This window comes from Eucalyptus grandis, chromosome 6 (genome assembly GCF_016545825.1).
Source record: "Eucalyptus grandis isolate ANBG69807.140 chromosome 6, ASM1654582v1, whole genome shotgun sequence".
NCBI lineage: Eukaryota > Viridiplantae > Streptophyta > Magnoliopsida > Myrtales > Myrtaceae > Eucalyptus > Eucalyptus grandis.
Genome location: NC_052617.1, coordinates 47,507,700 through 47,578,796, shown reverse-complemented (window position 1 = coordinate 47,578,796; position 71,097 = coordinate 47,507,700). Strand labels below are relative to the sequence as shown.

The following is a 71,097-nucleotide window of genomic DNA, read 5'->3' as shown; positions in this document are numbered from 1 at the left end:
TCCTTCATTGATCTTCTTGGGAGATAACTATGATGATTAGCTATTACAACATTAAGATCGCATAATATGTTAACTTCAAGAGTACATGCAACTATGCTAGTAGCTTAATTAACTTGCAATGAATAATATTTTAGAGGTCAGTAGCGAGGCAGTTTCTTGAATCAAACATTATACTATACATAAAATTAATCACAATGAAAGAGATATCTATTTGTCGGCATAACCTTTATTATTTCAGATATATTTGGCTGATTTGGCTTGGAATACAGAACTGGGGCGATGTCATCTGCAAACTTTTCCATGACATTTCTCCCAACTTTCCCCATTTTTCAAACCCTAATTCTTTCAGCGGGGACGATCAAGTTAGAAAAATTCAGCTCTTCTCTCCACTTCCCCGCATAACTACATGCTCCTCTAATCTCTCCGATTCATGTGGGCATGCGAGCGTGCCTGTGAATGCATGAACCGATCGATCGCTGCTGGTTCACTACCGAGATGCGTCCAAGTGGAACCCAATATCCCGAAAGCTGCTGCCATCATTAACGATTCGATTGATGAAATTTATGTACCGACAGTTGGGGAGCTCAACAGGATGATAGCAACAGGAGGCCACATCAGTTGAAATTCAAGATTCATGGAGAATAATTAATTAAGTAATGATTGAAGGTCGGTGAGCAGCCATGTCACTCGAAAAATCGGCCCCTTGATTGACCGATATCCAGTCACTAGTCACGCATGTCATACTCATGTCAATGTCGCCCAAAGTACCTCTTTCTTCCCAAAGGGTGAGTTCAGATGATGGAGTTTGTGTACGATTTATAGAAAAATAATGCAAGCAGTAATGATGTATAAGATCTGCTTTGGACTAACGAGGATATCTTAGAAGCCCTTCATTCAAAAGTCTTAATAATGATCCGGGGTCGGCACTCCCAGCTGCGAGTTGATGAATTTTTGATTTGTGAATTGAAAAGTCATCCGTCCTATAGCTACAACTTTATATAAAGTACTTTGGGTTTAAGGCTGCTTGCGCAAACTAAAATTCTTAGACTTAACTGATCCATTGGGCGGATGTTGCTGGATTTCCACGCTCGTGCCTCCAGATAATATAAGAAAAGCTTTGATTTGAACGTACATTTGTAAATCTCCAGATTTCTCTCTCTCTCTCTCTCTCTCTCTCTCTCTCTCGATTAAGGGATCAAGCGGTATCCAATTCGAACCACATCTTTCCGAGAGTAAGGTTTTTGGATGATTTATATGTTTGTATGCTTTTCGGTTGAATTGAGCAATTAGTCTTCAATAATGCTTTTCTTATGGGAACTATATTTTAATGAACAAAGTGATTTATAAATACCAAATCTATTTGCAGGCGAATGAGACATCATCAAGCATTTATTTATAAGTAATCGTATCACTTATTTGTCAACAAATTTCAGAAAACAATCTTATTTGCCCGGCATTTTTTTCAATGCATCATATGGTAGCTGAACAAAAAAGTGTTTTATGAGTAGCTCACATAGCTATCATAATGTGACTAGCTAATCACAGTACCGGCTAGCAACACATCACATCATACTTGGTGTTTAAAATTCTTGGAAAATAATTTATTTTTTTTTTGTAAATGGTAAGAATATATTAAGCTTTGGACAAATATACAAGAATTTGGAGCCAAAAACTTACACTCTAGCTGTGGGAAAATAGGGAGAGTGAGAGGGAGCCAAATCAAAAGATACAAAGGCAAATAAGAACAAGCTAAACAACCCACGGCACTACAAACTACCACAAACCAAACCGCCGACCCTCAATCAAAAAGGCAAAGAACATAGAGGGTGTTAGGCAGATGTAGCCGAGTCAAACATGGAGGGATCGAAGCCCCAGCTTCTTTGGAGTCTTTTGTTTCTTGAAGTAGGTGGAGCATTTTTAAACGTAAGAGCCTTGTCCTTCACAACCTTGATCAGGTGATTTTTTATAGCTAAGATCACCAATGAATCACCTCGAAAAATGATGGAATTCCTCTTCTTCCAGATAAGGTGGCACATGGCCCCGAAAGAGAAATGTGCAATACTATGAAAGAAATCCTTTCCAGTTAGGAATTTTAACGCCCAAGACAGGTTATCCACCCACGTCCTATTCCTCCAAGGAAGATTACACCTGGAAGCCCAAAAATATGCAAGAGTTGCGGAGGTCTCACATTCAAAAAACAAGTGGTCAACGGAATCAGGAACGGAACTGCATAAGGCACACATTGTAAACTCAATTCTTCCATGAGAAAGGAATAAGGTTTGAGTTGGCAACCGATTTTTAGTGATTGCCACATATTAAATTGAAACCTAAGGGCAATCGCATTATCCCAAATAAAAGAAGCCCAAGGCACACGTTCCTTTTTAATCCTAATAGTATTCCAGGCGGAAGCAACCGAAAACAAACCTGAAGGGTCATTGTGCCAAGTGAGGCGGTCATGGGTCGTTGAGCGATCGGGAATAGGGATGCCCCACATTGCTTGGAAAATAATTATTTTTTATTAGCAAATCACACTAATATGTCGCTATCACATGATATAATTGTCACGTGAAAACATTTATTTAGCTTAACACATCAAATACATTTGCAAAGCCATTATCCCATTCCTTAAAAAAACTATCATTTTTCCTAATTATAGTTTTGCCCGTCATATTTATTAGCAAAACTAGACAAATCAATCTAATAATGTGAAGAAAATGAAGGGACTTACTGCATAATAGCAAGTCAATTATAATTCCTATTAATATACACGGTCGACATTTCAAGTATAATGTTTCACTAAAAATTTTGAGCTAAAGTATATGAGATTCTATCCCATCCCTTAATCAAATTGAAATATTTAAACGAGTAAACCCAAAGAATGTTTGACGATTATGGATTTATGATATGAACAGATTCCTTAATGAGTTCATTTCTTCGGCCTCCTTTGTCGTATCTGAAAACCCTTTTAACGTGGTTTTCATTTGAATTCTCAAATTAATAGAATGAAAATCGTCATCGATCGGCATAAATTCTACAACGAGAAACATATATTAAATGGATAAAAATGACGTGATAAAATCTTAACATAAACGAAAGAACAATTACTGAGTACGATACTCATAAAGATTCATCTCAAATACCCAAACGAAAAAGAAAGGGGATTCAATTTGGTTCCGAGCTTTCACATCATCTCGCAAAACATAATCGACACTTTGGATTATGCCCCATTCCCTCGGAGCATTTTCTTGTAGTCACCTAAATCAGTCGTAGCGATTCCCATTTCTTTTTATTTTTCTTTTCTTCTCAATAATTTCAGACCAATCGATCGACAATGCGAAAAACAAAAATCATATTATGTTTATGAGTCCAACAAAACACCTGCGATGTTGGCGACAATCCATCGGCCATTGGAAGGAGAATTACCAAAAAGTCCTAAACCTATTGCAATTGTGCCAATTCAGCCCTAAACTTTTTTTTGTCAATTTAGTCCTAAACATTTTACTTTTGTTCCAGTTTAGTCCATCCGACCAAAATTGGTCGGCCGGTCTTGATGTGGCAGCCGGCCGGCGCCGGCGTGATTTTTTTTTTAATAATATTTTATTTTCAACATTTTTTATTAATTTTTTTTTTTTCCTTTTTTTTTTTTTTTTGCCTCCTCTTTCTTCCTCCTTCCTTGGGCTCCGGCGACCGCCAAGCCGGCGGGTCGCCTGACCGAGGCGATCCGGCGGGCGAGCCCCCTCGCGCATCCGGAAGGGGGCTTCGCCATCACCGGAAGTGAGCTCGCCTTGCGGTCGCCGGCGAGGCGAGCCTTCGCTAGATCCGGCGAGGAGGCCTCGCCGAGATGCAACGGCGAGCCCCCTCGCCGGATCCGGCGAGGGGTCGCCGCCCAATGACCGCAAGTCGAGCCTCGCCAGATCCGGCTAGGGGGCCTCGCCGTCCCCGGGCGCGAGCTCGCTCGCGGTCGCCGTGCGAGGCGAGCCCTCGCGACACGACGCGAGCCCCCTCGCCGGATCTAGCGAGGGCTCGCTTAGCGCGACAAGCTCGCGCCCGCAACGACGGCGGGGTGAGGCAAGCCCTCCACACGTGACGCGAGCCCCCTCGCCGTCGGCCGGGCACGAGCTCGCCTCCGGTCGCCGTGCGGGATCACGGCGAGGAGGGCTCGCCGTCGTGTCGGGCGAGGCCTCCTCGCCCCCGCCGCCTTAGTCGCCGACCGGCCGGCTGACGGTCGCGGAAGCCCAAGGAAGGAGGAGGGAGGAGGGAAAAAAAAAAAGAAAAAAAGAAAAAAATTAATAAAAAAAAAAAATATTATTAAAAAACTCGCCGGCACAACAAACTGCCACATCGGCGCCGGCCGGCTAATTTTAGCCGGATGGACTAAACCGGAACAAAAGTAAAAGGTTTAGGACTAAATTGGCTAAAAAAAAAAGTTTGGGACTGAATTGGCACAATAACAATAGGTTTAGGACTTTTTAGGTAATTCTCCCGCCATGGGAAGGTTGGTCGGGTCTTATAGAGAGCAGTCAAAGCACAAAGCTACGTGGAAATACTGGTTTCTCTTCAGGCTAACATGGTCACGTCCAGTGCCTTGCCCTGGCCTTGCAAATTCACGGGCACATCCATTCCCCCGATTTGAAGCTTTTGCAGATGTGAAACCTTCTTGGTGTTTAGTTCGTTCTCATTCCCACTTGCATCATTGGATGGTTCTTCGGCTCTACCCTTTTCGAGCAAATATTTATTTTTCTTGGGGAGATCTAGATTCAAACTATTTTATTCCGATTGGCTGTATGCGCAAAGGACGTGGATCTTCTTGGTACCTCAATAAATCTCATGCATTAATTTTTTGAGTTCTGTTTTTATCAACCGTTGAGATTTGTCGAGACATCCGAAAGGGTATCCATACATGCTAGGGACCTTCACCTATGTGCAGGTACATAATATCCTTGCTAGTTCTAACTTCTAAATTTTAATTAGGGATATTCAAAAAGACCGAGGATCTTGTATCGGCCTAGATGAATCTAGTTGGATTTTTCACTCCAGATCCGGATTTTCGAGCCTATCTCACCATTAGGTTTGGTCTCAGGTCATCTCAGGCTCAAGATTGAGGAGTTCAAAGGCTCGGATGCGTCAAAAAAATGGGAGAATTACCAAAAAAATCATAAACCTATTGTAATTGTGCCAATTCAATCCTAAAAAACTTTTTTTTTGGCCAATTTAGTCCTAAATCTTTTAATTTTGTTCCAGTTCAGTTCATCTGGCCAAAATTAGCCGGCCGGCGCTGACGTGACAGTTGGCCGGTGCCGGTGTGAGCTTTTTTTAATAATATTTTATTATTTTTATTAATTTATTATTATTTTTTCTTCTTTTTTTCCCTCCTCCCTCCTCCTTCCTTGGGCTCCGGCGACCGGCCAGGCTAGCCGGTCGCCGGACTAAGGCGATCCGGTGGGGCGAGGGGACCTCGCCAGACGCGACGGCGAGCCCCCCTCGCCGTCGCTGGGCGCGAGCTCGCCTCGCGCGGCGACCGTGAGGCGAGCTCGCGCCCGCCGACGGCGAGGGGGGCTCGCCATCGCGTTTGGCGAGGGCTTGCCTCACCCCCCGTCGCCGGGCGCAAGCTTGCCTCGCGGTCGCCGGGCGAGGCGAGCCTCGCCGATCCGGCGAGGGGGCTCGCCATCGCGCCGGCGAGGGCTCACCTCGCCTTGCGACCGCGAGGCGAGCTCGCGCCCGGCCGCCAGGCCCCCTCGCCGGATCCGGCGGGGGCTCGACTGTCGCGTCGCCGGGCGAGGGCTTGCCGCCCCGCGATCCGGCGAGGGGGCTCGCGCCGCGTCCGGCGAGGCCCCTCGCCGGATCTAGCGAGGGGCTCGACTCGCGGTCGGCAGCTCGCGGCGATGGCGAAGCCCTCACCGGATCCGGCGAGGGCTCGACCGTCGCGGCCGGGCGGGCAAGGCCTCCTCGCCGATCCGGCGAGGGGTGCTTGCCGTCGCATCCGGAGGCCTCCCGCGATCCGGCGACCGGCCAACCTGGCCGGTCGCCTGAGCCCAAGGAAGGGGGAAGAAAGAGGAGGCAAAAAAAAAAAAAAGGAAAAAGGAAAAAAAATTAATAAAAAATGTTGAAAATAAAATATTATTAAAAAAATCACGCGGCGCCGGCCGGCCGATCAATTTTGGCCGGATGGACTAAACTAGAACAAAAATAAAAAGTTTAGGACTAAATTGGCCAAAAAAAGTTTAAAAATTGACACAATTACAATAGGTTTACTTTTTTGGTAATTCTCCTCCAAAAAATGTATTCAATGAATACATTAAAAAAAAAAGAAACCTAAATATTAGAAATATAAGTCATTTATACCTTAAACATAATGAAGCCGTAAATTTAGCAATTTAACATGAAAAATGGGCTATGGGCATGTGTGTCTGGGGAGTCGAATTTGAAAAATTGGCTTGAAACAATGCGAAAAAATGAGATTTTTAGAATTTAAACAATGCCTCTTCCCACCCCCACAATACAAAAAAAGGCTTTCTGCCTCTTCAACTTGGAAAAACTGTGAATGAACATTTCGCAGTATACCTATGAGCTTCATAACTCTTCACAAATCAAAAGTTACAACCTGTTGAAATCAGGGTGCTCGACCTTCATTTCTTTGAATGAAATTGGCAGAGTATTATAAATTATGACGTAAATTGATTGAAAATCACATTTTTGAGTGCTGATATTGATAATGATATATTATCATAAACTTAGGCTCTATTTATTTCATGAAAAATAGATAATTTGGAAAATATTTTCTTAAAAATGATGAATTGTATCCCTTAAAATGATTAGTCAATGAAATATGTTTCATTCTCCACAATAATATATGTCTAAATATTTTTATGAACGATGAAGATATCTTTTGTTCATATTTTTTTTAAGTGATACATGCGATCAATTTTACGTAAAATGAATTTTAAATCATTTATTTTCTGCGAAACTAATGGATCAAACAAATCGAAATTGATGAAATTGATGGAGTGAGATTTTTCTCTTCTTCTCTATAGGCATTTACAAACTGCGTACGTGTTGGGTTGTGGAAGCTGGAGAGCGAAACCAAGTGATGATTAGTTAAAAAGCATCCTAGCTTCTTAGGTCTAAAGGTTTTATAACCACCCCATATCCCAAATTCCATCCCTTCCGAACCTTCGCCATTAGGCCACATAGCTTGGTCGGTAGCCACTGATAATCGTTTTTCATGATAATCGTATAGGATCAACACTATCTTTCGAAAGCTGATTTAGAAGGGAACTAATGGGCTTTTTTGCCAGATTCATCGTGGGAGTTGATGGCTCCTAATGGTCAAAGAGACTTTGCTTGCATTCTACGTTACTAGCTCCCTTGATCAAAACTCCGAATCCAGTGACCGGTGGTGTTATTCGACTCGAATGCCCGGCACAAGGATCGCTTCCACTTTACTCTTGCTCGCATTAGGTATGGAGGTGACGATGGGCTCGCTTCGAAAGTAAACGATAGCTGTAGCTCAAATTGAGTAGCTCCCACGATGGCTTCAAGCTCCTATACCGATGTTATTGATGTGAAAACGCTCATTCCGCCCTTTTTCCTAAAGAGAAAAAAGGAATCGGCATGATTATAAGTGGGGGTCGAACGCGGACGTTCTCGACTCTAAAACACCATTTTTCAAAGCACTAAAAGCAGGTAAACCTGGTGGTGGGCTCTCACTTGTTCTTATATTACTTAGTCTTCGCGCCTTTCGTCGCACTAGGGACTGCATACCTTTTGACGCATTGACATTCCTTTTGCACCTCCTCCACAGCAACCCCCTCGTGTAAAATATATGGAAAGATAAATTCTGGAGAATCGTCATTAATTAGCCGAAAAGAGAAGTATCAAGAGCAAGTTACACATACTTTTCATATTAGCATGTGTTTCATTTATAGTTGTTGATTCGTATACTTGTCAATTTTTCGAACTGTAAACACCTTATTGATCACAATGAAATGGATCGTGTAAATGACCACGCAAAATCCCGTTAAATTTAGGCAAAAAGCATAAAGTCTCTTCTAAATAACAACACCCCCGTGCGCCTCAATGCGCTGAACGCACACAAAGTACAGAGGGACAATACATCGCATCCACTCATGTCTTTTCCCCCCCAATAAAAGAAGAAGAAAAGGTCGCTTAATCTTCTAATTAATTAGGGCTTAATCAAAAAGGCCTAATCATCCCCATTAAGATAGAACGAAGTCGCTAGATGTGACTACTTATAAATGTCCAATCTGGGGAGGATGGCCTGAGGAAGAGTACAGCAATTTGCACATTTCCAGCAAGGTGGCGCAACCGTGATTCTCTCTTTAAAACCCTCTTGATCACTTATATTAAGGTGCATATAAAATAAAGGCAGGAACGGCGGGCTTGACGCATCTTCCGCCAACTAATTTTTCGATTAATGACCAAATTAAAGTTGCAATCTTTCGAGATTATATAAAACCCTCCCACATAAAACTCAGTGTTAACAAGCGGACAATCTTAAATGTTCTTTTCCTGCGTATGATTAAACTGTCTAATCAAGCGATAAAGTGACGGCGAGTGGCCACCAATTCCGAGCTTAATTTGTATTCGGAGACGTACTGCAACATAATTAGGAATTGATTAAGAGGGGGCACATAGGAGCTATAATAGAATCTTAACTCTTGTATCATGTACGATATTTGACTAAGAGTATTTTGGTGAGAGACTCTACATAAAGCTATTTCTTTTGTTTTATTTCTAAAGCTAAAGCAAAATATGCCGGATAGAGCTCTACTTTCGGTAGCGTTTCAAAGATATTCAATGGAAAATCAAGTTAAAAAGTGAAATATCCCGTTGAAAATGGGAGATGAATTTGAGGTGATTTTCGATTTTATGCATATGATATATATATAAGCTGATATGCTAAATGAATCCGAATTTGCTCATTCCTGAATATAATTATTATGTTTGCCATCTCTTATTCCACCTCACGTTTAGTGGCGCATTCAGAAGACATAAACATTGAGGAATGAGTACCAAATCAATGAAAGTGGCGAACGAAAATATGAAGTACAAGAAAAATATGTGATGCAAACACATCCCAATGAAAAAGTGATAACATTGATATTAAAATGGATGATTCGACTATTGGAAAAATATAAGATAATATGGAAAATAAGAATCATTAGAAATTTATTGAGAAAGATGAAAAAAATAATATTAATTATCTTATGCATACAATATTGTCCTTAAGGATAATTCAATCTCGTGGAGTACAAAACTCAATGTGTAAGACTTCGTTTTAATATATCAATATCACTTTTCAAATATGTTAAGAGTAATAATTAAGAGGTAAAAGAAAGAAAGAAAAAAGAAGATATATAACAAGAAACAAGAATATTTTTGTTTTAATATATCAATATCACTTTTCAAATATGTTAAGAGTAACAATTAAGAGGCAAAAGAAAGAAAGAAAAAAGATATGCAACGAGAAACAAGAATAATTTCATTTCAATATATCGAAATCACTTTCCAAGTACGTTCAGAGTAACAATGTGCAGGTAAAAGAAGGAGAGAGAAAGATATACAACAAGAAACAATAATATTTTTGTTTTAGTAAATCGATATCACTTTCCAAATACGTTTGGAATAACAATTTGTAGGTAAAATAAAGAGAGCCATTTCCATAATCAATTGGTAATTAAAATGGCTTCACATTATTTTTCTTCATGTTTGTCTTCTTTTGAACTTATTCTCCATGGTTGTAATATGAGCAAGCATTGATCATATACCAGATTAAAAAAATGTTAGTTCCATTTGCAAATTGTTTACTTTATTTCCCTACATTATCCTCACGATCGTAAATATTTTGACTTTGATATTATGGTTGATGTTTGCATTATACACAATTTACTCATTTTTCACAATATTATTTTTCTAATGTAGTTATTAAGGGAGACAACATTATTTTTTGCGTAAATGTATTTGTTGATGATGAAACTATGAACAGAAATTAATAATTAATCATGTCAACAAGTTCATTTGAAACTTTACTACCTAATTTTTTAACACGAGAGGATTCTTTGAGTAGTGTGTAGACACTTCTTCTTACTTAAGATTATATTATCTCTATAAAAAGGTCAAAGAGAGATAAATATGTTCTTTTTGGTTGCGATTGGGGAGGTAATTATCGTGATTGACACATTTGGTAAATTTTATTCTTTTTTGTTTCTTTTAATTTTTTAATATTTTTATTTTAATTTTTTCCTTTCTTTTATTTTTTTCTATTGAACGTCAAAGAAGAAAGACCGGATCTCGTTTTATTAATTGCCCTTTTGAAGTATATTGCTATAAATAGAAGAATGGATCAAGATCACTCAAAATATTTAATGCATCACATAATAAATAATTAAAATTTTGACTATTAGCTTCACTAAATAAAATGAAAATTGGGTAGTTAAAATTAACAAATTACAACATAATGGCATATACTAAAACTATAATTAAACGAAATGCATACTAAATCCCAGTAAAAAAAAAAAAGAAATATGCAACTCATTAGCACAATAATTAGCTTTTTTAATAAAAAAAAAAATTACTTTAGCTATCTACCAACTTTTTTTTTTTTTAAAAAGAGGTACACAAATTTTGTTTCAAATGGAGAAAGAAAAGGAAAAAAAAAACAAAAAAGAAGAAAAGAAAAAAAGCAATAATGTTAAATCAAGAGTAGGTCCCATAATTAACCTTAATAAATGTTGTTTGAGAGGAGGATGGGTTGTTTCAATTCTAGTAAAATCAAACAAAAGAAAAGGAAAGAAAAAAAAAAGACAAGAAATAATTTTAAGCTAAATAGCGAGACATGCAATGGATAATATAGTCATGTAAAGGATGTGTCAGAAACTAATAAGGGGTGGAAATAGCGAGAACCTTGAAACAATGATTGCTATAAAATAATGGGAAGGTTTTGAAGAAATAAAGTTTGTTATTTTTTTCCAAAGCCATTACATGGCCATCACAAAGCAATTGTAAAATTTTACAAAAAACCGTTATAAAATTAATGGCAAACAAAAATCATTACAAATTAATGATGGCAAAAAAAATGCTAAAAATCATATGCCAATTCCAGAAAAATACCTAAAAGTTGAAACAATCCATCGGGTAGAATATAATAATAAAATAATTGTTTGAAAAAAGAGCACGCTACCAAAATTTTTTATGAAAAAGTTCACCCAAATTTTGTTTCAAATGGAGAAAGAAAAGGAAAAAAAAACTAAAAAAGAAGAAAAGAAGAAAAGAAAGAAAGCAATAATGTTAAATCAAGAGTAGGTCCCATAATTAACCTTAATAAATGTTGTTTGAGAGGAGGATGGGTTGTTTGATTCTAGTAAAATCAAACAAAAGAAAAAAAGAAAAAAAAAAAAGACAAGAAATAATTTTAAGCTAAATAGCGAGACATGCAATGGATAATATAGTCATTCAATGTAAAGGATGTGTCAGAAACTAATAAGGGGTGGAAATAGCGAGAACCTTGAAACGATGATTGCTATAAAATAATGGAAGGTTTGTGAAGAAATAAAGTACACTTTCCAAAGCCATTATATGGCCATCACAAAGCAATTGTAAAATTTTACAAAACCGTTATAAAATTAATGGCAAACAAAAATCATTACAAATTAATGATGGCAAAAAATGCTAAGAATCATATGCCAATTCCAGAAAAATACCACAAACAAACAATCCATCGGGTAGAATATAATAATAAAATAATAGAATTAGAAGAGCATGCTAGAAAATTTGTTATAAAAGTTCACCCAAACCTAGGCTATGGCTTCTCGTAGAGACACTTTGCAGATCCACTAGACTTCGAAGAAAAGAAGAAAAGAATGAAAGTAATAATGTTAAATCAAGAGTAGGTCCCATATTTAGCCTTAATAAATGTTGTTTGAGAGGAATATGGGTTATTTGATTCTAGTAAAATCAAACAAAAAAAGAAAAGAAAAGAAAAAAAGACAAAATAATTTTAAACTAAAAGTGAGATATGTGAGGGATAATATAGTTAATTCAACGTAAAGGAAATGTCAGAAGCTAATAAATGGGTGGAAAAAGCGAGAGCCTTAAAATCATGACTGTTATAAAAATAATGGAGGGTTTGTTAAGAAATAAATCACACGTTACAAAGTCGTTACATGACCATGGCAAAGCAATTATAAAATGTTACAAAATCATTATAGATTAATGGCAAACAAAAACCATTACAAATTAATTATTGTAAAAAATGTTAGGAATTGCGCGCTGATTCCCGAAAAATACTGCAAGCAAACAATTTACCAAACATAATATTATAATGAAAGAATAAAATCACAAGAGCACACTGGAAAACTTGTTATTGAAGTTCACTCAAACCTAGGCTAGGTCTTTGCGCAAAGGCACTGTATAATTCCACTAGACTTCGAAGAAAGTTAGAATATAACTACAATCTTCTTTCAAAATCAAGACATAAAGAGATTGAAAACCCCAAAAAAAAAAAAAAAAAAAAAAAAAAAACTCACATTTTTTCTTTCTTTTTCTATACTTTCCATTTTCTTATATAGCATATTGACGGCTAGCATCTAATTATTGATGATATAAAGGTGTAGCTTTTATCCTAAAAGCAAAATTAATAGAAAAGAGAAAAAAATGCTTAATAGTAATTTGGCTTCACTCGCCAACCAAAAGCTTTTAGATATGAATAATTAACATTTTTACCTGACTATTGCTTTTGTGGAATTTCTCCATGCAACGCAGGAGATGGACTCTTGTTGATTAGATAGACAGCTGCATCAACTGTAGCAGCCCCTAAGTGTAACGGGAGATTCGCATATAGCCTTGTGCATCTCGCACATTTTAGAATAGTCCTGAGGAGTTCTAGGAACAATCTTCAACTTTTGTATGCCTTCATTGCTCAAATTATTTGCAAATTCCTTACTCATATATTCATCACCATCATCAGACTTTAGAAATTTAGTCTAACAACCTTTTTTTTTTACCATTATCTTTCACATTTTGAACATTCCGAATACTTCTGATTTCAAATCCTCCTTGTTGCATTATCAATAAATATGACAAAATATCTTCTATTACCATAAGAAAGTTCTTAAGTAGGTCCCCACACATCAACGTGAACTAATTCTAACTTTTGGCCTTTATTTTATCACATGTTTAATTGAAAACTAACCGCTTTTTGTTTTCCATTAATGTAACTCTCACAAAAAATCTAACCCAACTTTTAGCAATCCTGGAAGTAATTTCTTCAAATGTAACTACTTTACACCATTTTCACCAAAATGTTCCATACGATAATGCCAAAGAGTAGAAAAATTACCTGTAGCCATTATAGCCATTGTAGTTGCAATAATATTACTAATATTGTCTCCTTAGAGAAGGTAAAGTGTACATGTATGATTTCCTTTTACTACCACTTTATTCCCTAAGGTTATGTTCCACTCTCCGCATCCAAAGGTTGCCAAACCTCCTTGGTCAAATTTACTAATTGAGATCAAACTTTTCTTTAATTTGTAATATGCTTGGTTTCTTGCAAAACTAGACATTCTCCATTTGAGAAGTTTACAGTCACAGTTCTTTTTCCAATGATTAGACACATATGGGCATTTCCACACCCACTTGCCCGAAATCTCTATTAGCATAATCAATAAATATGTCTTTTTGCAAGGTGTGATTGAAAGAAATACCAAAATCAATAGACCACTTGTTTATTGTCAAGTTAAATCCTGCAAATAAACACAAATTCTCTAGCAAAGGTTTATTGCTAACGATATTAGTTCGTTGATTCTCATCTTGTTGCTTAGGCTTCACATTTAAACCTCTGGTGTCTAGTCTGGTGACAAAACTAATACTCATCTTTTACAACCTGTCTCTTTCCCCCTAATTTTGACTTGTCACACTTTCTGAATTTTCCTCTCCTTTTAACTTTTGCTACAGTTCTCTATTGCTAGTGTTGTCGAAGATGCATATGCCGAAAAATTATCTCGACCTGAGACTTTTCTTTGCATATCTTTATCCATGATACTACTTACAACATCATCCAAAGTTAAATCATCATTCATGGTGCTTCAAAGTCCTTGCACCGAGGTGTTGTAATTTTCTGAAAGGGAACATAAAAATAATAAAACTTGAAGCTTCATATCTAGATTTATGCCCGCGAATTCCAATTAACTCGTGACCAATGTAAAATTATTAATATGCTTTGCCACAGAACCTCTATCAGATTACTTCATATTAACTAATTTTTTTCAACAAAAATACATGATTTGACGTGGACGTCTTCTCATTAATATTCATTAGAATATCCATGATTTCATTTTTGCTTTCGCAATATAGTACCTGTCTTTTTCGTCAGCCCGAAACAAATCACACCTAATGCCTTTCGATCAAGAATTTTAAATCTGAATTCTGCTACCATATCCACTTCTACCATCTTGGGTTTCTAACCCTCAAGTGGTACATGAAGATCTTTCCAATAAAGATAGTCCTCAATTTGAAGTTTCTCCCCTCCAAAATCCTGCCCATCGAATTTGTTGATTTTAATTTTATCTTCTGCCATATTGTCTGTTTTCAATGAAATGTCACCAGAAAGCCCTCAATGTTCTCCATTAGCCAACTGAGGATCTGATACCGATTGTTAGTAATCACACATTGATTCTAGAAAAATACCACAAGCAAGCAATCCACAAGACAAAAACAATAATAAAAGAGCAAAATTAGAAGAACATGTCGTAAAATTTATTATCGAAGTTCATCCGAACCTAGATTAAGTCTCCATGCAAAGGCACTCTACAAATCCACTGGACTTTAAAGAAAGTTAGAATACAACAATGATCTTCTCCCAAGATCAAGACACAAAGAGATTGATAACAATCACAAATAAAAACTCATTTTTTCTTCTCTCCTTTTCTTTTATTTCTATTTTCTTTTTTAGCGTATTGATAGCTAGTGTCTAACTATCGATGATATAAAAGTATAGCTTTTGACCTAAAAGCAAAATTAATGAAAAAGACAAAAAAAAAAAAAAAAGAACTTAATAGTAATTTGGCTTCACTAGCCAAAAATAATAATAATAAACGTTAAAAAATAAATAGCCTTCAATATTTCAAAATTGTCCAAATATCCAATATCGACTCCAGCAGACTTTCCCATGAAACCCTTTTTGTTTAATTGAATGAGGAAATTTAGTAAACACAAATTTAATTACATTCTAATCCACAACATTGAAAGTTAAAATAAAAGAAATTAATAAAACTAAGATCATTTCTAATTGAGCAACATGTCGAAGTCTTAAGTTTGAACTCGTGTAATTACTTTTTTCCCTTTTGCGAAAGATGCGCCTGGTTAAAAAAATCCATCCGTGAAATCCGTGAAAAATAAAACGGCGGATATTTTCTTTACACATAGTATGGAAAATTAAGACACTTGTCCATAAAAGCAATTAGTTGACGTGAAAATAGGATCGTGTCTTAATTCGAACAAACCCTTAAACAAGTAGAAAAGGAGTCCCCCGACCTAAAAATAGCTGGATATGTTAATTTCGGTTTATGAAGTTGATATACTAAGTGATATATCGGGTTATTCTCGATTCACGAATAGAACCCGCTCTTTTAAAAAGAAAAGAAAAGAAAGAAAACACACTCCCAACATACCATACGCATCACTTAGTAAATCTATTTCATAGATCAATTCTAAAGCCTAGCATTACCCTTCTTTTAATATGTGTGTACATATTTGTCTTTTGTTTTTCCTCTCTCTTTTCTTTTGTACTAAGACCCGTTCGAGAGGCTTAAAAGGAAAATTTCTATATAAAAAAAATAACAATAATAAGAGAAGAGTAGAAAATAATAGATTATAATGGAGGAGAAGGGGAGAGAAGCAGAGAGGATTACAAAGAAGCGAACATGCGGATGCAGCCCACCGCGGCCATATGTACACTCCCCCCTTTCTCTCCCTCTCTCTCTCCTTCCTTTCTAGTCCCGCTCTCTCCCCCTCCATTGTGCTGGATCGAAGTCGCCCTCAATAGTAATTTGGCTTCACTAGCCAAAAAAAAAAAAAAAAAAAAAGTTACAACAATAAATAGCCTTCAATATTTCAAAATTGTCCAAATATCCAATATCGACTCTAGTAGACTTTCCCATGAAACCCTTTTTGTTTAATTGAATGAAGAAATTTAGTAAACACAAATTTAATTACATTCTAATCCACAACATTGAAAATCAAAATAAAAGAAATTAATAAAACTAAAGTCATTTCTAATTGAGCAACAGATCGAAGTCTTAAGTTTGAACTCGTGTAATTACCTCTTTCCCTTTTGCGAAAGATGCGCATGGTTAAAAAAATCCATCTGTGAAATCCACGAAAAAAGAAAACGGCGGATATTTTTACACAAATAGTATGGAGAATTAAGACACTTGTCCATAAGAGTAGTTAGTTGACGTGAAAATAGGGTCGCGTCTTAATTCGAACAAACCCTGAAACAAGGAGTCCCCCAACTTGAAAATAGCTGGATATGTTAATTTCGGTTTATGAAATTAATATACTAAGTGATATATTGGGTTATTCTCAATTCACAAATAAAACCCGCTTGTTTAAAAAGAAAAAGAAAGCACACTCCCAACGTACCGTACGCATCCTTAGTAAAAAGAGAAGAGAAGGGAATAATAAATTATAATCGAGGAGAAGGAGTAGAGAGGATTGAAGGGAGTAGAGAGGATTGATTATAAAGAAGGCGAACATTGCACATTTCGGACGCAGCCCACCGCGGCCATAACACACTCCAGCCTCCACGCCCCCGACCCCCCACGCCCTCTCTCTCTCCATCATTCTTGTCCCGCTCTCTCCCCCTCCATGGTGCTGATCGAGCTCGCCCAGCAGGGAGCCACCCCCAGGAACAGCAGCAGCAGCAGCAAGAGCTCCCGAGCCCAGCGCCGCGGATCTTCGCCGGAGCGGCGGCATGGCAGAGCTGAGAGTCCCCTGTTTCGCCCTGATTCTCGCATGAATTGATCGAGAGGTGGAGGGAGCTAGCATCAATACGTCAAAAGACTTGTTTTTCGGTTTGCTGGGGAGCGAGAATTCACTCTCGCTCGCTCAGAGCGTTTCTGGCATTGTCATTCATTCCTGCAGTGTCCTCTGTACCCGCACGTCTCTCTCTCTCTCTCTCTCTCTCTCTCTGTTTCGCGCACACAGAGTCACGCCTTCACCTTTTGCCTTCTGCTGTGGAAGAAGTGTACAGCTCAGCCTTTTTTTCCCCTTCTTTTGTTGGTACAACGAAAGAATCGTCACGCTCTCTCTATGAAACTTCTCTTCCTAAACCCATCACACTCTCCCTCCCCCAATCTTAAATCCCTCTGCTCCTTCCCTCCTCTCTTCACTCCCAACAACCACCACCACCCCAATGGCAGCTCCGCCCACCCCAGGCCCCCGCCCGGTGGTCCCCAGTGGCCTCCTCCTCCTCCTCGGCGGCCGCCCGCCGCCGGGCCAAGGTCGTCGTCATCATGGGGGCCACCGGGTGTGGCAAGTCCGGCCTCTCCATCGACCTCGCCGCCGTCTTCCCTTCCGAGGTCATCAACTCCGACAAAATGCAAGTCTACCGGGGCCTCGACATCACCACCAACAAGATCACCCCGGCCGAGCGCCGCGGCGTCCCCCACCACCTCCTCGGCTCCTTCGACCCGGACGACGGCGAGATGAGCCCGTCGATGTTCCGCTCCCTAGGCCAATCCGCCATCTCCGGCATCGCCTCCCGCGGGAACCTCCCCCTCCTCGCCGGCGGCTCCAACTCCTTCATCCACGCTCTCCTGGTGGAGCGGTTCGACCCGGAGGTGGACGTGTTCGGCGGGCTCACCTCCCCGGCCAGCCTCGAGCTGAGGTACAACTGTTGCTTTCTGTGGGTCGACGTGTCGCCGCCCGTCCTGGAGGAGTACCTCTCGAAGCGCGTGGACGACATGCTCGACATGGGCATGTTCGAGGAGCTCGCCCGGTACTACGACCCGCGCCGGACCGACCCAGGGGGTCGGACCGGGCTGAGGAAGGCCATAGGCGTGCCCGAGTTCGACCGCTACTTCAAGAAGCACCCGCCGCAGCGGTGGGCGGGCCAGGGGCAGGGGGACGCGCGGCGGCCGGAGGAGGGGAGGGAGGGGGACGACGATCGGGCGCGGGAGGGCGCATACGAGGAGGCGGTGTGGGAGATTAAGGAGAACACGCGCCAGCTGGCGAAGCGGCAGATCGAGAAGATCGAGCGGCTGAGAGAGTGCGGGTGGGAGCTGAGGAAGCTGGACGCGACGGAGACGTTCCGGCTGGCGATGGCGACCGACGAGGGCGGCGGCGGCGGCAGGCGGCGGGACGTTTGGGAGAGGCAGGTGGTGGGGCCGAGCGTGAAGATTGTGAAGCGGTTCTTGCAAGAGTAGGTGTCGTTTCATCGGTTCTTAATTTTTCTCTCTCTTGTTTGTTTTGGGTCCACCTTCTCTCTCTCTCTCCAGAAGGAACACGGGTCGGGTCGGTCATTTTTGGGCTGGAGCCACACGGGTCGGGGGGTCGGGGGATTTTTGGTTTCGGGGGTGGGGATCAATTGCAATTTGGAAGTGGAATCGGGGAGCGGGCTTTTTTATTTTTGGGGCAATGCGGAAAAGGTCGAAAATGGTATAAAAAATTCACGGAGAGTTATTGCTTCTTCCTCTCGTCGTCCTCCACTTCGGATCGCATGTAATGAATTTTGAAAATTTCCACGTAACGAGACCAGATTTCGCGGAATCGTTTCGGACACTAACCACTTGTGGGTTGCCCAAAAGCCCATGTGGCTCGTAAGACTCTGAGCTAAAAGACAACCCTTATCAGTCTTGATTAGGACTCGGGTCTTGGAACAGAACAAAATCTCATTATTACCTAAACGAACTTCACTAGAGGATCGCCTATGCCCGGGGCCTGTAATACACCTGCTCGGTACTCCAGTTTTCTCTGTCTCTCCTCTCGACGTCATCCTCTTTTTTGTCCCACAGACCGCTGAACATTCTCGTATTTTTCTCCCTTTTTTTCTTTATCTCCTTTCAAACTACTGGACGAAAACAAGTGGCGCGAGCAGAACTGCGAGGTGTCGTCGCACTGTCGTGTCCGAAAATATTAACAAAAACGAACCACCCTTCCTCCTCGGCGCCGAAGTCTAGAATTAAAAAAAAAAGATTAACGATTCCTGTTTCTTTATTCATCACCATCATCATCATCATCATCATCATCTTCTTCTTCTTCTTCTTTGCATAAGCGTATTAGCGTAAGCCACTCCACAAGCGACGCCGAAAGAGTTCGACGCGACTCGCCTTGCTTTATACCCGCCGGATCTTTCCGTGTCGATGATGCGGAGCGAGCGTTCTTGCAGAGAGCACTTGAACCTTAAAGAGGGAATCGAGGGGCCAATAGCGAGCACCAAGTCCCATCAAAAGGGTCTATTGGCACGACGGCAACAGGGCGACGGTGGAGGCCCCACACCGCTCCCTTGGTTTTTAAATTTCCTGCTCTTGGTCAGCCGAAACATAGAAAGGCACAGAAATTTTTTACATGTTTCGATTGGAGTCGAGGAACTCGAAGCACTTGTGAAGTATAGTTAATGAAAAAACAAATATTTTGATTTTCCGGATATGAATTGTGTAGATCACAAGAATAATCGATGGTGTATCAAGAATTGTAATATTTCCTTATTTAGTTATTTAACAAGTGCCTACTTTCAAATCTTAGATAAGAATCGATAGCGTTCCATCTCAAAAATCTAAATATGTGTGCAATAGAAAAATGAAAACTCATCGAAAATGAAAACTGAAAAGATAAAGTAAAATGATGTTGATCTGAGTGAAATTATTTAGATTGGATCTTCATGTTCCAAGTGGATCTCTATGTTAGTAATTTCAGTTCAAAATTGATTTGAATGACTGGATTAAAAGGTTTATGGTTGGATTAGAATTCTTATAACATGTTTATAACCGACTGCTATTCCTAGAAAGGTGCCTCGTTTATTTTGCTCAGTTTTAGGGTTTAAGCAACGTTTTGTCAGTGTGTTTCATTAAAGTTTTGGCAACACTGACGAAAAGTGCTTCTTACTAAAGCATTTGTTGCCCAATATTTAAAAAGTGTTGTCTTGTCTTTAGACGACGGCTGCACAAGCAAACCCTTGAAAAGTGTTGCCTAGAGTTTTGACTGAGCAGCGCTTATAAAAGATTATGCAAATGCATATCGGGCGTTGCATAAAGCTTGTTATGCAACTTTTAGCTCGACGTGTTGATGTTGTAGACATACCGAGTGTAAACATGGACACTTTCAAGCACGTCTCGGAGCCACCGAAGAGTTTTAGCTTAGCAACGACATCATAAATTCAATGACGGTTTTGAAATTCTTGGTTTAAGACTACAGAACCACCAACAAAGTGTTGGCTTAGCAACAACATCATAAACCAAAAGATGGTTTTGAAATTCTTGTTTAAGACTACAGCACGAGGACAGAGACCGCTATACACACTTGTGTCTACCGCATCACCATATCGATTGTTATTAGTTACCACACAAGGCGCGCAGAATCCATATGACATCGAAAAGCGATAGTCAAATTAGAGGCGGCCGCGACTCAATAAATTCTAATTTTTTTGCAAATTTCTAAAATATCAAACAGGTAGCACATTCTTCCATCAAGGTATGTGATACAAACAATGGATAATGGTGAGTTTTCCATAGATACAAGAGCTTTTTAAGCACTCAAGGTTTTTTCATTCCTATGCACAGCCAGCCAGCCAGCCATCATCATTATCACCCCCACGTGCACGAGCGGACAGACAATGGAGACACTGGAATACGGGCCTCCCTGTTCGTGCTTGGCCTTGAGAAAGAAGATTAGCATGGAAACCGAGAGCGTCGAGTGTTTCTTCTACCCGACGATTAAATTACTGCTCACGGACCAACAGGAAATCACCTATTTTAGATTAAACTACGTGGGGGTGTCCGGTATGCAGATGCACCCCTCTGGACTTCGAGCCACCTGAAGGAATGAAATCATTGCCAGTGTTGACTCATGATTGACTCGGTTCATGCCCTGTATTTTCATTAAATATACATTTAAGCATACTTATTGAGAGAAGTTTTGATTTTTTAAAGCGACCATTACACATGTCACGAGAAGAAGTCGTGACATTAAAAGATGTATAGACTCAAACTTTCGAAATGAAACGACTCGTTCGATCGAGCATCCTTGAGGGAACTGGGGCGTTCATTGACAAAATCATGTTAATGTTTGTCTCTGTCACGAACTATTTCTTTTTAAGTTAGTAAGATTTGTTGGTAAAGTGTTTTTGAGGTATTTGTCGAATAATCTGATGGGAAATGTTTGTGATTTTCGATATTTCGAGGATCGAATTATTCATTATCATGCTTGATATAAGCATTTCGAGGGCACTAGTTTATAGATGTTTCGTTGTTGATATCAGAAGACTGTGCAATTCGAACACATCATCACAAGTTAGGCCTCTTGGAGTTGGTGTGAGTGATTAATATTTAGGTTTTTGGACGTGGTGCGAGGGGTTAGATTGGCGTGTTGCACGGTAAATGCATTGACCCTGTCTTTGAACTCAGTGCGTCCGTTCTGCTAAATGGCCTGGGGATGCTACCACCTAAAAAACAGACTTTCAGAAAGCGAAACGAAGGCTTTATGGAGATCTTCCCAAGTTCAAACGGATGTATTTGCCCTGTGGTCCTCATCGATCTCGACTTAGAATTCGATGCTTTATATGCGCGCCCTATTGAACATAGGACAAGGATGCGAGAGGGTACTGCATTTCCGTTTCTGGGGGAATCGCCATTACTGCAGCTCGCTAGATCTGGAGAACGAGCTGTTCTCGATTTTGCGCGCATTCAGAACAATTAGGTGGCTAGGTAGGCACTAACTCGTGTGTTGTCCATTTCATCGCCCAGGGATTCTAGAGATCGCACATACTGGGCTTCCCCTATTCAGCTCTCTCAGCGAGCCTCTTTATAGAAAGAGTTTAATACATGCACTCAGTCCGCATAGAGCCGAGCTCACGCGTACCGTCAGGCGAAGTGGACCTCACATGAGATTTATGTGATCTAATGAATTCGAGTTAATGAGGGCTCACATGTATCAACCTTGCTTTTCCAGAGCAGTATGTCTGCATCATGCGACGTGATATATCTAAAGCTTTCTCCCTAAGTACGGCATTCACCAGCTCGGAAAAGCCACTCCTGCAGTCGGTGTAGGTTGTCCTCACTAAAGTCACAACAAAATGAAAGTAAGCTCGGTGTATCTGCAACATAAGATATTGTGCACCAAAATAAGTACGCGTCTTACTAGTAGTCGCTCACTTCCAATGTCTCAAATATCAGGTCAGTCATTTCGTAATAAATCTGTCAAAACATGGCTCATATGCATTTTTATGACATTGCATGGAGGATGAGCTCCCTAGGTTATCTGATACTTCGTCGCTGCAGAAAGCAATATTTCCTTTTGGAGATAGGTTTAACCAAAAGCAAGCTAAAGACGAAGCCTTTCCAGATTTAATTCACGGCATCGTTGAGTTCTCTAGATATTCGCTGCTGCAAACTTTCCCATCAAGCTACTGATTTCGGTAAACACGGTTACTACCTGCTACTCTTTTCCCAATGTGACTTCATTTCATACGAGTCTCAGTCTACCAACTTGCTTGATCTTTCCGATGCATCACATATTTCGACCCTTTCCTCCTTTTAAGTAGAAAAACCCTAAAGATTTCTCTTAGGCTATGTGTGTGGTAATCGGACCTTATGGTCTTAATAGGATGATTGTCCTATTCGGCACTGGAGAGGTCGTGTCTAGCAGGATATAGATAGTATAAAATTATCACACTTGCGCATGTGATGAGTTTGGATCGTTTCTCCTATCGGGGAAAAAAATAACTTAGAACAAGGAAAACAAAATCAGTTAAAAAAAAAAGAAAATGGAAAAAGCAAAGCAAAATGGAACACCGTGTGGTGGTTGCTGTCCACCTGCCGACTCGATCTCCCTCTTGTATTACCTTTGCGGTGGCTGCCAGAGATGACCGTCCTCCAGTGAAGGTGTCAGCGACCACTTGCGGTGGTCGTGGCCCTGAGTTGGCAGCCAACAACCGTCTTCCTTGATTTAGGAAGATAAACTTTTTCACTTACATCTTACTTTAATCCAGTCTTATATAAATATCAAACATTCGCACAGGTGTGTATATGCGATATGCTGTTCTTTACGACGTAATAAACAAGATTTAAGAAATCATATGTTATTCTTAACCTTTTTTTATTAGGTCAAAAAATTTCGTATGATCAAAGGCAACCTAAAAACAGTCAGAATGCATTGTGCTTGACGATATAAAGAGCAATGTTTTCAACTTTTTTTTTGGGTCCAATTTTCTTCTCTTTTTCTTTTTTTAACTAGAAAAGGTACTTTTTATATTTTCAATTCACTTTTTGGTTTTCTAATCGTAGCTTAGTCGATATTTTTTAAAGAACTCATTCCTAAGACCCTTTCACAAAGAAAAATGATAGATTAGCCGAACTCACAGTGAAAAAACCTAGCATAACTTTGCTTAAATTTACTAGCATTGTTATCGATTATTGTTATAACTTATTTGATTTTTCAGATCATTTGGGGTCGCTCTTTTAATAATCGGTCTTTACAACGCTATTGCCTAACACCACTTTTTTGTTGTTGATGAAAACATGGCATAAATCATCCTCTTAACACATTCGAAATCATCGAATGCATTCCACGGTTAATGGGCTCGATTACCTTACTCTATCGCATCTGAAGCGAAGCCGATCTACAAGAGAATTGGCGATCAGGCGGAGTGATCATGCCGAGTACCCAAAAAAGGGCATGAATGATGGGAGAATGGCATAATTTAATACGACAGATCCGAGCGAAAAGACAAAAGCATCGAAAAGTGGTCAAACATGCACTTCCTAGGGAAAAATCGAATGAATAAAAAAACTGACAACATCGGTAATTTTTACACACGATGGTGATGGGGAAGGAATTTAGCATAGGCCGAGGCAGCAGCGTGTCTAGGGAGAGGAGAGGCAATGAACCGAGCCAGAGCGCGCGTGCGGTTCGTCGCGCACGATCCCGTAACACGCAGGGCCTATTAGCACTTATTCCGAGTACCAATGCGGTTGGTCGCAAGGCACTCCTGCCCCCATGCCTCTCTCTCCCCCACTTGCAGAAGCTGGCGTTGCCATCCCCCTCGTGCATCCATGGCCAGAAGGTGGAGGAGTTTGTTTACTAAATTAGATATTTCTATTTGGAGTAAGGCGGGCTTTTTAAAATGGGTTGGAGCTCAATTTTCAATGTGTGTCCATACGCGTTATTCTTTTTTTTTTTTCCGTAATCTTAGTCAGTTCGCCTCTAACTCATTAGGCTGTGCTTAATTCCAAATGTGGGGGTGGCAGTCCGAGAGAGAGAGAGAGGAGGAATTTGGTTCAACTTTACAAGTGGACTTTGGATACAATGCAAATATCAAAAGCCAAAATCCTTTGAGGAAATACAAATTTTGTTTGGTAAAAACTAAGACTTTGGATTCAACTAGTGTTTGGCCAAAAAAAAAAAAAATACAATGGTTTTTGGTTTTATTTTTTATATGTTTTTATTAAAAAAGAAATCAAGATGAGCCAAATTTCGCTCCGGCAGCCATTGGTTGAGATAGCCTAACCTCCGGCGACCTCTAGCAAGGGTTGCGTGTCTTAGGCAATGCAGGACCCAAGCAAGGGTCACGCAACCCAAGTGTTGTACCATGTAGGTGATCCCTAGGCTATGAGGGTTGCGCGAGACACAAGTGAGGATTGCCTAAGGTCATGCAACCCAAGCGACCACTTGGGGTTGCGCAACCTTGGGCGAGGGTCACATGAGGTTGTGAGAACTAGGCAATAGTCACCCGAGGTCACCTAGGTCACCCAACCAGATCTAGTCTTTGCAAGCCCTTCGCGGGCGAGATCTATTCTCACCAACTATCCTCATGCAAAGAAGATAAACAGTTATAAGAAGGGGCAAAATTGAAAAACAAAAGAATTTATGAGAGTAGTTTTGAAAAGAAAAAAATATCTTAATCCTAGTTACATTGTTTCACAAATGCTGTTTTTGAACACTGGATAGGAGTAGCATTAGGCTTTCAATATTCCTAAGGCCAGCATTTAACCAAAAGCTATTTTAAAAAACTTACCAAATGCTCTAGCATTTCCTCAAGAGCTTTGGAGGTTGAAAATCCCTTGTGAAAATTAAACCAAACTCAAGAGAGAGATAGAAAATTAGAGTATGACAAAAAAAAAAAAAAACTAGTGCGCCTCTATTACTTGTTAACAAAGACTCTAGTTTAACAAGTCTCACGATCTTATGGCCAATACTTTCCTTAAGGCCCACTATGAGTGCATTAAAATCATTGTTAACAAAAATTAAACCATGTATTGGAAACTTGGAATCATTCTTAGTTCTGTTTGTTTTTCATCATCCGTAAACATATTTAAATGTAAATTTCTATCAATGTAGAAACATTTTTCGTTGATTAATTATGTCATGTGACATAAGATATCATTTTTTGAAAAAAAATATTTTTCGAATCATTCATTTTCCTCGAAATTAAAAAAAGAAAAAACCTAAAAAAAATTACTCATAACTTGTCCATGGCACCATAATAACACTTTTCATTAATAAATATCATTAATATGCTTGTCCAACAACTAAATAAACAATACTTCTGATTTCGAATATACTTGCTTATTCTATAAATATGTTGGATTGGTACCTTAAAATCTGAATTATTCCTTTGTTAAGTATACCTTCAGCCAATATCCTTAGGCTGCTTGTTTGACATGATCTTTTTCAGTATAGTCTTTAGCTAGTTCATGTGGAAATTGTACACAACTTACAATTTTCCTTTTTTTACGTCTGACCTGAAATCTAGATTATCTGCGAAACATTTTTGAATTAAGCTTTTATCTTTAGTGCTGTCCCTATCCAAACTAATTTATTTCCAAGTTTTTCCCAGTGTCTAATGGCAACTATCTTCGGTCTCATCGTACAACAAGCGATGCGGTAACTGTGGGCCCGCATTAGACGAGGCTTTCTGCGAAGAATTTAAGGTCTTATGAAATTTCGAATGTTCTAGTAACTTTGGTAAGCCCAATCTCGTTACTAATCTTGCCCCGTCATCGGCCTTTTGGTGCTTCTTGGGACTGGTTTGAATCTCTACTTTGTAAACCCATCTTGTAAAAACGATTAGCCGGTGACAATTATGTCATCCCAGTGAATTTAACCGAAAGTCGCATTTTAGAAGTCAATCGAGCACAACGTTTCGGAAAGTCCTTATTTGAACGATCGGGTCATTCTTCAACCGTTCGAACATGGAACTTGCTTTCTGACCCCCCAAAAAGGAAAGAAAAGTAAGAACTTGCTTGGTCAAATGTCAATGGCATCTTGCTATCAAGGCCTACTTGTTAAAGGATCCGATGATGTAATGTGTATGTATATATCTCATCGTACAATCGTGGACCTTTGGCTATGAAATTATTCTGTCTATAGTCCTTTTCAGAAAATACATTTGTCCGCGGTCAAAAGTGATCATCAGAGATGACTTATGAACCTTCGCCTCATATCTAAATCGGGTCATCAGCGATGGCTCGTCGCAAACCTAATTTCTTGACAAGAAATCGAGCAAGAAAGTGGCCACCTGCTTCGAATGGAGCCTCCTGCATTCCTCTAGATTCGCTACTCAATTTTTTCTTTTTTTCTTTTGGCTGACGCAAACAAGATCTGCTCAAGAAAAGAATAAAGATTAGGATTTTTCCGTGGGCGTCACTTGTACAGACAACAAACGATTATCCCATTCTTTTCAAAAGCAGAAAACGTAGGTTATACTTGGCCGCCGGGTATTTTGTCTTGCTTCAATAGAAGAAATAAATTACTTGAAAAGGAGAGGGGTTCTTTCTTAAAACCCCTATATTTTTATGAGTTTTTCAAATATATCCTGAACTGTATTTTAGTCGCGTCAATTGGGATTCGTTGATACTTAGCGGTTTGAATAAATAAATATGACGGTGAGGGTGAAGCCTAACCCTCTCTTTCTCCACCAAACATATTAGTGTTTGGTAGAGCCAGCTTTTGCTTGGCATTGGATACAAGGCAAGAGATTGCCTCCACTCCACTAATTAATTGTATTCAAATGTCACTTAATCTAATCTGTCCATCAAATCATCTTCTTTTTCTTTTTCTTTTTTTGTTGGGGGGTGTTATTTTTTCCGTCCTGCCAAAGTAATGTCATATTTTTCCCATTAGTCCTAATGTCAACGGATCATAGAAAAAAACGAGTCCTGTTCATATACGAAACGTGACATCTTTCCGTGGTCAAACCATTGATGTTGACCACCAATATGATGAATACCCCCTTTTACAAGGTTAATGTTTATGAAATTTTCATTGAATTCATTTGGCAATATCAAAGGGAAAAGTCTACATGATCATCATTGAAGGAATCAATACGTACGTGGGAAAATTGGACACGTAATAACTTACATTACGCATGTCGCCTATTCAACAATAATGGTATAAATTTGTGATTAGTAGTATAAATGGACCTTAATGACAGTCAAAGATTCATCATGTAAAGCTTTAATATTTTTCGACCCAACAAAAAAAAAAGCTTTGATCTTGACCGGTCAAATCATGTATTGGATCCTCCGTGAATGTCGTCGCTAATGCAATAGTCAACTACGAAATTCTTCGGTGCCATAATGACAATAAGTTGATTGCAAACTTTTTTAAGAAATTAAATCAAATGGGGACTAAAAAATATAAAAAAGCACCTTTGACTTTGAGATTCAAGTCGATGTTGTCAGCCGCATCTTCCGGGGCCGAGCCGCTTTGCTAGCGCAACAAAACAAAAGCCGAGCCAAGCCGTGATCTTCTTCTCCTTATTCTTTTCCCTTTTAACCCTTTCTTATCCTTTCGAGTGAATAATAGAAAAAATAATACAACTAATTCATGAACTTTTCCTCAATATCCAACATCATCCCTAGATTTTTAATTTGTTTAATATAACATTTAAACATTTGATACATGTTTTATTTAGTTTACAAACTATATGAAGTTGTTCAATATTATCATTTTATTAACTTCAGTTAATAATTTGTCGATTTGGCTCTTAATTCAGTATTTTCAAATGTAAAACCAAAAAATATAATATTGCCCGTAGATTATTCACAAGCAATATTTATGTTTAGCATGGAGAAACAATAGCACAAGCGTGCCTCGTGTCATTGTCATATGTCAATGTGATGTGTCAATGAGTTCATGATCGAAAAATCACATCATCGTGACCACAATTTATGCATTGCTTCCATTGTAGCCTCGAACCCCGAAAAGCAAAAGTTTGAAGAAACGGGATTTTATAGTGATCGCGGATTTTCCGTAAGAGAGACATACGATGGATGGGGTTGCATTTAAACCATCTTTCCATAAGCATTGAGGCAACACCATCTGCTACATTGAATTAGTCAGAGTGAACAAGTGGAAACCACACCGAACGATGGGTTCCAATTTTTTATCGAACAACATTGCGAGGTTTTGGGAATTTTCACATGTAGTTCACAAACGTCAATTTATATTTATAAAACCTGCATAGCAAACGAGAAATTAGCGACATATTGATGCGATTTTATGAGCATAGATTTAGTGAATATGCTTAATATTAATGTGCAAAGTGAAAGTGCATGGTATTCGATCATGGATCGGCTTATCCATGTTTATTAACCTCTTTAGCGACACGTAAAAATTTAGAAATAATTGCATGCAAAGATAGTTGACTCCGTTGCTGAGCTCGATGTTGGCCGTCATTGACCTCACTTGCATTAAATGGATAAGGAAACTGTAGATGCGTCTTAATGTGGTTTATTTTAGATTGTGCTAGAAGAAACTCTACATATAATCTTTCTTGAGATTAGGATGTTATTGAATGAATGAAAGCTTATGTTGAGTGAAAAATATTTAACTACCCATTGCATTTTGGTATCTAAATAATAACGAAAATCATTAACATTGTTGTTTTATTATTATATTATATATTGTATTATATAATTTAGCGACCATTGAAAATATAACAATAAAATATAGTTTGAGAAGTGTTTTTTTTTATACATTTAACAATAATTGCAATCACCGTGATACTTCTAACCATACCTTTGAACTTTTAGCTATGACTTCGTTAAGGAATTATTACAATCGCTGGTAAAACTTTTAGCGGCATAATCAATAATAGCAATTGTGTAATCGCTAGTAAATTTTTTCATGACTCCTTACAATTACCGTTAAAACACTATACGTCAAATTTCTTGTAGTTACTGCATAGGGGGCAAACATGGTGGTTGAGGGGTGGCAGGGGGAGTGGCTGCGGCGGCGGCAGTGAACGGAACCGGCAACGGAGCCACGGTTGGCGAGCGTTTGGGGTTTCACGCGTTTGTAACGGGCAATTTGGTCTATTCAACAGGGGAATTTGTTCGCCATTTCTTAGGAAGATAAATTTACCTGGCACAAGTGCCAACTGGGAAGTCGCTGGCTAAAGCCTAACCGAACGGCCAAGCCAACAAAGAAACAACCCTAACTTTTGCAGCTTCTTCTCTCTCTCTCTCTCCTTCTCCCTCCACGACACGCGCACGCACATTTGTCAATGGTCAGAATCGCTGGCGCAGTCTCTCTCTCTCTCTTTCGTCATCATCTTCTTCCTCCATCTTCTTCTTCCTCCCTTCCTCAATTCAACCTCACCCCCTTCCAAACCAACTACCTCTCTCTCTCTCTCTCTCTAACATTCCAGCTACTGCAACCAGTATATATACATTCGCATCGCGGTCGGTTTTATTTCCCTTGTTCAATCACACTCGAGCCCCGTCCCTTGTGATCTCTTGAGTATACCGTCCCAATGAGCCCTGCAAAATCTCCCGATCGCGGTGATCCCAACGCCACCGCCACCGCCGCCGCCGCCGCCGCCGCCACCAGGAGGGAGATCAACGGCCCGCGCCCGCCGCTGCTCAAGATCCACAAGGACTCCCACCTCATCAAGAAGGCCGCCTCCCATCACTATTCCTCCTCCTCCTCTTCCAATAACTCGTCCTCCTCCTGCTCGTCTTCCCTGTCGAACCCTAATCATCATTTGCCCGCGGACCCGTCGCAGCAGCAGCAGCAGCAGCAGCAGCAGCAACCGCGGCGGCTGCAGCAGCCTCAGGGAGCCCGCCCCGTCATCATCTATACTCATTCGCCGAAGATCATCCACACCAAGGCCCGGGATTTCATGGCCCTCGTCCAGAAGCTCACGGGGTGCCATCAGCACGATAAGGGCGAACCGGTTCCTGCTCCAGATCCGCCTCAGCCGCAAATAGCGCCGACTGATGATGAGACCACTCTTAACAAACGGGATGCATCGTCCTCGGTCTTGAGTGAGGATAGACGAAGTGGTTCTGTCCCAGCGATCCACGAAGCTAATTGCGTCTCCCCGATTCCGAGCCACCAAAACGCATTGATTTCAGATATCCCGCTGTTTACGCCGAACGCCGCGGATTTTTTCCTGTCCCCAGGACAGAGAATGTACAGATACCCTTATTCTGCTTACATGTCTCCAAGCACAGCGAACCGGATTATATCGCCTTCCATAGCCGAGTTCATGAAAGAAATGCCAGAATGCTGAGATGAACGAAGAACATGAATGGTTGGTGATGGAAGTTTGAACAGAGCTGGAGATTATTTTCTTGTGGTTTTTCTTAGAAATGTTTGATTTCTTTCCTGTCCATAGCTTGAGAGAGAGATCGGCTGAACGAACTTTTGGTTTCCCACCTCTCTTTCCCTGTGAAAGAGTTAGCTATAGGGGTTTCACACGCGCATGCACTTGTAAAGGATTCAATTCATTCATTTTGGTCGATCTCGATTCTCTCCTGTCTGTGCTGACACTGATTTTACATATGAAACAGGTAGTAGAAATGATCTTGAATACTTTCTATGTCTCACAGTTATTATTTTTTGTGAATTGCTAAAATGATGTTGCATGTATTGACTAGCACATTGCAATTTGATGTATGAAAGGGAGCACAGCAACAGTAAAATAGCTATTACCCCAAGCAATCTGTGTATATCTAGTAATTTTCATTTACTACGTGGATATTTACATAGTAGAATATTAACATCAGTTCCTTGTCTTTGTAAAGATGAGGCAGACATTTCAATTCCTTCCTTCGTGGATTTAGTACCCATCGTCGGCATGCTCATGCGCCGCTCTCTTCCCAATTAGATCGTCAATTGGGGGCCTTGCTTCAATTGGATATTCACTGACTTCCTCTCCTGACTTTAAAAGAGAGAGAGAGAGAGAGAGAAAGGCAGTTGGTTCACTTAGAGCAAGCATTCCATCGCAGCCTTTTCTTGTTCTTTCAAAAAGGTCAAGCTCTCTTTCCTATCTTCAATTTCAGATGGTTAGGAAACAGATGTAAAGAGGCCAAGAAAGTTATGAAGCTCTAATTTCTCAGGAGGGCAATACCAACTTCTTGTCCTTTTCACGATCACTGAAAGTCGGGATCTAGCCCAATGAAGGAACAAATCCCAAACCGGAGGTGTAATCACTATAAGGGTGCATTTGGTTTAGCATTGCAAATGGATTTTGGATGTAATGCAAATGCTGAAAGTCAAAACTATTTGGGGAAATGCAAATTGTGTTTGGTTAAAACCTCTTTGTAAATGGACTTTGAGTTGAATATGTGTTTGGCAAAAAAAAAAAAAAAATTGCAATGGGTTTTGGATATTATATAAATTTATAATGAAAAATGACCAAACCCTTCGCCGAACCAGCGAAGGGCTATGGTCGCCGACGAGCCAAATTTGGTGTCAACAACCATCGGTCGAGGTTGCTTGATAGGCAAGGGTCGCGCAACCCAAGTGATTGCTGCATGGGTCTCATAGCCTCAAGAGGCCCTCACTTGGGTGTCGCGAGGGTTGTGCAACTGGACGAGGGTCGCCCGAGGTCGTGCGACCTCCGATGACCCTCGACTGAGTTGCGCGACCCTCACTGGAGGTTACCCTCGAGCGACCTCAACCTACGGCCGGTGGTGCCAAATTTGGCTTGCTAATGGCCGTAGCCCTTCACGGATCCAACAAAGGGTTTGCTCCTTTTTTTAATTAAAAAAAATAATGAATGATGAAATTGGAATTTTGAAAAATTAGTGAGGATAGTTTTGGAAGAAAAAAATGAGTTTTAGCATTTGACCAAATGTTGAAAGCCCAAAACTAGTCCTTACTTACATTGAGCTTTCAATATTTTCAATGCTGACTTTAAAGTGAAAGCTCTTTCAAAATAGTTGTTAAACGATCAAACATTTTTTCAAGGTGCTTTGGAGGCTGAAAGTCCTTTGGGAATACTGAACCAAACGTACTCTAAGGTGTAGAGTGATCTTGTACTAAACAAAAACAACTTTCACCTTTACCAAAAAAAAAAAAAAAACAACTTTCACTTTCAACGGTATGTCGGGCAGTTGCGATATTCTTTATGTGCGACACACAGGTACAAGTACTTGTGCTCTAATAAGTTTTAAAATTAAAAGCCCAAAACAAGTGGGTTTCAGTAGATCTATTATAAATATACTTTCAACCCATTCGAAAATAAGGTTAGGCTCAGCCCATTTTGGTCTTTCTTTGGTAGTCTCTTCTCTCTCCCTCTTCAATTTCGTCACTTGTGACCTTCTTCCTTTGTTCGCTCTACTTCTGCCATCTTTAGGTTATCTTCAATCTCTGGCTCGCAACTTCACAATACTATGACAAATTGCACTTTTGAGGAAACCTAAACTTTCATCACCACCTGCACGCCATGTTCAAAACCACTCCCGTGCTCTCTCACTAATTTGACGAGTTGGTCCATGGAGTATCTTATTCTTCAAAAACAATAATTTAAGGAGAAAATTTGCTAAAAATGAATTCGATTCAAGTTGGGTAGAGTTGAATTGAGTATGAGTTGCTAAATTTGTATTGAATATAAATTGATCAAAATGAGTTAAGTAAGTCAATTTGAATCAGATCATTTTCGACCCGACCCAAACCTAACACGACATTTCCATTTGATGAGTCTAGTTTAGTGTATCGGACGCAAGGTTGCAACACTCAAATCATAAACATTGAGAGCTCTAACTTTCTATCATTAACTCAAATACATAATTTACACTCTTAGATTAACTATAGCATGTAAAGAGCCTAAAAGTCCAACAAAAATATTATCGTTACCTAATTAGAAAGTTGTTTAAAAACTGTATAATTAATTTAAAAAGTTATTATCTATCTTATCAAATAATTAAAAAAGGAAATAAATTCCTGATAAATTTATTAAATAGATGGAGGATTTTAAAAAAATTATAAACTTGATGAATATATGATTCCTTTTTTTTTTCCTACACTAGGCAAAACATGGAAAAAATTGTCTAAAAGTCTCATACCTCTTAATGGCAATGAAACAAAAATTTAAACCTTTAAATATGCCAATTTAGTTTTAAGCCTTTCAATTGTACTAATTTAGTCCTTAAAATTTTGACAATTTGCCTTTTCAATTAACCCGATTTACAATTTAGTCATTTCAACTAATTTTAGATTGGAAATTGCTAACGTTCAATTTAGTCAATATCGGTTATTCTATGTGGCATAGCCAACATAGAATAACCGATGTTAACATGCACAAATTTTATTTTTATTTTTAATTTTCTGAATTATTTCTTCTTCTTTTTTGAAATTTTTTTTTCTTTCTTTTTTTTTTTTTTTTTTTTCTTCGATCACCGATAAGGGCAACCTTGGCCACCCTCCAACAAGAGGGACCCTCACCTAATCCTACAAGAGCTGCCCTCACCCAAGGCTGGCAAGAACAGCCATCCCTTGATCCTGGCAAGGGTGTCAGTGATGGCCCATGGGTGTCAGTGATGGCCCATGGATGAAAATGGGGAAAAAGAATAAAGGAATGAAAAAGAAAAAAAATGAAAAATTCGGGAAAAGTAAAAATCTTTCTCATTGAATGGCACCAATTTTTTTTTTCGGAAAGATATTTCATTGATTAATTCGGGGATTCCGAATTACAACTTAACTGAAAGTCCATACATAGAATAAGGTAAAGCTCCAACGGGGGATGGGAGACCCAATTACTTGGTAAGGAACCGGTGTTGTGCGACTTCGCAAGCCAGTCTGCCGCGCGGTTGGTTTCCCGGGCTTCGTACCGCAATGTGACATTCCGCATTTGGGCCAGCAATTCTCTGCAGTCCAGGACATTTGGACGAGAGGCCCATGCAACTTCTGTTTGGCCCAAGATGGCTTCCACGACATAAGTGCAGTCGCTGGAGATACACACGGGGGAAGAGAAGATGAGTTGAGTTCGTGCGGCAGTTCGGAGTCCTGTCAGAGCTGTTCTTTGTCTTCTCAACCAAAGTAAAGCTTGTTGGACAGCTAGGGTTTCTCCCTCTTGAGCCGATTTGAAACCTATATATTTTATATATTTGGAAAGTTTTGGATTAACAAAATGGGCTATCAATTATCAATCCATGTCGCAATTTGAGTGGGGATTTCGTCCAGATTGCAAGTGAAAAATAAAACCGTGGATGATGATTAAAGACGAAGTTCAATTGGGTGGAGACTTCAAAAGAGGTGACAAACCGAATTGGAGTTAAAAATTTGGCCAATGAGGAATCGAAAATGTGTAATGGCTAGATTGGTGGTTTGGAAAGGGGAACACGCACATCATGATCTTTTTAGCTGAGTGGATATATATATTTTAAATTCATCGAAATGATCGTGATCATGAATTTCATATCAATAAGAACAGCCCCTATCAATAAATAGAGGGAGCACGCTCGAAAGAAGGGGGAGTTGATATCGGGAGAGTGCACAGTATACGGCTGAGAAGAAAACAGAGTTCTCTTCCTGCATTTTTCTTTTTTCTTTTCTATTTAGGCCATCGCTTTTTTGACTTTTTATTGTAATGCCATATTCTTCTTGGGTAATCATCAGCTGCCATCAAACCTCAAGCCCATCAATCTCAAGTTTACGTTTCGCGAAAATCACACTTTGAGCAAAAGCCGTTTGGACGTGGGATTTTAGAGTCGTTCTTTTGAAAATGAAACTTAAGTCCATAACTTACGAAATATACACTTTGCCAAAAAAAAAAAAAAAAAATCTTCTAAATTAAGGGCCAAAATGTTTCATTTTTCTCGAACTTGAGCTCAAAATAACACCGTTTTTATCTCACACGTGGCCATGGCGACGTAGCAAAAAAATAATAATTAATTAAATTAAATTTATTTAAAATATTTAAAAATAATAATTTTAAAATTAAATTTAGTTTATTTTTTTAATTTTGAAATTAATTTTTGAAATATTAAAAAATTTTTTTTTTTTCAATTCTAATTATTTTTAATTTTTTTAATTTTCTAAATTTTTTTTTTTATTATTTTTTATTTTAACTAAATTTTTTTAAATTTTTAATTAATTTTTTAATCTTTTTTTTTGGCCAAAGTCATCGCCGTTTTGGCCACGTCGCGTGCAAATCTCGAGCTTGTCGATCTCGGAAAAACGCCACGTTGTGCTCATCGATATGGCGAGCCTGATGAGCTTGATGCTCACACTCGCCAATTTGGGGAGCAAGCAAGTTTTTGCCACAAGCCTTGTACTCATTGACGAGCTCGAGGCTTGCCGATGGTCGATCATGGGCCATCGCCGTGGTTGGCGACCAGCCAAGAAACAAGGAGATAGAAAACAAAGAAAAAAAGAAAAAAATTAATAATAGATTTTAAAAATTAAAAATAATTAAAAATCAATTTAAAAAGAATGAAATATCCACTTTAAAAATAAAATAAATGAAAAAGAGTATATAAATAAAAATATTTTCCCTACCAAATAGCGAAAAATATTTTCTACTTTATTTTTAGGTTTCATACGAACAACGAAAATAATTACATTTTTTTGGAAAATGACTTCATGGAAAATATTTTCCATAAACGCCACATTTTCGCGAAACGACGGAGCCTAAGTACTGTGTTTTTCCGGCTCCGGCGCTCCTAGCAACCCTCTTGCAGTGTTTGGTCGAGCCTCACCGCCGATCCAGCAGTTTCTGGCTTCATAGTCTGGCAGCATTGACAAGGCAAACCCAATGCCCCGTTCGACCGCCGCACCGGCACCCACGGGAAGTGTAGCCACCCTCTACCGAAATCCCAGGTGTTCATTGCAGCCTTGACGCCTTGTGCAGTGATTCTCGACGAACACCGGTTCACTGGGGCCTTGCTTACTGCTTGGCTTGTGTTGCTAGTTCCTGACACCTCTAGCGGCTTTCTTCAATCGTGCCGCCGAGTCCTCAGTTGAGCCTCTTTGCACGGTCGGTTTCCTTGTAAGTTTCCGGGCGAAGTCCCCACCGTGCCAGTAGCCTCGGCGTCATCTGCTGCCCTTCAGTCGCTGTTCGTGGTTGGACAACCTTGGTTCTTTGTTGGGCTCGCTCTTGCAGCTGCCGGCCTTCTTGGCATCGGACCTTTGAGCCTTAAGGGCGGTTCCTTATTATTGTGTCACGCATTACTCGTGTGTTTCTGCGTGTGATTCTTTGAATAAATTTTGCACGAATTGAAATAATGTCTAGATTTTAATGAACTTTAATCATACATATATTTAGGTACCTCGTGAGATTCAGCATGCCATGCACATATTTAGAGGTTATGCCGCATTCATAATTCATGTTTTAGGGCTTTCATATTGGTAATGCCAGTTTAGTTTAGAATGCATATAGATTTATCATTTAGGATAATCCATAGTTTCATTAAATAAGATCAAATAAAAATGTCATTAAAAAAATCATCTAGATTGCATGTAGAGATAGGGTTAATTAATCACATGTCATATAATCCACGTGGCCTAGAAAATCATAGATTTCTAGGATTGATTTTTTATCATCACATCATACAGATAATAATTGCATTAGACGCATTACCCACATTGCATAATGTTCATATAGCATAAAAAGAATTCAAAGAATTATTATTGCATCATTTAGTTGTTAGTCAAATAATAATTTAATGGCAATATGTTAAACCGTATGCAGAGTTTTAGGTTTTAAATTTGCTGTTTTTAGAAAATAAAATAAAAAATGATTTTTCATATAGTTTTCTTTATACCATAAATTCGTGACATGTTAGTGAACTTAGAGTTGCATATATACATTATTTTATAAGAAAAATACGTCATCTTTTACATAGGATTTAGATTGTTTTTTCATTATTCACGTGGTAATTGAGGTCATGCATACTTAATCGAGTTCATGATTAGTAATTAATGCATGTTCATTTAATAAGAAAATCTTTAAGGTCAATTTGTCCTTTCATTGATTGATGAAAATATCTCATATAGATTGCATCAATCAGGAGAATAAATTTTGTAAAGTCCAAATTGCATATGGCATGTCATTTGTAGGTTCATGTCATGTACAATTAATTTTAATTGATATCTCACATGAATAACACTAAGAATTAATTCCATAACATGTGGTTTAGAACTCATCAATGTCATCATGCATGTCATATAACCATATTATTCATGCTTGTCATTTTTATCCCTCACATGTTAGTGGCAATGGATAAAATTTGACAAAGATTGCATGCAAAACATATTTGAAATAAAGAGAACAAGTACTGAAAGAGTTTTAGATTAATCTAACTCAATCAAGTTCCTAAATTCATGAACTTTTTTATTTTATTTTATTTTATTGTAAAAGTAAAATGTACTCCCACGAATAAATTGGAAATTGAATCAAGTACAAAGTTATGATTAATAGGGTTTGGGAGAGTTCGTATTAGGCACCATGCTTAATAATCCATTAGCTTTCCATTGTTAGTTATCCTCGGGAATGTCGTGACAAAGGCTATATTGACATATATATAAAAGGTTTATAACTAAAGTTTAAGATTTTATTGATAAATCGTCAAAAGATTTAGAATTGAATTGACATAATTAAAATATTTAGAACTATATTGGCTTGTAAAATAATTCATACAATTTCAATAGTTGTATGAATTGCACCATTCTTCCTTGATTGGCAAAACCTCAACCCCAAAATTTGAGGCGTTTGCCGAAGAACATTTGCCCACATGATCCCCAACATTTTTTCAGGATCAATTTTTCGTATATTCTCAAAAACTAAAGTTGAGAGAAATTAAAAGAAAGAAATCATGAAAAGCTTAGAGAAACGAAATTGTTAAAGAGTTAAATTCAAAGGCTCGTCTCCATGCACATAGACCTATATAAGCTTGATCAAATGGACCTCATATGTGTTCGATTTGTCTGAGTAATTAAATATTAAACTATACTTTCATCTAATAATAGTTTAAACTTTTAGAATAGCTGGTAATGATCACACAAAATTTCTCATGGTATCAAAGCATAGGGTAAAGTCCAACCTACGCATGAGGGGAAATGTTAAAGTAATTAATAATGAAAAGACACGTTTTTATCTGATAGATTAAACTTTTAGAATAATCGGCGGTGGCCCCACAAAATCTCACAATATGAAATCCACTAAATTTAATATTTGATGCATTGATGAACGCAAGTAAGAGATGTTTATATAATGATGTGTTATATCATATGTACTGAGTTAAATTCTCAATTTAGTATATGTATGTATTATATTCATTGAATACTTGGTCGTTGGCAATCTGACTAGACATCGAACGGATGGATGACGCAAGAGCTACTAGATGACCGCGTCTCTTTCATATTTGGGCCCACATGTTGCTTTGAAGACCGATTTTAAAGGGTAGCTTACAACACGTGAAGGGGAAAAAAAAAAGGTGACTCGTTCGTATATAATTTCATGTTACCTAACATCACGCTTGCTTGGCGACGTAAAACTCCTAATCGGGCCGGCCATGCGGCACGTGGCACGCGATAGCGTGGTCCAAGAAACATGTTCTTTTTCCCCGTCCTTTTGCGTTCTTGATCTCTGGTTCCAGGCCACCGCAGATTTTAAACGTGGACTTCAAGAAACTCCATTTTATCAACGCGGAGTAGATTCTAGGAAACTCCCTTTTTCTTATTTTTTAAATTGTCTTTTTTTCTTTTCTTTTTTTGGGCCTAATCTCGGAAACTTCCTTTAACCCTTTACATTGGATCGAGAATTGACCAAGACTTTTTCATTTTGACGAAAAGCAGCACACTTCACATTGATCAAATCATGTTAGGTAGATGATGTTTTTAAAATTCTCGTTTTTTCTTCCTCAAAACTCCCGAGCTTAAAATCAATCTTTTACTTTAACAAACGTAAAAAAATTCCCAAAAGTATATCAATAAAGAACATTAAAGGGTACATCAATACTTTTTCGTAATACATAACAAAATAATTTATATTTTTCTTGCTTGAACCTAATCTAGACATTGTGCCGGCCTCGTATAGCCAATGTAGATAAAATTGGTCCATTTAAAACTTGAGCAAGACGAGAGACTTTTTACATTGAGTTTGAAATCGATAAGCATGGACAAAAATATATGATAAAGAACAATCAAATTACGGATATTTTTGTTTGCTTCATTGAAGAAGCGTATAATAATAATATGGAGCAAATGAATTAGTATATTATTTACATCACGTTCGTTCGAACTCGTTTTCTCAATGGTTTACCGTTATTTACTTCCGACGACAAGTAATACAAATTTGACCACGTGAATAGCCACTTTTATCTCCGAGTCAGATCGTACCGCGTCGCCGGTCAGCCCCGCGACTTTTCAAACAACTAGTCTTGTCCAAACTCGTCGAAGGCGACGGCGGCGTCGGCGTCCCACCACCGTTCCGCATCGGCTCCCGACGAACCCTCCACCGGCGAGGCGACATTCCTGAGGTCTCCGACCGTCACCTCGCCGCCGGCGCTCGGCTCCCACTCGGCGACTATGGCGGGGATCCGGAACCCGACCCGGCTGTCCCAGACGTTGAGCGCGATCTTCCCCAGGTTGTTCAGCCCCGCCGACACGACGGCCACGGGCGACCTCGGCGACGCCAGGACCTGGCAGAACCTCCCGACGAACTCTCCGTTCGCGTCCTGCAGCCGCAGCAATCTGCTGTCCGACCTGTCCCAAAGCTTCACGACGCTCTTGCCCAGGACGAACTGCGACAGGTTGTCCGCGAAGCTGCGACGCCGCCGGAGCTGCGAGCCCCCGGAGCCCGCGACCCGGAAAAGGAAGTCGCCATGCGAGCGGTCGTCCGGGGGGGAGGAAAGCTCGTCTTCGTCCGACCGGCCATCGCCTTCTTCCGACGCTGACGACGAGCAAGTGTCGTCGTCGTCGCTATCGTCGAAATCGGGGACAAGAGGCTGCTGAGCCGCGAGGGGAGCGCTCTTCAGGAATCCAAGGGACGAGAACTTGACGACTCCGTGGCACAGCGTGCCGAAGCAAGCGAGCGTCGCAAGAAGGATGGCGCTCCATTTGCAGACTTCGAAGGCTTGCGAAACGAATGCTTCGTCAGACCACGATCGAGACAAGATCTCAGAAAGAAAAGGTGGGTTCTGCAAAAGATTCATCAGCCAAGAATGCGAGGCTTCGAGGAGGAGGAAAGAATGGAGTTTTCTCTTTTTTCCAGAGGTTCTTTGATGGGGGAATTCGCGTTGGATATGCGAAGGAGAACGAAAGCGAGAAGGGGAGATGAAACAGGAGTCGTGCCGGGGGTTTATAAAGAAAGTCAGACAAAAGGAGAACGGATAACGACAGAGTAACAGTAGGTGATGCGGGGACGGAAAGCCTTTCTTCGGGCGCGTGACGTGGAGAAACGCGAGTGGTCCGCCGACGAATATTCCGTCCACGTCGGAAGGAGAGAGCTCCAGGCCTTCTCGAGAAAAGCCAAGGAAGAGATCAAGATCGAAGCAGCTGAGTCAGCCGTGACGCTATGGCTGCTTCTGTGTATCACGTTGTCGAAAAAGCGGAGGGCGAAGTTCTTGGATAAGTGACTTGGAGTTTTCCTTGTGGGGTTTCGCCTGGTTTTCGAGACTCTTAGGTTTGATGGGGAGAAAAATGACATCAAATTGGTCAAGTTAACCTAACCGAGAATGAAAGGTAGATGTTAATGCATGCTTGAAATGAAAAAGATCTTTTGGACTTTCGGAAGATGGATTACTACAGTTGTTGACCATAAAAGCGATGTCCACTGGATCTGCAATTTCGCCGATCCTTCGAACGAGACGGTTTACTACAGTGTCATCGATCACCGGGTGTTGGAGTTGTCTCGTGGATCTAGCGCGAGGCTTATTGATTCGAAGGCTGAATATGTTGTATGGACATTTATAGATCTAGACACATTTCATTCTCGCACGAGTACTTCTTTCATCGCTCCAACGGGGTTGCTGGTAATTTTTCGAGTCACGCAACCGTGTAATGATATGGATGATTGCGAATTTACTATGGTAATAAACCACTTAGGCCGCCCCCAGGGAGTTGTCTGCTTGAGGACTCAATTCAATGACCGTGCTTCATTGGACCTCGAGTCCCTTCGAGCATTTAGGTTTCTAGTTTGCCTTACTATTCATCGTCTTATTCCATGCGCAAGATTGTTCCACCGCCTCTCCCTCGCTCGCTCGCATTCAGGTGCTCTAAGAATCTGATTTGTCATCGACTGTGTTCAATGCGCTCAAGTCGAAGTAGTTGACTCATTGAAATGGCCATGGATCCTTAGCATAGAGAGATTCCAGATCTTTTAGACGGCACAGACATTCGTTAAGAACTTTTGCCATTTGCCATATGCGAATAGAAGAAAGAACAAGAGCAGTCGCCAGTTATCTCGGCCAGCAGCCAAAGAAAAGCGAACAAAGGGTGCCGTGTCATTGGCCCTGCCTGAAGAGCAATCATCGCTGCGTATAAGTATTTGGATAAACTTAGCGGAAAAACTTCCGATGAGGTTCGAGATATAGGTCAGTCATACATTGAACTCTGAGCAAAGAAAGGAAAAGGGCCAAACTGTGACCGGCAATCCTCCTATCCATAAGCTGTCGTCTTCTAATTCCCATCGCTCACTATCCTGCCAAAAGAAGTCATTATACCATGTCATGCTTATGCAGTATTAACTTCTTACTTGCATAAGTTACCAGAATAAGAGCAGCAGTTCACAGGACAAGATGAACTCCTTGGTCGAGACTGAAAGCAGGAATTCATTTGGCGAACGTTTAGCACATGGAGGCAAGCTTATACTGACTAAATACTGATTGATAAAAGGCTTGTATCAAATATATAGTATTCCTTCAAATAAACCTCTGATTAGCTCAAAGTGTAACCTCCTGCTTTCAGTCCTAACATCTTTGGCCTAATTCACGGTTGTGAAGCAGAGCAAACCTTGAAAGGTCACTGAGTTTGTTTGAGTTTAAAGTCCATTGCTTTGCTCGCATATAGCAAGTACAATCGAATGACCCCTACGCTTCCTCTTATTTGCAGATTTGCTGCGACTCTATCCATTCTTTCCTTAGTATGTGCAAATAATTCACATTCACAATTAACTGAATTGTTGTTTCCATTCAACATGAACAACCAGAAAATGATCGAGAGGCTATAGTAGAGAGATGGAACTGAGGCATATGTGATAGTCCTCTGCAACAAAATTCAGGCAATATAAAGTCACTTTGAATTATATCTAGGAACTGGCAAAGACCCCTAGGTGGAGGCGAGCTTTGATTTGAGAGCATCCCTTATATTTGTGACAGCATGCTGTCAATAGAAACCTTTTTCACATGAGATAAGTTGAAGCTGTAGGCTGTTACCTCTATTCTGGTTTCCTCACCACAAGCACTGGGCATTTGGCATATTGAACACAGTAGTTGCTCACACTCCGATTAGAGCCCTGTTATGGCACTATGGTTAGGATACGTTCATTATCTGAACCTTAAGCATAAAGAGCCACAAATAACAGAGCAAATCTTGCGAATTTGCAGAAGAAGTTAAGAGTTCATTAAATTTAGTTCTCAAAGTGACAAGAAGCAGAAATTGCAAATTCAGGATATTCAGAAAGCCAGAGAAAATTAAGCGCACACTCAATTAGTTAATGTCAATTGCAATTGAAATTATTAAGAATGTATAGCATAACTCTAGAAAATCTCAGCAGCTACTTCACAAATGGAAGTTGTGCAATGCCAAGTACCAGAAGAAAAATAACATCGTGTCTCATCTGAGGAGTGCTTGTGGATATGTATGTAATAATTTATTCATGCAGAACAGTATTTTAGCATCTACTTAGCACATACATCCCATCGATTCACTGCTAAAGTCATCGTCCGGAAGTTCTTTTCCATGTTTTAGTCCTTCTCTGTGTTCATTGCAGATGTATGTACTATCATAAGCATACAATGGGAAACCTCAAAATTGTATCTCTGCACAAACTAATTGAGAGCATTTATAGGTATATCATCAAACTGTCTCATTGAGGAAGAGAGCAGGAATCAGAAAGCGCACCTTCTTATCTTTCCAATTCCACGCTCCCCCATAACGAGAAGACTAACGTTGTACTTTAGAACAGCATCGCATATGGCCACTTTAGGATCCCCGACATCTGCAATTGTTTCAGCCCTTACCTGTATTTAGAGAGACTATTGGCATAAGACAAAGTGCTCCTACAGTGCTGGAATTTCAAAGCTACGAAAGCAATTCTCTACAACAAGAAAAATCAAATCTAGAGGGGTGGTAGAGAACAAAACCAACACTTCACTACTATCTTGAGGATCAAAAGAAACTTTTCTTATTTCTAGAGCAAAGTCCCTTTCCCTTTCTTTGACTGACAAAAATTGAAGGAATTAAGCATACTGCTATTAGATACCCTCATAGTATCAGTGCTCTAAGGACATTCCCTATTTAGCCTGGACAATTTCTCATAGTTGAAGACGAGTCAATCAGCCATATAAGAAAGAAACGTGATAAGTTATTAAATGTTCGCATTATCTAAAACGAGCATAGGAGGCAATAGCATACCCAGAGAAGCAAAGCGACCCGAGAGAATCTGTTCGATAAGTAGTAGCAGGAAACTATAGCAGAAATCAATTCTTTAGACACCCTTCGCTACTGCTTCAACACTACAGTACTGTAGACTTCAGCTATTAAGTTAATTAAGATAGTCCACTTTTTAATCACTCAATCATGTCCTTTCGCACTAGATAGCTATAATCCCTTGTTACTGAAGAAACAGAGGAAGTGTAGAAATAGCAATACCCCTCGGTTAGCACAAATCTCCTTGGCTTTGTCCAAGTAGGCCGAAGTGAGCTTCTTGTTGTTTGCTTCGACAGACTTGACAAGGTCCGGAGCTGCAACACAGCAAACACGAGTCAGCTAGGGAGAAGAATTTGTTTGAATCGGTGGGTTTCACAAATAACAACGATTATCACGATCTAGAGAGAGGAGGGGCTTAACTGGGTGAAACAGAGCAATACACGCGAGCAGAGCTGAGGGAGGCTTGGAAAGTGCTGACGGGCCGAGGAGGAGGGTGAGCCATGAAGATGAGGAGCGTGGACCGCTCGACGGACTCCTTGAGGTTGTCGAGCGCCCACATAAGCGCGTAGTGGCTGTAGTCGCTCTCATCGATCGCCACCATCACGTTCCTGTCGAAGCCATTAGCCAGCAGCACATTCGCCATTCTCGCGGCAGGAGTCTCTTCTCTTTGAGTCTTCCTTCAGGGTTTAAGCACGGAGCGGGCGCCGACGGAAGATGAATATTGAGTTCCTGCGGAATTCGGACAGGTAGACACATATTTTATACACGAACACTAATGTATGCGTTTGTCTGTACAAGCGACAGTGTAGGTGGGGTCAAGGTTTGGAGAAATTGCGCCCTTTCCGAAAAGGTAGCTGGGAAATCAGGTGGCGGGAAGTTCTGGTAAGAACCACCAGTCAACCGTATGAATTTCGGTGGGGAGACGTCGCCTTCGCCAACCGCTTTTTCTTGGGAGTTTCAAGGGCCAAATCCCAGAAAACAAAGCCTAGCAGTTTCAACACGCACCACCCTTGGAAGTTTCAAAAGAGAAAATGACATAAATAGTTGTTTTTTTTTTTTTTTTTGTGACCGAGGAACCGCCGGAGCATGACCCTAACACTAGGACTCCCGCTTAAAACACTTCAGCAACAAGAGGATTCGATTAGGGAGAAAACGCACACCAATTGTGCTACCCGTGATTGGGTATGACATAAATAATTGTTCAACTTTAGCTAAATGTGTAATATAACTTATAAACACCACCCATGGTAGCGGCGTAGTGGTTGAACGCAAAGATTCCTTTCGGGAGAGCTCATGAGTTCGAATCGCTGCGTCGTCTGCCTTGCGAGAAAGGAACTCACGACTTAACCGGGGTAGTAAAGGTGGTGGTGACTCTACTGCTCATTCATGGTTTACTCCACCGCGAAGCGGCACACGGAGATTCCCTGGGTACCAAAATAAATAAATATATATAATTTATGAACTTTTTATTTACTCAACTTAGTCCACGAACTATAGCTTACTATGCAATGTAATTCATGTAGTTTCAATTTATTCAATATGATCATTGTGTTATATGATTTAGGGCACGCGCGTTTAGCAACGATTCTATTCCCTGAACCGATTCTAACAAGAAATGATTATTTTTTATTCTCGTTTAGGAACCGATTCCGCAGTAAAAGAACGTGTTTGATAACCGTCTAAAATTTTTTTATTCGGAATAGAATTGCGTTTGATAACGAATTCATTAATTACTTTCCAAATAATTTTTTTATTTTTAAATAATTTTTATACTTTTTTTCTTTTTCTTTTACCTTTTTCCTTTTTTCCTTTTCTTTTTCATTTTTCTTTTCATTTTTTCCTTTTTCTCCTATTTTTCTTCTTCTTCTTGTGGCGGCGACCTCACCGTAGCGTTAGGCCCTCTGGGCGAGGTCGGCCCTCGTCGAGCCTCGCGGCAGGTGGCGAGGCTCGGCCCGCCTGCCAAATCGGGCGAGGCCGAGCGTCGCGGTGGGACGTGCGAGCCTCACCGGGCCGGGCGAGCTTGCTTGGGACCCGGGCGGGCGACCGGCGGTGGTGGGGCGGCGGTGGACGGCGGGCGGCGAGCAACGGTCGCGGGATGACAAGGAAAGAAGAAGAGTTTTATTGTGTTGATTCTTTTTTGATTCTCGGACGTAGAATCAACTTTTTTTTTATTCTCAAATCTACTCCAAAATCGATTGCGGGGAACAAAATTTTTACCAAACGCGATTCTCGTCTCAAACCGATTCCGGTTAACAAAAATCGGGAATCGATCGGCCTTGTTTGGCATGTTGCCAAACAGAGCCTTAGGAACTTTCGATTTATTTAATATGATCCCTAGAAATGGATATTTTCATACAATTCAAGGAATAAGTTGAATATGTATTAAAAGCCTATAGACAATACTAAACAAATTAAAAATTTAGGAACCACATTATATATTGAACCAAAGCTTGTAAACCATTTGTGTCATTATCTCTCTAAAAAGACATAAGGAACAACCTTTTATGTTTGCGAAAATTTCAACAGTCTTCCTAATGTCTTGAGAAAAGCACAACCATTTACTCTCGGCACCCTTTTAACATGATTTTTCGAATATGTCTTAATATTCACCTGCGGACTAATTTTGGCATCGATTAAGTTTTTTGTGCAAAAATGAATTGCCATTAAAAATCTTATATGGCGGCTAGTGTGGATGACAATTGTGATATGTCGCCACATCATTGCACATTTTTATATAAATTTATTATCTTCCCAAGTTTAAATTTAAGTAAAATAATGGCGATAAATCTCATTTTCTCAATTTTAGTTTAAATCTAATCTTTTCTTCACCAGTCTAAAACACTTATTAAGCATATTCAAAAAAATAACCTTCAAAATAATGATTACCTAAATTGCAGCAAAAGACACTGAGTCGAAATTATAGGGAAAGACAATCAAGGGACAATTAACTATCGATTTTTTGTTCATGTTAATCCTCCCGTCAATGTTGGAGAGTTTGCATGGGGAAGAACGGAGATAAGCCGGCAAGATGCACACATTGGAAAGGTCAAATGACCAGTAGTGCTTTTACCTCTCAATTTAAAACTGATTATATTTAAATCAGTGTAAGCAAATCCTATTGCACCTTTTATTTTCGGGATGAGCTGACTACTGCAACTCCATAATTTTCCACATTACTCTGTGATCTGAGAAACGAAAATGAGGCTCTTCAAGCTGGTTTCTTCACAGCAAGAACGGGGCAATTGGCATTGTGGACGCAGTAATCGCTCACACTCCCCAGAAATGCTCTGTTACAACGAGCAAGCTTTGTCATGAGAAATAGAGAGACTTGTAATTCTTTTCGATGTGCTAGAAATTGAAGGACACAAGGAGATGATTGGAGGGACAATCCCAACATGCAGTGATCCTCGAGACAGCGCGCAAGACAAGTTCGAGGAGCTCAGCGACAATAAAACTCAATAATCCTATAGTCGGGAGCATTGAATCTGTCCTGACAGAACACCTTCGACAAGCTCTGAAGACGATTAGGGGCGAACTTCTCTCAAATTACAAGCCAAAAAGGATCCAAAAAGACTGACAGAGAAGGTAAGATCAAATCCCAGAATCAAGAATTTCGAGTTAGCATTCTCGATAGAAGAAAAACAAAGGAAAATCAGCGTATCCCAATTCAAAGCAGCCCATCAGTGGAAGCATTCGACCGTGCAACCAAACTGCTAGGCGGATTGAGGCATAACTTGTAGGACTAAGGGACAAACAAGAACAGGCATACTAGCAAGGAAGAAATGTGCAGTCCTTTAACTATCCATTTGACAATCTAATGAGACTTTCAGGAAGGTGATACTAACCTTCGAATGGCTCTCTGACCATGACTTCCCAAAATTAGTAGCTGAACATCGAGCTTCTCCACTGCCTCACAGATCGCTTCTTTGGGTTCCCCAACTTCTGTGGCCATCTCAGTAAAATAATCTATGTCAAGGACGAAACCTTAAGCTGGACATAGTTTCATGGATGTAGGCCATAATGCTAGACCAATATACTAAATCAATTGTCTTGAGGCAATGGCACCGCGCTATGTGAATCACACAATACACACCATTTTTTCCGTTTCATGCACATTGGATCGTGACTGCATTTAACTTGCTGTTGCAAGAGGAATTGGAATTATGTATGACCTCTCATAAGCACTCATTAAGTAAAAGGTTCAACCTTCTGAACCAAAGCAGGTCAACAAAAAACAGTCGATAGGACAGAGAGTGACTCGATCTTGGTCCTGCTTATCATTAGAAATCAACGAAACAGATACACAGTTGTCACCCCAGAGGGTGCGGCACAACATGCAGTGGGCCATTAAGTTTGACAAAATTGAGATGCCTGAGACTGCAGGGACTTGACCCCAAAGCGACATTAGCATGAGTTCTCTTCAGCTTTCGGAGCACAGTATCACAGTCATCTTCTTAAGCACTATTGCAGAATCGTCTACTCCTCTATTTTCTTCATTGTCACGAGTTTCGAGACCTTTCCTGATCCATTCACGTGATTGGTAAGAACAATCAACCCCGCACCCGTGATGAGCGATGAAAGAGCACCAATGTGTTTGAGGCCAGTTCGATTGCTGATACTCATTATAAGTATACTCATTGACTACTTAAAAGGAAATACTATTACCATCTACTTGATGTACAGAAAAATATATACATACTTAAAGATTGCTAACCTATTAGTCTGGATTAGCTGCATCTAGCTATTGGAAGAGGGGTTATTGCATGATATCTATATCATCATCTCCAGAATAACAACCAAAGGTCATATCACCAAGAGTTGTTTAGCTCATGTCCTAACATATGCATATTTATTCATGACTACAACACTAGTCCGCTTTGGCTCAAAAGCATTAGAGATGCCAAAAAATGTAATGAGATAAGTGAATTGAAATTAGCTAAAGGAAGTTCCCGTACCCCATGCTTGGCACAGATCTCTTTTGCATTCGCTAGCAAAGTGCCCTTCCTCTGATCTTCCTGAAGATCGCTGATCAAATCCACGGCTGTCAAGACATATTTACGAGAGCACAGAAGCACCATTCGTAAATTGCATGAACTGGAGAAAAAAAAGAAGCAAACTTCAATTGTTTAGGAATGTTCAGTCTTGCGAAGCTAGAAACGAATACACAACTGAACTCGAGCACTTGGATTTTTTGGTTGAGCTATGAGAAGTTGGCAAAAGAATAAGGGTTTTACTTATATAGGAGTGTGACGTGGTCCCAGAGAACGTTTGGCCCAGGAATTACATCCAAGAAAGTTTAGTGTTGAAGCGCCGTGTAATTCCTTTGTGAGATTGAGAGATTATTTCTTGAGGCGGGGAAGAGCGAGAGAGTGTTTGAGTGACTTGAGTGGTGGCTACACTCGCTGTCGTCCATTCCCACCATCACCACCACCTACTTCTTCTTCTTGTCCATCTCGGAAGATGATTGAAGATTATCTCGATGAAACCGCACTTGCCCTTGTTTCTCTCGATTGGGATTTCGGATCGAGCTATGGGTGAGTGAAATCAAACATGTTAGTATTAGGTCTGCGTAGGACGTGCGAGACATCATCTCGATGAACGACGTTTGATGGGGTTCGAGATTTGATTTTCTTGCTGTTTGAAAATAGAGGAAGAGCTGTAACACGTGTGGGTAATGGTAGTACTAATATCGAGCCGCTAATGTTGTCTTGTTGGAGTTGTGGCAGAGGGGGCATCACAAGGGTTGTGAAGTGAAGTGCATTGTCACTAATGATTCATCGTTTGATGGATGGTAGTCACACCAAATTGCCCCTTGTGCAATGTTGGGTGGGTTCGTGGATGAGACTGGAGTGAGGCACAGGAATTAAAAAAGACTTGGGTGGAAGTATTCTTCTGAAGGTTGCGTCGTTCCATGTCACCAGGTATGGCTGGCGTGGTTGGGAAATGGCATGGATGAGGTCCTCGGTTAGGATCTTATGCTAAAATAGGAAAGTCCAACTTTGACTAGGACTTGGATTTTTTGTTTAAAATATACAAAGATATGTTTTGGATAGGAAACAAAATTCTGGCAAAAGAATAAGGGTTTTACTTATATATAGAAGGGTTGATAGACGTGGATCACAAATTGTCTTGCCGTGTGAGTGATCGTGAAGAATTGATCTTCCGTTGTTGAAGGGATTTTCTTTGCCGTGAATTACATCCAAGAAAGTTTAGTGTTGAAGCTAATTAAATCTTGTGGTAAGATTTGGGTGAGATTGAGATTATTTCTTGTGTGTGTGTTATTGGTGTAATTAGCTTTGAACATTGCCAAGGTCTTGTAAGTTCTTGGGAAATGGCAGGAGTGATCTTATGTCCCTCGAAATTGAACATTGCCAACTTGTAAGTTCGTCTTCCCGTCAAGTGGTTTCCACAGAACGGTGACTGAAATCTTTCTAAGAGGAAAGCAGCACATATTAAACATTTAGTTTCTATCAAATGTCGAGTGTTTAAAAAAGGTAGGAGATAGAGACAGGCACTGGGGCGGATTGCTCGGCCCGACCCTTGCAAGAATTTTCATACCCTAATTATGTCGGAAATTTCCATCTTGGTTGAGTCCCACCATCGGCAGCCAAAGATGGTGGCACCTGACTATCCTAACTCCTCATAAATTCTCACCTGACCTCTTCTCGACCTCTGTCCCCGTGTCTTGTCCCTCCATCTTATCCCCTCCTTCTCGGGGGTTGTGTCGAGCTGAGGTCATCCGTGACGGCCTGTGACCTCAAATCAAGAGAGAGAGAGGATCGTAATGAACAGGGAAGAGGGGGGTCGACAACATTGATGGCGGTGGCACAGACGACGTCAAATGTCGAACGGATGCAAGTCGTGACGGATAGTGCAAAAAATACGATATGTAGGTAAACTAGGGATCTATGGGGTAATTTGGTCGTTTCTTTTGTTGGACTTTGGTAGAGGATGGGAACATGCATTTCTAGAAAGTAGAGATTGTAAAGTGACAGAAGTGCAAGAAATGATGAGGGTTTTGTATACTTTCCCTAGGTAGGAAGAAACATACGGTAATTTCATATGGTCTGCAGCCAACGGTCGGTGATCATGTGGGCACCTTATTTATAGTTATGACGTGATCATCGCCAGTGATATATTTGACTTTGGGGGCCGAGTTTGAGCAATAGTTTCTTCCAACTACACGCCACCCTAACCTAGACCGCGGTAGGCGAACCAGAGTGGAGAACCGGATGCTTCATTGCAATATGGTGGCATTATTCAAGGACATTCTCAAATAGAAACTTCCATAGGCTCCTTAGTAAAAAGGCCTTAACAGATGCAAAATGGACGATGTACTATCCAATCATTGAAATTCGCCGTCAAGAATGGTAGGACTATTGACAACAAGAGTGATAAAATAATTAATAGTGATTTCACAAAATTTTTAATCTCCTAAATTTTTACATGATATCAAAATAAGAAATCATAAATTTGAGTTCTTCTACGTCCTTATTTGCCTATATTTAATTATTAAACCACACATTCATCTAATAGTTTAAACTTTTAAAATAATTAGTAGTAATTTCACAAAATATATCTACATGGTATAGAAAGCAAGAATACAATGACCGACGAAATAAAAATCTTCGAACAATTTTGAACAGTGAATAAAAAGACAAGGACCAACAGAACCATTTTTTTTATTGCTAAAACAGCACAAGAATTTCGAATACTGCCCATCGAGTTTGCCTACCAACGATCGAATGTGGTATATCTGATAATATAGAAAACTCACTACTGATGAGTACCCCTTACCACGATAGAGATTCTATTCTCACGGTAAAATAAAATAAAATAAAGAACGTACGAGAGATAATTCCGAGGAATAATGGTAAATAAGGGGAGGATGGTGGTCCGGGCTTCCATAATTGCTACATCCTTTTCGGATGGAGATGCCAGAATGCGGGGACTGCAGCATTGATCTCACAACAACGTACGATGGAACAATGAAGGGGATGGGGAAACACAAAGGACGGCGTCGAACTGACTTCACCTCGTCCTTTCCTCGTCTCTGGCTTCCCCGCCGGTCCCGCGAGAGATGCCCCTTCATTAAAGCCCCCCCGACTCCAGGACCAGAGCTCACCTGCGATCTGGTCCACACTTTTTACCCACTTGGCAGGACCAAAATGCCGACTGCCCCTTTCGTTTTTAGATTATTTATGAGGCAGTTGCCGCTAGTTACCCGCGATTTTATGGATTGAAGGGATGGGATTCTCCTCTGTTTTTTGCTTTTCTTTTCTCATCATGTTACGAAACTTCAAAAGGTATTTTCGAATTTCGGAAGGAGAATCGTCGGAAAAGCCGAAAGAAGCTAAAAAAAAAAAATCCCTCTTGAAACGACCCTTGGTAAGATGGGACTCGACATTCGAATTTATTATCTAGGTATTAAATAAAGACCGTGTCTCTAAACGACGACATGTGAATAGTGTGTTTTACTTATCCTTATATTGCCTTTTCTTGTTGAGGTTGTTTTCATCTACGTTTGTTACTTTTATTCCTCTTAAGTTCAGGGGAATTGAACTGTGGTCATCTTACTTTCTATCTCTGAAAACATATGAAGATGGTGAAAAGCAATCTTTAACAGGGAAAAATGTAAGCATATTAAAATGTTTCGAGTTAATAGTAGAGACAATTTCACAAATGGCTTGTGAACTTTAATATAGTGTGCAATATCATATCTAAATTTTTAATTCGTTCAATGTAATCTCGAACTTTAGTTTAATGTTTAATATGTAATATTGTCCATAAACTTTTAATTTATTCAATATTTAACCCAACATGCAATATTGTTCATAAACTTATAATTTGTTCAATATGGCTCATGAACTTTTGATAAATGTCAAATCTAATTCCTGAACTATATGAATATGTCCAATTTTTTTGTTTCATTTGTTCAAGTTAACGGAAGTTCCAAATTTGGCTTCAAATTTGAATAGTAAATCAAATAATAATATTCAACGTAAATTATCAATACTAAATAAATTAAAAATTCATGGATGAATTGCACATTAAATCAAAATTTAAGAACTATTTGTGCGTTTTTTTTTTTTTTTTTACTAAGACTACTTCCATGCTTCTCTAATGTCGTGCCATATTGTTGTCAAACATGAGGCAAAGAAGTCATCTCTCTTTCCCCATTATTTTCATGTACATAACCTTAGACTTAGCAATTAAAATTGCCAAATGTCATGTGATGAACAAAAAAAAAAAAAGATATTAAAAAACCAAGAGGCTCAAAAGATCTAATGCTAGATCCAATCCACTTTCTCGTCAAGCCGTACCTCCCCTTAAAACTTGTTAATCATGCTTTTGCTTAGGGACAGCTAACATGGTTTTGGAATAATTCAGTGTGATGTGACCTCTTTGACATCTTCCACCCGCCTTCTATTTCATTACCTGGTCCGTACATTGTGATCGGACGGCTGCACCCAATTTCTCATCATCTCCTTTTCACTTTGTCAAGAAATGACTTCTTTCTTAGTAACAAATGAATGGCTTGTGATCTTCCTCCTAAAGCATCTTGGAAATAAGCATCTTCAAACAGTTTCTCATCAACGGGCCTATCATGAATTTGGAATTTTGCCTAAAGCCGTTTCAATAAGCTTAATCAGAAAAACTAGGAAACAAAATGGGGAGATATCTTCTTACTTTCACCAAAAATAAAAATAAAAATGGGGAGATATCATGAAAATGCTGCATCTTCAATGTCTTAAATATAGAAGTAGATAGACAAATCAAAAACCACAAAGTCAAGACTATAACCACGAAAATTGACTAGGGATGGCAATTTGAGTGGTGTCCATATGCTCACTACCCGTTTCAGATGAGGCATATAGAAATCCGCAATTGGCGAGTTTTAGGGATGAAAACAGAGCCAAAGATATTTTCATGCATATGGACTGGCGTACGATGAATCAAGCTGTCCTTATCCTGACCTTGCCTGTACTATAGACCTTTTTTTATTTATTATTCTCCAATCTAGAAATTATAAGTTCTATTCTAGAAATGGTATAAATGGCATTTTTTTCTAAACTAAAACTATTCTTAGTCATTCTTTCATGGAAGGTAACTAAGTCCAGAAGATGCTAGCGTTGAGCAAGTTTCTTGAGGTGATAGAGGAACGCACAACTTCCCCCTCATGCCACCCAGCCTCACCTCCATTATCATTCCTTTAAAAAGGTTAGAATGTTCCCACTAAAATAAGTGAAATGAACGACTTTCATTTTTTTAATGTAGCACAAGGAAAGAGCCAAATGTGAGTATTATAAGAATGAGGTTAACAAACACCCTAAAACACTCTTTACGTTAACAAGTGTTCTCGCGGCACTTGTTAACTATACTTGATGTCCTGATTTTCAATGTAATAATTATACACAAAACAATAAAAAGACGGTGCTTTGGAAACTAAGCACTTTTTAACTACTTAATAAGTATATTGGCATTATGAAAGGATTCCTTATATAATACTACAATTTTTCAAAACAATGATCATGCATAACAAAAGAACAGCTAATAAATTGAAGGCTGCAACATTTTCATTAATTAACAACATCAGATGAATGGGAAAACGAGGGATTGAAAAGGAAAAATGAGAGAAAATAGAGGGAGAGAGAGAGAGAAAGAAAGAAAATAAAATGGTTAACATTGGAAACCCACATAGGGGGTAGATCCTTTAATAGCCTTTCGGTGCTTAAATTCAACGGCTTCCTTTCCCTTTTTCCCTCATCACGGGCCAAAGATCTATCATTTGGGCGTTGGTGTCCCCTCCTTTCATCCCTTCCTCCATCGATCCACCTCGTCTCCTTCCTCCCCTTCGATTTCTCCATCAAACCCATCATCCAGATTCTCCCCTCTCTGCCTGCACGCGCCGCTCGCCCGGACGAAAATCCCAAAAGCTTCGAAAGCTGCAAGTTTGCTGACTTTCTCTCTGTCGCCGCTCCTTTTGACTCCAGAATCCCACCTCCTCCTTTTTCAAACCCTCTTCGCGCTTCCCCACTAACGTACCGTGAAGATGCGGCGGGCTCCGTTCGCCTTTTGAGAGGGAAAGACCTCGGGGGGATACTCTCTCGACTCTGCTTTGGCAATGGCGATCGACGTTTGCTCGGAGATATCGAGCCCCGGTCTGCTCAGCCCTCGAATCTCCTTCTCCCACGATCTCAAGGAATGCGGCGACGCCGTGCCCGTCGAAGGAGATGACCGTGGGCGCCGCGAGAGGCTCGACCGGTCGCTGCTGGACCCTGACTTCGACTTCTGCGTTGGAGCTTCGAGTTTCGTCCTCGAGCTCTCCTCAGCCGACGAGCTCTTCTCCGACGGCAAGATCCTCCCGGGCGAGATCAGGGGGTCAGAGGGGTAAGTGCAGATCAGAGTAATTGTCGTCGAATGCCGCCGTCTCGTCCTCCTCCTCCTCCTCCATCTGGGACTCCGGTTTCTAGTGCCGCGTTCACGGAGAAGAAGAGTCTGAAGGAGCTCCTGTCGGACAGCTTCGACGACGACGACGACGACGACGACGGCAATGACGAGGGGGATGAGAAGCCGCCACCGAAGCCGTTCTGGCAGTTCAAGCGCAGCAGCAGCCTCAATTGCGACGTTGCCAAGAGCAAAGGACTGATCCGGTCGCTGCAGTTCCTCTCGCGGAGCAACTCGACCGGTTCAGTTCCGAATCCAAAGGACAAATTCCCCGTCAAGGATAACCCGAGGCAGAATTTGCAGAAACAGCCCTCCATATCAAGCCGAAGATCATCGTCGGACTCATATCAATCCTCCTTCGGCATGCCATTTTCGTACGGCCCGTCGCAATCGCAGAAGCCCCCGACGAAGAAACGATACGGGCCTGGCGTGAGGGTCAATCCCGTATTAAATTTTCAGCCCCACATCACGATCGGGACGGTGAGCTTGTTCGGGCTCGGCTCCCTGTTCTGTAATGGCAAGGTCAGGAAGAAGAAGAAATGAGCAATCCTGATCAATCCGTTTTGTTAATTGTGCTTGATGAACACAGAGAGAGAAAAAACAAGAAATGAGCTTTTTAATTTTCTTCTGGTTTTGGTGCACATGTTCAGATCGATCTCGTGGGGGTAGATCTGGTGCTTGATGGAATTAGCATGTGATAAGGTTCTCGAAAAATTCCAGGAAAGATATAATGTACGTGTCTCTGCTGCCGATGCATGTTTAAAGATCAGGTTTTGGTTTCTTCTTCTGCCGCTAATGAATGATTTGAGAGAGAAAACTACAGAGGAAAACCGAGAGGGCAGGGGAACTGGTCCATGATGCATTTTGCACATCGGTATCAACGTGTCCTGGACACGGGAGACACTTGAACAAGGCCTAGCCCTTTCGTGACACCATCCCTTTGCTTTTCCTTACTCTCTTTCCTTGCTTTTTTTGGGTCAATAATTAATGTGGGTTGTCTCTTTTGTTCTTTTCTGCTTTTGATTGGGAGCTCGCTTAGCAGTTTGCTCTTTTCTTTATTTGGGGAGACTGAACAAGGATGGTGATGGGGTCATGGTGTGTGGGGGCCTTTTTTGTTGTTGTCCTTCTTTTTGTCTAGGATTGGAGGGAATTTTACAAAGGGGTTTCGGGAAAATTGATCAAGTTGACACTTTTTCTAACAGTGAGTGAATAAGAAATAAGTGGATGAATTTATCTTGGGGTTAGCTTAGCTTAGCTTGCAGAAAGAATCCTTGGAGTGGAGATATGACTTCGATGGATATTAGTCGGTAGTTAGGTGGGCATTAATAGAGAAATTAGGATTTTGTTTGGCTTTGCATGTTTTGCGATTTTTTTTCAAGAAAACATTTTTCTCATTTTTCTGATGTTTAGATCATCTAGAAAAACGAGTTTATGGAAAATCAATACTTAAATTCACAAAAATGATTTCCTATTAAAAAATTAAAAATCATTTTCTCAATAAATAACTAGATATTGACATTTGGACAAGACAACTCCAATGCTTCTTCCTAGACCCTTGGCAACGGGCCGCGTTTGGAGGCTAGGGGTAGGTCTATTGAGGCCAAATCTAGGTTCATTTAGGCTGTGCTAAGACCTAGGCTACTGTGCCTTGGTTCATCGAAGCAAGACTTGGGACAATGTACATAGTAACAGGTCTTATATCCCAACAGCCGTGCCCAGATCCTTGATTCCCAAGCTCAAGTTCATGCAGGCTAGGCTTGGAAAGTCCTATGCCCCGATCCCTTGCACTTGTGCCCTAATCTATCAATTTTGGGCTCAGGACGCCGACGCTCGGGCCTAGTTTCATCGAGGCCATCCTCACGAACCTAGTGCTCATGCCTAAATCCTTGGTGCTCAAGGTTGGATCCATCAAGGCCTTGCCCAAGACCCCAATGCCTATGCTTGGGACCCTACCGCCCACGTGTAAGTCCATTGAAGTCAAGCACTAGACTCGAGGCACCTAGGACCAAGTTGTCAATGCTCAAACCCGAGTCCATTGAAGCTGGGCTATGAATCTTGGCACCCATGCTTGAGTTAATCAAAGCCAACCCTTGGGCCTAGCACCCGCCTCCAAGTCCCTTGCACTAGAGCAAGGTCCATTGAGGCCATGCCCGGGACCCCGGCGACCATGCCTAAGTCCATTGAGGCTAAGCCTAGGTTCCCCACACATGCACTTGGGTCAATTGAGGCCAGACTTGAAACCCCGATACTCGTGTCGAAGACATTAGGACCTGGGTCCATTGAGGCTAGTCATGAGACTTTTGCACTTGAGACTAGGTCCTCACCACTTAGACCTAAGTCCATCAAGGTCGAGTCATAACCTTAATGTCGGTGCTTAGGTCCATCACGATCAGGTCGTGGATCCTAGCTCCTACATCCAAGTCACTAGAGCCCAAGCCTGAGTCCATGGAGTCCAAGCTTGGGATCCTAATGCTCATATCCAAACTAGGTTGCCATGGACCTGGCTCAAGCAACAAGGTGCTGGGTATGGGTGTTGGATTCTCAAGCTTGGTTTCAATGGACCCAAGACTAGTGCCCATGCTTCTGCCCAACAGTCAGGAATTTGAGCTTCAGACTTTGATGTTTGTGTCAGATTTCTTAGCTATTTATGTGCAAATTACTAGTGTCCGAATGGCATATGTCTATTTATGAAAATTAATTTTCCTTACCAAATGATGAAAAAAAAATTCCGATTCATTTTCAAGTCTCAGCCAAATACTATAAAATAATGTCATCTTCCTAGAAAATGATTTTTCAAAAAATATTTTCAAAATATCACATTTTTCGCAAAACAGATAGAGTTTCAATTGTCTTTTATACTTTATAAATAGAGCCCTTATATAGTCTTGCATTAAGCTATTGATTAAAGATGTAATTTTTGAATATTTCCTCTCCCCTCAAAGATTCTTGAATAATTTACATGGCATCAGGGCCTTTAGGAGAGGGGGGGCCTCAGTCAAAATTCTAATTTCATCTCTCTTCTTTCGCCGCCGGTCTGATCAAATGCAATAGGACCCTCGTTCCTTGCATCACCGTTGACACTGAGACCATCATCACTTGCCGTTCCAAGTCCTTTGTACGTCATCCTCAAGAAAGGCCACAAACCGGTCGTCCTCAATAGCAGCGTCATCGTCCTCCGCTAGTTGCGGTATTCGATGTACTCCGGTTGTTTTTTAGAGCAATCTCGTGGGCTGCTGGTCTCTTGCCATCATTAGGGAGACCTGCCGTCCTCGGCTGCGGCTTTGTCAGTCTTGTCGCGGACAACTTTGCGTCGGTGTAGTCCATCATTAGCCGAGCCACTCTCTGTTCTCTAACTTCAATCCACCGTGCATCAGTTCCACCTTCTTCCTAAAAATCAAGCTACCATTCTCAATGATTTTTTTTCCTTTGTTTTAAGCTTTATTTCTCTTCTTTTGTTTTCTGCCATTTCCAAATCCAAAAGGAGAAAAACAGGAAGAAAAGGCTTTCTAGTGCTCCAATCAGCAACGCCTCATCTTCAACTTCCCAATTTTGGTAAACATTCAACATTGCGTACCATGTATGCTATTCATCGTGGGTTCCAATTGCAATTGTCATCTACGAGCAAAGTTGCCGTCAAGTGTCCAAATAGTTACATGCGGCTAAGCCATGCACGTCTTCATCGAGTAATTAAACGTCATGTAATGGAATGATGAAGTTTAATTACTACAATTCAAGTTGGCATTCCGTACAATTTCGTCAAGGTTGAGTGAGAAAGAGGTTGCATGTTTAAAAATAGCCCGGGGAGGGGGGAGAGAGAGAGAGAGTTATAACGAAGATAATTTCAGCTAGAAGTGTTGGATGCCATATCAGCTGTTAGGGGAGAGAGTCATGAGCCACATAAAGAAGGCGATGTTGGTGGTTCAGTGGTCAATAAGTTAATGATAGTCAGTGGCGTTGGATGTGACACTAAGCGTTATGTAGTATTCGCATAAATTAGTTGCTCAAGGAGGAGAAGGGTGTAAAAGAAAGAAATGGAATAAAAGGAGGAAAACACATCTTAATAATTGAAATTCAGTGTGTTGACGTCTCATTTATTTGTGACATAAATTGGAGATGCAAGTTTAATTAAGGGAACTCTTTTATATTGGATTTAACATTTGAAAATTGTATAGATAGCATACACAATTAACTAGATTTTGACCAAAATAAAAAGAGCCAGATTGGTGCTCATGAGAAGTTGTGTGCATACAATAGCACATTGAAAATGGTTATTTTATAATGGATTTGTTTCGCAATAAATAAATGATTTAAAAATATATTTTTTAAAGTGATTATTTATATCACTTATAAAGATGAATTAATAAAGATTATTTTTATTGTTCATGAAAATATTTCAACATAAATTATTATCAATAATTGACACATTTTTTATTGACTAATTAATTTATGTAATATAAATAATTATTTTTAAGAGAAATAATTTTCCAATTATTCATTTTCTACCAAGTAAATAAAGCCTTTGTGTCAAATCATATTTCCTCTGCTTTTGGGACGCGATTGCGTGGATTCAACTGGGATCAAGAGAGCTGATGTGGACTCTTCCTAGAGCCTAAAAGGTGATTTTCGTTGCATCATCCTCTGTTTCTTTGAGATTTCGTTCCACAAATTTCTAGATTTTTCTTTAAAGTATTACATTTTATGGCCATAGTTAACATTGTATGTGCCGCACCTTACCTTACTTCTTATGTGGTCCACGCTTCTCACGCCCGCCTCTTTAAGGATGCCCAAGTAGCACCTCATTTTATTTGACCAACCAAGACCCAATTAATTTAGCTGACTTTGGCTTCATACTTTATAATATGCCAAACAAGAATAATCATAAGAATTCCTAGAGTCTTAAACCTATTGTATTGGGGTATCATTCAGTTATAAACTTTTCAATTAGATCAATTTAGTTTTAAATTTTTTGTATTTGTGCCAATTGAGTCTATTTTATCAATTTTGACCGAAATTCATTGATATGGACATCGGATATTTTATGTGGTATAACCGGTGCTAACATAGACATTTTAATAATATGTTTTTATTTTTTATTATTTCTATTCTTTCCATTTTATTTGTTTCCCTTTCATTTTGTCGGTGAAGGTCTCCTCCTTGTTGGTAGTTGACAAGGCCACGACCCTCGCCGACCAAAATGAAAAGAAACAGGGCTTGGCAAAGGGCCTTTGGGCCCTCCCTCATGGTCAACATAACCTAGTTGGCCAAAATGAAAGGAAAAAAAAAAGAATAAAAAAATTCATTTTTTTAAAATTGTAAATATTATTTATGTCAATCATATTATGTAAAATAGTTAATAAGCACATCCGCAGTTTCTGATCCAAATTTATCAAATGAACTGAATTGACACAAATACAATATGTTCATGATCAAATTAATCCAATAGAAAATTTTATAATTAAATTGACATAAATACAATACGTTTAAAACTTTTTTGGTACTTCCCCCTAAGAATTCAATCAGCCCCCTCTCAATTGCAACGTAAGTCTGGCGACACCGTGACCGTGACATGTACGTGGATATGCAAAAAAAGTGACCAACAACCGAGAAATTACACGATCGGTTGTTTTCCACAGGACCACCCTCTCGGACGCCCCACGACCTCTCGTTCCCAAGAGCTAATTTCGCCTTTTTGACTCGTACCGAGGAGCCGATCCCACGACCGTGTCAGCTACACGCGATCAAATGGGTCGAATTTCGTGGCTCCTTTCTCGTCCAAGCTCTTCGCTGGCCGTTCGGCACGAGAAGGTTTCCTTCTCGCGCAGACCATTCCGTTGTCATCCTCCAAACCTTCACGAAGAGGCCATCGAGATTCTACATCCTCGTCATCAAATCTTCGTCGCGTATTTCCGCGCTCATTATGATTATTATCATCATCATTATTCTTTCGTCTCTTCGGGGCTGGTTATGTGCAAGTAAAGGAATCCTTTGCTTCTCGAAAAGATCATGCGTGACGTCAATCCCCATCACTTGCGTGCCCTCGCAAGTTCTTATTCCTCAACAGATCCGACGGCGTCTTTGTATTGTTGCCTTGCTCTAATTGATTACTCGGTTATACGTTGCTTAATTCGTCGGTTCATCTGTGCCGTTCCCCAGCCTGCCTAAACTATAGTAATTAACCGCGAATCCCATTCCAAGAGTCTCAAACCGCGACGATATCTTACACCCTCGTATTCTAATGAGAGCTTATGTACGACATTTCCAATAAGAATGTTTATACACGAGAATCTGTACGTAACCCGAACGCTTTGGACGAGCAGGACTCGGAGTTAAACCTGGATTGCCCGTTGATAAACGGGCGTAGTAAGTTTGTTCTATTTTTGCCAAGTCAATGAAGAAAACATCTTAAAGTTCTAAGAGAATATGAAGAAAAATATCTGCAGTTGACAAAAAGAAAAAAAAGAGGACGAGATGTGACTTTTGACTTTCCACTTGCTTGTTCGAAGCCCCCATCGATACAGGTTGACGATTTTGGCAGCTAACATAGTCATCATCAAATACGGCATAGCCATCTTTGCTTTATTAGAAATATCCAGAAGCACTATTACAAGGGACAACTTTTTTTCGGTTGTAGGAAACGTGAGAGGCAATTCCAGATGTACTATACAACATCACGACCCGTTGTGGTATTTAAGTGCAAAAATGTCCTAATGTGCCTTGAAATCGATTAATGATATCACCGCAAACTGCTGTGACCAATTGTAAACTTGCTATAAAAAAAGTTACTAAAAAAAAAAAGATCTGGGCAGGGGCGATACCTTAAAAGTTCCAAAGATAGGAGAAGATTGCACAAAGGCACAGCAAGCTCGTCTATAGGGAACGTAGCAAGGATAAAAAGTCACTTTCCATAAAATTCCCCTTTTGCACCAGAGCTAGCCAATACATTGATTGACCGGTCGAAGCTAACTGCTTTGTCTAAGCTTGTGGCATCCTGTGATGATGCTCAAGACAACCGGACAAGGTCGGTCGGTCAGTTGTGCCGACTTTCGGCATATGACAAGAATCCTCTCGGAATGTTTTGGCCGACCCTCCCAGAGCAACATAGGACATATCCCAGATCCTGGTTTCTGGAATGGCATGGTAGAATCATCTCCACCACAAGTAATAGAAAACATCATCTCTGGACCCTAATCTTTCTTTTTAGGAAAACTCTCCATTTCGAAGTCGTTCTGGAGAAAGAGATTAGAGCCCAGAGAGGACTCCCCCGACATGAAGAATCCACCCGCTCCGTCCAGAACCCAGTTGTCAATGCATCGTTCAGCTATTGGTCCATCATTTGCAGACTTCGATGACCGATTATGTAGAGGCTCATCCAGACATCAAACAAAAAGTTTCAGCATCTCGGTAATCTCTGTTTACTCATTCGATAGCTATGTTTTACGGGAATGATCAGCTTCATGATCTGCCGAAATCTGAATTTAGGCTTCCACATACCTGCGCTTGCAATTGCACGTAGAAGAAGTAATGTACGGCGAAGGAAGCCTATACTATAAAGAAGCAAACTGTTCTGCGCTGCAAAACAACACATGAACACAGGATCAAGGCAAGACATTTTCTCCACCGAAGTGAAAGATGACCTGCGAGATCAATGATAAGCTCTTACTATAAGGAGTCTAAAGTATGATGGAAAACGAGCATAGACAGGCAAGCAGCACCCGCAATTTAGCAGTCGGACCAGGTAGATGTATCACACTTCGGTCGTTTCAAGAGTGGTTGACTTGGACAAGTCCTTTTTCCCAATTAACAAAAGAACAGCACCATCTAAGGTGGAAGTCATCATCTCACCAAAATGGTGCAGGTTTGCTGGAATTTCACTGTCAAGACCCCTTGAGGTCGAGGGCCCAGAACTGTAAGAAGCTAAAAGAACCAGCTTAAGTTCTTCAATGAACAGATGCATCCCTTGCACCTAATCATTCCTGTTAATTTCTCCTCCCAGAAGGCCACGACTTGTCCAATTATTACCAGATTCGATGAGACAATATCATATAAAACAGCGAGAAAAAAATGGAAGTAAATTGTTTGCTCAACTATGGAGCTCCAAATAATGCTGGAATGCCTTACGGTCATCAGCTAAATCAAAATCCCATCAAATGTTGCTGATAAACATGTGCAATGATCAAAAACCACAACGAAACATCCAATACTCAATTATTCACAGCACCCTCACAGTTGAGGGCAATCGCCCACCTTTATGTAAAAGAGGCTTTATTGAGATCGAGAGAGATATTCGATATAAAACTAATCTATCAGCCTAAATCAGCAATTCCAAGCAACTAATCGTCAGTGACAAGCAAGGTGGAAAAGGACTCTTCCACGGTTCCACCATCTAACCAATGTCCAGCGAGCCAAAAGAAAGCCATTTGGAGTTCCATTACAGGTGCCCACTCCCCCTTTGCTATCTCTGCAAGAGAAGAACCCATAAATGAAGTTAGATTTCCCAAAATGACTGGCTTTTCAGATAACCAATCAGTTCTTTTCCAGAATTGCTGAATGGAGCTAATTGTGCAACGCGATAGACAGACGCAAAATCGTCTCTTTCCTAGTTGAGAATTCTGAGAGAAAGAGACAAGGGGAAAAAAATTGAATCTTGAAACTAACATTTAACATGAAGGAAAGAAACAACCCCTGATCACAACTAAAGCCAAAGTCAAACATCGGCTCGGTTCTCTCGGGAAATCGAAGCAAAGCAGAGAAAGATTCAACATTTAGTTCTCGTTCGGCTCATATGGAAGGAGGACGAGGCAAATTACCTTTGGATATTCAGGAACCTCTTCAACTTTGTAGGCGTCAGCTGTAACTTCCGTCAACCACAATCCAGGAAAGACAGCCTGCAACAACAGAAGAAAAGCAGCTTCACAACGCAATTGGAAGGAAAAGGAGAACAAGAATGCGGTTCAATAATCAAGCGAGCAAAACAATTTTAAACATCCACTCACATCCAAATTCTTCTGCACTGTCCTGTTTCTCTTCTTCGGTCTCCGCGAGGGCCGATGTCCGGTCATCTCCAGGAAATCCTTCTCGATTTCCTTCCTCTTGAGCGGCACCGCGAACTTCTCTCTCTCCTCGTTCTTCCCACCATTGCTGCCGCCGGCGCCGCCACCACTACCGCCAACATCAACGCCCTCGCTCCTCGACGGAGAATCACCGTATTTCGCTCCTATATTCAGGGCGGCCAGAACCTTGAAACCGGGCCTCCTCGTCCTCAGATTCCACGGCACGGCCGCCTGCGCCGCAGCCACAGCACCTGGTTCCTGCTCCGGCCCTTCCTTATTCTCGGCCGGAACTCCGGAATCCTCCTCCCTCTCTCCCCAGAGCTCATCGCCCGCCCTCCTCTTCTCCCTCCGCCCTCCCATCCCATCGTCGCGGTCGCCGTCGACGTTGGCGCCGCTCCCGCCTCCTCCGTTCTGCGGCCCGAAGACGACCGCCATGGGCCTATCCACCTCCCGCGCCTCCTCCGTGCCCTCCTCGATCCGCCTGATCGCGAACTTGAGGGATCGAACGCCAACGCCTCCGCCGCCGCCGCCCCCGCTCCTGCCGCCGTCGTCCGGGACGCTCGGGCTCGGGCTCGGACTGGGGCTACCCACTTTGACGCACCGCAGGTGCTTCTGGTTGCTCCACCTGAGGCACGGGAGGGAGAAATTGTGGAGCTGCTTCGGCCTGTCGGAGGAGCCCATCGCCGCGGAACCACCCCGCGCGCTCTCCCGCTCCTTCAACCTCGCGCTCACCATCGCCGCCGGCGATCAAGACTCGCAGAGCCCTCGATCGGAAAGCTCCCCGACAGGAGAAAACCGATCGACCCACTTGATCTCGGGTCTTCCTCAGTGCTTTCTTGGGGGAAAGTTCGTAGTTTTCAGAGCGACAATGGAGTATCTGTCACGAACAATTTGGCCGGGAAACGTCGGCCTTTTATACGAGGAGCGAGAGAGCGACAACTTGTTCCCACGAGAAGAGAGAGAGAGAGAGAGAGAGAGCGAGAGAAGCGTTAGGATGTGACTCTCGAGCATGAGATCGCGAACGTGAGCCGTCCGATCGAGGGAGGGGAGGGGGCCCACGCCTCCAAAACAAAGCAAAATAGAGGCAACTATTTTGCAAAATTGGGTACAAATGGGTAATCATGCAACACATGAATATCAGGATTGGACGGCAGATTATACCCATGATGACATTGCACTTTGCTACATTTTTGTCTAGACTCCCACCAGATTTCTTTCCTAGGGTGTCATCTGATTGCCGTTTTCGCCGACTCAAATCAATCTTATCTCGAATACTAATAAGGGGACGTCGGAATTGCTAAATTGTCTGGAAACCATACACGATTTTTTCCCCCAATGATGCACTCAGGTTGCCGTTTTCGACCGCTCGGTCAAGATTATCCTGAGCATCAATAGTGCGAGGCCTAGGTTGCTATATTGTCCATGGACCATGGGAGATTTCTTTCCAACGAAATACATTCAGGTTGCCGTTTTCGACGGCTCGGTTGATATTATCCGAAACATTAATTATGTGAGGTCGAGGTGCAAGACTCTAGTTGTTGTGTTGTCCACATGCCAATTGCTATTTTGGGCAACTCGACAATGTGAGCATCTTATTTTAAAATGAACCAATCAAAGAATATGTTCTTATCAATCACCGGATATTTCTTATTTCAAATTTATCTCACCACGTTACAATTAGATTTTAATATTTTCACCTAACTATGTACATCCAAGTTTTTTATAATTACATCTTCGCATGTATTTTTAAAAAATTAGATACAAAAAGTGATGGCTTTCAATAATTGTTATTAAAATATTCCACATCGCTTAATTATAGAGTTTATATACTCATCATATGTAGGCCGTCTCCCACCATCTATCAGTTTGAGTTTTTAGATTGGATTTTCTAACATAATATTAGAATCTGATTGTACACTAGCTTATTTTGCGCAAAATCATTTATAATCCGACTTGCATGTGAGGTGGGGTGTTGAAATATCAATTTTCATTCTCATTATATACATATAATCTTCCTCCATCAATTAATTTAAATTTTCGGCTTAGACTTTCTAATAATGAAGACTTTTAGGGAATGAGATGTTGTGCGGTTGATCTTCGACCTTCCTCATTCAACTATTATAATTTTTCTTTCATCGGCATGCATACATGGATTTTGTTTTCTATCATAAGATGGATCTTAGTTTTTGATGTGATTATTTGCGAAAGTACAATTACTATTTCAAAACGTAGATTTTAAACGATTTTTTGTCGGTTTCAATAAAAGTGAGAAAGGTAAATACTCCATATTATTGATATACAATTGATAGATTAAAGACACACGTTTTTCTATCGTAAATATTGCTCTCACATTCCATACTTAATTATTAAAAAGAAAAAGGTTAAGATCTTCATTTTTTTATCACTTTGAATCCTTCAAGTTGAAGAGACTAAATTTTTTTAATCCATAGGTTTTATGGATCAAATGTTTTACTTATTTTGGCGCGGATATGTTTGGACGATGGATTTTCTCTCCTTCTGGCTATACTGGAATTAGTTTTTTTTTTTTTTAAAGTATATTTGAATTGGGTTAATCTTGTCAAAATCTAATGATTTTTAAACGACCATCTCTCTTTCTTTTCTCATCTAACATTATTTGTCCTTTTCTGGTCAACATATCATTACCTGTCCTCGCCTGCGCAAATTCGGACCAAGAAATCAACATCCGAGACCAGATGGAACTGAGTTAAATCCCACGATGGAAGGGAAAAAAACCAGAGCCATTTTCAGGTGCGTCCCGATGCAGTCGGCCGAGCCCACGAGAGCCCTTAGATCCCGCGGGTCCCGCCCCATCGAAGGGCGCACGTGGGTGAGAGATTCCAACGGCTACCTGCGACCCTGTTCCTTTACACGTAATAAAACTCCAAAACTCGCCAAACCGACCAAGGCCTTCCCCCCTCCCCCACCTTCTTTACAGCTCGGCAATGGCTCCTCCTCCTCCTCCTCCACTCCGCCCACCGGCATATTCCCCATGCCCTTTTAAGGCTCGACCCGACTCACTCGGCTCAATACACAGCAGCCAGCTCGCGACCTTTTCGCCATGCCAGGGACTCCCGCCGCTGCTGCCGCGACGATCCCGAGAAAGAGGCTCCTCGTCCTCAGGAAAGTCTCCAGCTTTCTCAGGAGATGCGCGCGCCTGGTCAGGACGAGCAAGCGCGTCGCCGTCCCGTGCCTGGCCCTGCTCAGGCGGTCCGCCGCGAGGCCGGGCGGGCTGGAACGCGCGGGGGCGGCTACCGGTTCCTCCGGGAGTACGAGTTCTCCCCTTCCAGGACCCCGCTCATCCACCGCTACTACAGGAAGAAGCTGAAGCTGAAGCTGAACGGGAGGGGTAGGAGGTTGAAGGAAGACGTCCGGTCGCTCTTGGTCCTGTGCAGCTGTCTGGGGAGGGGGATTCCGTCGTCAGGTTGGGAGGAGGAAGACCGTTTCTTTGGCGCGGGGACATTCATCGAGCCGGCGCGCGAGGCGTTGGACGAGGAGGACGGCGGCGATTCGGTCGACCTGAGAGCGGAGATGTTCATCAGGAGATTCTACGAAGAGATGAGGATGCAGAGGCGGCTCTCCATTTAGACGTGGAGCGATCCAAAGTCATCGCGTTTTGCAGGATTGCAACGGCGATATCTCTTGCATCATGCGAATCTGTTTTCTTGTTCTAGGCTCTCCGCGGGACATTTTTTTTAGAGAGATTGCGGAGGTGGGGTTTATGAATTCGTTCGATTCTTTTTTCTTCTGGGTTTAGATTGTTCGGGGATATCAGAAAATTTTCAGTTTTTGGTGTTCCCTTCTCAAATTTGTGTCAATTTTATGATGGTTGATCGGCCCCTTTCGTCCGAATTTCTCGATTTTACTTGCTCTCTTAGATCTATGTCAAGGACTACGCGAGCATCCCTATATTTTATGTCACTATTTTTCCTATATTTTCTAATGGTCGCACCGGTTGAATTTGGTTAGATTACGTATCCGAAAGACTTAATTAGAAAGTTTGTGAAAGTAGAAAAACTTGATATTGAGATATTAAAAGTACAAGCATTTGATATAAATAAGTGTGAAATGCATGAGAACAAAATCGTTCACTAACCTAGTAATATAGGTAACAAACATAAATAGATAGTTACTTTCTATAATGTTAAATCACTCCCCGCCCCTAATGAAGGTGCTTTGGACAACAAAATCACATATGGACCCCATCAAGTAAATGGGCCTTCTCAAGTGTATAGGACCCTTGGGCTCTAGCTACCTTTTGGATTGGCAACTAAAGACCTCCCAATTACTTAGGCCCTATTTATTTGTGTTCTTTTCTTCTGTTCATGAACATATTTTTTTTTTTGTTTTTGTTCTGGGGAACCAAAAAGGAATAGAAATGTATTTCTTTGCGTTTTTGTTCTAAATCTTTTTATTATTATTATTATCTCGGGAACAAATTTGGAATGTAAAGCAAAAACGAAAAAACTTGTTTTGTTCTGGAACACTTCCGAGAAACAATTTTTCTCTATCCTATTTTCTTCTTCTTTCTTTTTCTTTTTCTTTGGCTGGTCGCCGGCCTTGGCCATGGCCGGCGACCGGCCATCGAGGGCTGGTGACCTCGCCGAGGTCACCAACCCCTAGCGAGGCTCGGCCTCACCTTGGTTGGGTGAGCTCAAGCTCTCCCAGAACCGGCGAGGCCGAGCTCGCCTAGCCACCGGCGAGGCTTGGTGTCGGGCCACTTGCCCAGTCAATCACGGCGAGGCTGGCGAGGCTCGGCTCGCCGGGGGTTGGTGAGGCTCGGCCTCGGGGGTGAGCCTCGCCATCGGGTGAGGCCACGGCCCTTGTCGGATGATCGCCGGCCATGGCCAAGGCCGGCAACCAACCAAAAGGAAGAAAAAAAAAAAGAAAAAATTAAAAAATTAAAAGAAACAAAAAAAATTTATACAAGTTTACCAAACGTGTTTATGTTCTTTTTCTATTTTAGGAATAAATTTACCAAATGTGTTCTTCTGTTCAAAAATTGTTCCCCAGAACAGAAATAGTTTTTTCTATTTCTGTTTCCTAAAACAATTTTTGAATAGAAACGTTACCAAACGCACACTTACTTTCTCATATTGAAGCTTTTTTTTTTTCTTGTTTTGGTTGGAAGAAAATTTATTCATTTAAGTAGATACTCTGAAGTGTCCCAAACAAGATGAGTGAGAGCTCAGAAGGCTTGCAGGGGAACATAAAACCAATTATGTGGAAGAGAATCAAGACGAGCTTGAGATGCCGAGGAGACCTTCACTGATTTAGTGAAGCCAAGAACAATTGCTCTTACGTAATCTCGACATATACCAGCTATGGCGCCATCCACTGAACCATCAACAAAGGAAGCGTCAACATTAATTTTCAGAGCTTTCTTCTTAGGCGGTGCCCAGGCCTTCAACTCAGTAAAGGTTGGATTTTTCCTCAATTCCGGTTTATGAGAGTTCCATTTTCTGTAGTTCGCTTGCAAGAATAACGCCGATTCAACTGTTTCTTGCGAGTTCGGATGTTTACCTCGAAAAATGAAATTGTTTTGGGCTTTCCAAAGGCTCAGTAGAGAGGATTTAATCGAAGACAGAGAAGGAAAATCAACTCCTTCTATAGCAAATTCCATTAGCCATACCTCAATCCTTATGATCTTCTTGTAGTTGATTTGGATCTTCATATTAGTGTCAGCCCAGACGCCTTGAGTCCATGGGCAAAGTAAAAAGATGTGCTCAATTATCCCCTTTTCCCATTGACATAGGGGGCATAACGGTATGATGTTCCTCTTCCATAAGTTCTCTTTTGAGGGGATTGCATTTGTACAAAGAGACCATAGGAAAACTTTTACCTTATGGGAGGTCTGCATGTCCCATGTAGCTTTCCAAAGTGTCTTGGGATTTTGGTATGAAGATGAAGCTTGTTCAGTGTTGCGCTTCTATTCAATCTCTTTTCTGATCACATTGTAGCCCTTTTTAACATTTTAGTTACCTGATTTGGTGCCTAACCACACCAATTTATCCGATGCATAGGATGGTCTAACGGGGATTGTTTGAATCCCCTGTGCCAATTGCTTATCAAAAAGATTCTCTAGCTTTCGAGTATTCCATTTTCCTTCCTCAACCAAGATCAGTTCTGACACTAAAATAGGGTCATTTCTGTTTGGTGGTCCCCCAATTAAACCACTTTTTAACCATTTCTACTCTCTAATTTTTACTGATTTACTGTTCCCAATTGACCACATAACCGAGTTAGCAATAGAATCCCTCCTTAATAACAAACTTTGCCATCCCCAATAAGGCTTGGAACCTCTTTTAGCTTGCTAAAAATCTCCCTAATGAAAGTATATACCTTTGAAGAGCTTGCTCCAGAGAGAATTAGGGTTTTGTGCAAGTCTCCATGCTTGTTTACCAAGCATGGCCTTATTAACTAATATAAGATCTCCAAACCCCATACGCCCTTGGTCCTTCCTCAGCTTTAGAATGTCCCATTTTTTCCAATGAAGTCCTATTTTGGAATCCGTAGTTTTCCA

The 71,097-nt window shown here is 40.7% G+C and overlaps 7 protein-coding genes and 1 pseudogene across 7 annotated transcripts; 4 read left to right on the top strand and 4 right to left on the bottom strand.

Moving 5' to 3' along the window:
* Positions 1 to 17,381: 17,381 nt before the first annotated feature.
* Positions 17,382 to 18,484, top strand: LOC104453788 (adenylate isopentenyltransferase; the record flags this gene model as incomplete). Its single annotated transcript, XM_010068412.3, has 1 exon — positions 17,382 to 18,484. A coding segment is annotated over one exon (1,065 nt), but the record flags the coding sequence as incomplete, so codon positions are not given.
* Positions 18,485 to 29,992: 11,508 nt separating this feature from the next.
* Positions 29,993 to 30,754, top strand: LOC104455706 (VQ motif-containing protein 8, chloroplastic). Its single transcript, XM_010070453.2, has one exon. The coding sequence runs from the start codon at positions 29,993 to 29,995 to the stop codon at positions 30,752 to 30,754; it is 762 nt and encodes a 253-aa protein (XP_010068755.2).
* Positions 30,755 to 39,596: 8,842 nt separating this feature from the next.
* Positions 39,597 to 40,751, bottom strand: LOC104453787. Its single transcript, XM_010068411.3, has one exon. It carries the CDS (start codon positions 40,620 to 40,622, stop codon positions 39,843 to 39,845), a length of 780 nt encoding a protein of 259 aa, XP_010066713.1. The 5' UTR covers positions 40,623 to 40,751; the 3' UTR covers positions 39,597 to 39,842.
* Positions 40,752 to 41,808: 1,057 nt separating this feature from the next.
* LOC104453786 (universal stress protein A-like protein) lies at positions 41,809 to 44,813 on the bottom strand. Its single transcript, XM_010068410.2, has 5 exons — positions 44,479 to 44,813; positions 44,281 to 44,372; positions 43,531 to 43,649; positions 42,843 to 42,922; positions 41,809 to 42,109 (listed from the first exon to the last, which is right to left on the bottom strand). Exons 1-4 carry the CDS (start codon positions 44,699 to 44,701, stop codon positions 42,904 to 42,906), a joined length of 453 nt encoding a protein of 150 aa, XP_010066712.2. The 5' UTR covers positions 44,702 to 44,813; the 3' UTR covers positions 41,809 to 42,109; positions 42,843 to 42,903.
* Positions 44,814 to 47,068: 2,255 nt separating this feature from the next.
* Positions 47,069 to 49,510, bottom strand: LOC120294509 (annotated as a pseudogene).
* Positions 49,511 to 55,319: 5,809 nt separating this feature from the next.
* LOC104453784 (WASH complex subunit 3) lies at positions 55,320 to 56,293 on the top strand. The gene has a single exon (XM_010068408.3). The coding sequence runs from the start codon at positions 55,480 to 55,482 to the stop codon at positions 56,047 to 56,049; it is 570 nt and encodes a 189-aa protein (XP_010066710.2). The 5' UTR covers positions 55,320 to 55,479; the 3' UTR covers positions 56,050 to 56,293.
* Positions 56,294 to 63,549: 7,256 nt separating this feature from the next.
* Positions 63,550 to 65,457, bottom strand: LOC104453783. Its single transcript, XM_010068407.3, has 3 exons — positions 64,500 to 65,457; positions 64,314 to 64,391; positions 63,550 to 63,964 (listed from the first exon to the last, which is right to left on the bottom strand). Exons 1-3 carry the CDS (start codon positions 65,289 to 65,291, stop codon positions 63,959 to 63,961), a joined length of 876 nt encoding a protein of 291 aa, XP_010066709.2. The 5' UTR covers positions 65,292 to 65,457; the 3' UTR covers positions 63,550 to 63,958.
* A 2,039-nt stretch (positions 65,458 to 67,496) lies between these two features.
* LOC104453781 lies at positions 67,497 to 68,485 on the top strand. The gene has a single exon (XM_010068406.3). It carries the CDS (start codon positions 67,722 to 67,724, stop codon positions 68,160 to 68,162), a length of 441 nt encoding a protein of 146 aa, XP_010066708.2. The 5' UTR covers positions 67,497 to 67,721; the 3' UTR covers positions 68,163 to 68,485.
* Positions 68,486 to 71,097: the final 2,612 nt, after the last annotated feature.

What these genes read in the sequence shown, in the direction of transcription:
- LOC104453787 (XM_010068411.3), bottom strand. Translation starts at nt 40,622, where the DNA reads ATGAATCTTTTGCAGAACCCACCTTTTCTTTCTGAGATCTTGTCTCGA.
- LOC104453786 (XM_010068410.2), bottom strand. Translation starts at nt 44,701, where the DNA reads ATGGCGAATGTGCTGCTGGCTAATGGCTTCGACAGGAACGTGATGGTG. An exon ending in GTATTGCTCTGTTTCACCCA is followed by an intron (nt 44,373 to 44,478) that starts GTTAAGCCCCTC and finishes GCTGTGTTGCAG; the next exon opens with CTCCGGACCTTGTCAAGTCT. An exon ending in AGATTTGTGCTAACCGAGGG is followed by an intron (nt 43,650 to 44,280) that starts GTATTGCTATTT and finishes CTCTAAATACAG; the next exon opens with GTAAGGGCTGAAACAATTGC.
- LOC104455706 (XM_010070453.2), top strand. Translation starts at nt 29,993, where the DNA reads ATGAGCCCTGCAAAATCTCCCGATCGCGGTGATCCCAACGCCACCGCC.
- LOC104453784 (XM_010068408.3), top strand. Translation starts at nt 55,480, where the DNA reads ATGCCGCCGTCTCGTCCTCCTCCTCCTCCTCCATCTGGGACTCCGGTT.
- LOC104453781 (XM_010068406.3), top strand. Translation starts at nt 67,722, where the DNA reads ATGCGCGCGCCTGGTCAGGACGAGCAAGCGCGTCGCCGTCCCGTGCCT.
- LOC104453783 (XM_010068407.3), bottom strand. Translation starts at nt 65,291, where the DNA reads ATGGTGAGCGCGAGGTTGAAGGAGCGGGAGAGCGCGCGGGGTGGTTCC. An exon ending in CAGTGCAGAAGAATTTGGAT is followed by an intron (nt 64,392 to 64,499) that starts GTGAGTGGATGT and finishes CTGTTGTTGCAG; the next exon opens with GCTGTCTTTCCTGGATTGTG.